A 62,082-nucleotide genomic window follows, 5' to 3' on the forward strand; every position below is an offset into this window, starting at 1 on the left:
GTATTACCACAGTTTCGATGCAACTTTTGTGGAATGGTGAGCTTATGGAAAGTTTTATCCTATATAAAGGAATCAAACAAGGGGACCCCTTATCCCTTTATATTTTTGTCATATGCATCGAGAGGCTCAATCATGGAAGCAATCATGTAGTTTAGAATGGGCGTTGGAAATCAATTAGGCTTCCTTGTGGAGGTATCCTTATTACTCATTTATTTTTTTGCTGACAATCTTCTTCTTCTGGCAGAGGCTTCTGATGACCAAGCTCATGTGATAAATGAGGTCTTGGATACTTTTTGTTCTAGCTTTAGAGAAAAGGTGAACAAACCAAAACTCAAATTTTCTTTTCTTAGAATGTTCAGATGGACACAATTCAAGAGATAAAGAATATGCTCAGGTTTTCAGTAACATAGAATCTTGGGAAATACCTTGATATGCCCACCTTTCACTCCCGAGTTATCAAGAGATTCTTGATGAAGTGCAGTAGCGTTTATCGGGATGGAATGCCAAGCATCTTTCTCTGGTGGGCAGAATTACTTTGGCGCAATCGGTCGTTCAAGATCTCTCTACTTATGCCATGTAGTCAACAAAATTCCCAACTTTAGTTCTTAATAAAATTGATCAAACCTGCAAGCATTTTATTGGGGCACTCTATGCCAACACAAAATGTGTGGTGGCTTTGGTCTTAAAAATTTATCTCGTATGAATGTAGCTTTGTTGATGAAAATTGGGTGGGGCTTGGTCAACTCTCCTAATAATTTTTGGGTTCAGGTTTTGGCTTCCAAGTACAAGATTGATACTACTTGCCTTCCTTATAGCTTACAAACAAGGAATGGTTCCCACTTGCGGTGTGCTTAGGGGAAGGTTTGGGACCATGTTTTGAAGGGAACTCGGTGGGCCCTTGGTGATGGAAAAAGATTGAAATTCTGGTGGGATTTATGGATCAATGAGGTTGATAATTTACAATCATATGCCTTGAACCCGATCTCTGATCAGCTAATAAGTTTGTGTGTGCATGGCTGATTTTTTTAAATGACAATGGCAATTGGAATTGGCACTTTTTTTCTCATTTTCTCCCAATCACATAATTCTAAAGATTGCTGCAGTTAAAGCCCTTTGTGCTAATAGTGGCGAGGATCAATGTTACTGGGCTCACTTTAATGTAGGGCATTTCATAGCAGAATCGGCATATCTCTCCTTCCACCAGTCTAATACTATGGCCAATAACTCTTTGTGGAATTTGGCGTGGAAATGGAATGGACCCCAAAGTATCAGAACCTTGATTCGGCTCACTGTAAGCAATAGGATAAAAACCAAATTTGAGCTCTACTGAAGACACATTACCGCAAATGCTGCTTGCTGTAGATGTGGCCACAACCTTGAAGATACCATTCATGTGTTGAGGGATTGTGATACTGCTCGGCAGCTGTGGCTTAAATTGTTCCCTAATAATTTATGGAATAATTTTTTTTCATTTGGACTCGAAGAATTAGATCTACTATCATCTTAAGAACATGGGGTTGATTAAGAGCGATGAAAAACAACCCTGTATCTTTGGTGTTGCTTGGAGAAATCAATTCATTCACAATTCTGCTAACATTAGTGCTGCAAATATTGTGCTCATGCACCGTGCGACTGCAATTAAATCTTTTGTGGAGAATATTATTAGACCAGGACAAAATATTATAAATTATTTTGAAAATTAAAAAATTATTTTAATATTATTAATCTATCATATATGTTTTAATATTAATAAAATTTGTTTCACAAATTAATAATATTCAAATAATTTTTTATTTAACATTCATAATAAGATACAAAATTATGTTATATGTTTTATTTATATAAGTTTTAATATTTATATTAGCATAAATCTATTAATCTATCAAATCTGTTAGGACATATTGATATTAGCTTAATACTCAAAAATATTTGCATGACATATATGAAATTAAAAGAGCATCTGTAAATGTCTTTTTCCTTAATTACAATAGTAATATTATTGAGACAAGCATTGTGGACTGCTCAAATTTCAAGCCAAATAGGCTAACTAGACAAGTCTAAGTTGAGCTAGCTTGGCTTGACTCTAGAAAGTTTCATCTCTAGTACATTCTTTACTAGTACATAGTTGTGAAATCGCTAGATATTGCTAAAGCATTGTAGCATGCGGCTTGAATGTAGAATACTCTAAATTAGTCTAGGATGTTGTAAATAGGAGCTCTCTTTAAGGTATGAGAACTCTCTGGACAAAGAAGATTTTAGAACTAGACAAACCTCTCTATAAAAAGGTTTGTCACTTAACATTTTCGTCCAAGCAAGAAAACTTGTGAGCAACTCAAAGCAAGCTCTCAAGCTTTCTTGTACATACACTCTTATGAATACAAGTTCTCTTTAGCTCAATTACTCTCTCTTCTCTCTAACTTTTCCAGAAATATCTTTTGCTTAGATAGTCGATAAGTTCAAGGCTTACTTAACAACTTTCAAGTAGAAGTTATCTAATTAAGTACTGCGCTAGTGTGCTACACAGAATAATCATCGTGTGACACAAGGCCATCAAAACACACATCAATGGAAAATGTTGTCGATGAAAAGCCCCCAATCCTAAAGAATTAAGCCTTCTATCATTTTTATTATAAAATGTAAATGTCAAGAAATTTAAACCTATCATTATGTCACTGTTCTTCAATTAGCATAATATCTTCATGTAGCAAAATCTATTTCCTGTCAAAATTCTACCCCAAGATTTCTGTACGCCGTACTCCTTCACAACATGAACTCTAGGGCTTGGCTAGTTAGCTTCCAAATTTTCTATGCAAGAGAAGACAGCCTTCATGAACTAGAAGTAAACTTATAAACAACGTTTGTGAACTGTGATAATATCCTGGAAGTGGCAAGGTCTCTAATAAAAATCATGTTTTATTTTCTTTGCCAAGAATTCACTACTAGAGAAATAGTTTTTATTGACATTAGAATAGTGTCAGTAATTACTTTTAATGACATGTGTTAATTGTGTTAGTAATCTAGCGGTCAGAACACAATGACACTTATTTGTGGTGTCATGAATATGGTGTCAGTGATTACTATTACTACAATATCACCAAAATTATGACACTGCCGTATCAAAATGTTACGATGCTATATTAGTGTTTATGATTAATAATACATAAAAAATAAGTGCAATAAAAAAATGTGAGTACTAATTACACGCTAATGAGAAAATAAGTTTCAAATACTTGTTACATCAAATAAAACTAAATCAAATTAGTTTCAGGTTTCTAAAAGTTAAACCTCAAATTTGATGCTTGAGGTTGCAAAGTTATGATTAATTCAAATTGCAAATGGCCTCTGCATATAAAGGAAAAAAAGGGTGTATATTAGAGAATATCTTATGGTAGACACGTAATATGTGTTAAGTTCACAAGTCACAACATAATAATTATTTAGTCTAGTTACTTCTATCCAAATAAAAACATAAAATCTCAATGTATATATGACCTTAATAAAATATGATCTTAATAAACATATACATTTACTTCCGAAATAAATATAGTTATATATATTTACGTTACAAGAAATCAGCTCAACATAAAACTAATTTGCAAATCAGTTGGTTCCACAACTAAGAAACTTTCTTTGAGAATAAGAATGGTTATCTATTCATTATTTCTAGCCATGGATATTGGCCACCACTTCTGCACCATTTTTTATATTCTCCCTATAATTTGAAAAAAAAAATCTCAAAAACTAATTTGACATTAACCAATAGAGAAAAGAAAAAAAATACAAGAGTTATGATCAATAAAAATTAATTCAACTAAGCTAGGATTAGTAAAACTACTTAAATGGCATTTAGACATAGCAAGCAACTAACTTGGAACATAGATCAATTAGAAGCAAATCCATAAAAAAAGGCCAAAATTCAAAGAAAATGTGATGCAAATAATTAAATTAAAAAATTATTCAAAATCACATTTATCTAAAAGCACCAGCTTCGGTTAAAGATACAAGTCTGGTCACTAGGAAGGACCCATATTCCATAGTTGTTGGCCAATCATATATATGTAAATTGTATGTTTTGCATATGCAGATACCAAGACTTGTGACATGTTTTGATTGAAACTTTTTTTTGTTTTACTTTGTAAGAATTAGAGCACAAGGAATATTAGAGTCGAGGAGATTCGTAGAAAGAAAAACAAATTAATTGAATTATTGCATACTCAATTAAATTTATAATAAAAGCCTCTCAAAAGAATTTGCAATATCATAATCAAGATTACAATATTAGTTAACAAAGGAAGCTCAAATAATGAACCTGCAACCAAGTACCAGCAATAGCCAAAGAAGAGAGAAAGCCAGCAAAATGCCCTCCTAAAATACATGAGCAATAAGAATTCCCTTCTGCACTATACTTGTAAGATGGGTTCCCATCAATAATGCTCCCGTAAAATCCAGCCCAACTGTAGTCAAAATGGCTATTTTTGATATAGGAATAAGACATTGGCCAAAGCATAGTAAACCTCATCCATTTACCTTCAAATATAAAAGGCAAAATTTTATAGTAAACTAACAAAGGTCAAGAAAATATGCGAGTGCATATCTATAGATGAATAAAGCTACAAGTGTCATAGGAAAAAAGTACCTAGAAATTTGTTAAAACATGTACTAATGATTGACTAGAGCCAATATGTGAAAAAAAAGTTCACTCAACCAAAATAGAGGTTTTAAATAGCATTAAAGTTTTGAAATACAGTAACTCATTAAGCTATAAGATCACTAATCAAAAGCCACAGAATGCGAATTACCATAACAAAATTTAGCAAGAAATGGACCGGTCAGATAGTCCTACTTGTATTCTTTATTACTTTGAGAAAGAGTTGTCAAAATCCCTTGCACATAAAGTAAATGAAATGTGATTTATATGATATTCAATAGATTTTATAAAATCAATCAAAATCAACTTCTATTAGAGGATAATCAATATTCTATCATTGCACCACTTAAACAATACTGTATTGACTGTACAAGAAAGGGCATATACAATAAGAGAACATGTGCAAATTCATTAACGTAAAACTGAAATAAATAATACCAAAATAAATTTGAATAAGATAAGCTAGGGTTTATCAATCCAATTTGAATGAAATTATTTAAACATGAAGAACCTTTAGCCAGTGTTAGTACCTTTAGGAAACTTAAGAATCAATTACATTGATCAATTACATGTGCTGTGTGTCCTAGCCATTGTAACTCTGTTTGCCTGCATCCAAGTACAATAGACTACCACTCAAAAATTAAAAAATAAAACCACAAATTGAACTAGGAAATGGAGATCTGACCTTTAGTTTAGTTGAGTATGCAATAATTCAGTTAAGCAAATCCATAAAAATTAAACAATACAATTCAAAGCATTAATTTTCCAATTAGATAAACAAAATTAAAATCTCAATTGAGGTTAAAATAGTGATCTCAATTAGATAAAGAAAATTAATTGTCCTCAAAATTTAATGATTTTAATAATTCTAGTATTATTAAATTCGAGAACACCAAAATTTTTATCATTAATCAAAATTAAATTTGATTCTCAATGATTCAATGTGAAGAAGCTCTAATACCACTTGTTGGGGTAAAAAACCTTTTGGTGAAAATCATCACCTATAAATCCAAGAACATTCATGTTGTATCACCAAGAATCAATAACAAAATTATGCGAAAGCGTACCTGAATCCATAATACTTAATTCTTCTCTGGAGTAGTGTGGTTGGTCTTTCATATCTACACGTTCTCTTAAAGAGTCTTTTAGTTCTCTCTGTGCTCTCTCTCTAATGATGGGATGTCAGTAGAGAATGGAAAGATACGTGTGACCTGGGGACCATAACAACTTATATAGACAACCTTTTCCTGTTGTCATTGGGTGTTCCTAATTCTGCCCATCATATAATTAGAATACTATTGAGTCTCTACACATTAAAGACCCATACCCTATTAGATATATTAAAGCTCATAATACCGAAAACCTATATATATAACTTTTAATTGGGCTTAACCTTATATGACAGTCCTCAATACATATTTATTCACATATAAGGATCCAATAATATTAGATTAAGGATCCAATAATATTAGATTAAAAATTCTAACAGTCTCCCACTTGGGCTATATGTGTAATCTTATAATTATGTTTTGCAAAAATAACTGTATGAGCTCAACCTTACTGTCATTACCAAAATGTATCTGTAATCAATCTGGTCTATCAACTATACCAACATAGGATTAAAGCAGCCTTCGTTACAACTATCGTAACTTGACCCATCTATAGTCACTATGCCAATACAATTGAATGACATGGATCATGATGTAGATGTGTAGCATGGAAATTTTATGCAATGTGGTCTTAACATGCCTATTTCCAACTGGTCCACCTAAAACCTTAGTGAGATCTAACCATACCAAAATCAGAGTGTGAATAAATCAAAACATTATTTTTGCAGAAAATAACCTGAAATATCTATAAACTAAAATAACTGAAAATGTCTATATTATAAGAGCATCTAAAATCACAAACTTCCACTAAAAATGAATATCCTTTAATGACACGACACCCATATGAGCAATGTGCTCATGAAACGTCTTGAGTGGCAATCCCTTAGTTAGCAGATCCGTAATCATGGAGTCTGTGCCGATGTACTCTATATACAACTGTCCACTCTGAACTCTTTCTTTAACAACCAGGAACTTGATGTCTATATACTTCGACTTCGTCGAGCTCCTGTTGTTATTGGAATATAGCATTACTGATTTATTGTCACAAAATAACTTGAGTGGTCTATCAATACCATCTACTAACACCATCTACTATGCGTAGCCGCGTGACAAAATTCTGCAGCCATATTCCGTGATTGGATGCCTCATAACATACTATGAACTCTACTGCTATCGTAGAAGAGGCTATAAGAGACTGTTTAGCACTCTTCCAAGAGACAATATCCATAGCTAGTAGATAGATGTAACCCGAAGTAGATTTCATACTATCTTGACATCCAGCACAATCGGAGTCAGTATACCTAACGATCTCAAGCTTATCCGACCTTTGATATGTGAGCATGTAGGTTTTTTGTTTCTGTAAATACCGCAAGACCTGTTTGGCTATTTTCTAATGGTCTACTCCTGGATTACTTAAATATCTGCCTAACATCCTAGTGACGTACTTAATATCTGGTCACGTACAAACCTGAGCATACATAAGACTTCCTACTGCTGACGCATAAGGTATATTTTGCATTTCTTTTTCCTTAAAATCATTCTTAGGGCACTGATTGAGACTAAACTTGTCTCTTTTAACCACAAGGGTATCACCTGGTTTGCAATCTTGCATGTCATATCTCTTGAGAACCGTTTCGATATACCTCTTTTGTGATAATCTAACAATACCTTAGGAGCGATCCCGACGTATCTGTATGCCTAATACAAAAGAGGCGTCACCAAGATCTTTCATCTCAAATTGTTTTGCTAGAAATCTCTTGGTGTTGTGCAATAAGCCTATATCATTGCCGACAAGCAAAAGATCATCGACATATAAAACCAGAAAAATATATTTTGCTTTCACAAAATTGATGGTATATGCAATTATCAACCAAATTCATCTTGAAATCGAATGAGATGATTACTTGATGAACCTTAAAATGCCATTGTCGAAATGCCTTTTTGAGCCCACAGATGGATTTCTTAAGTTTGCATACCAGATTCTTTGGGTCTTCGGACATAAAGTTTTTTGGTTGCACCATATAGATTGTCTTATCAATGTCACCATTGAGAAACACCGTTTTTACATCTATATGATGTAACTCAAGATTGAAATGCGCCATCAATACCATTATAATCCTACAAGAGTCTTTCGAAGAAACTAGAGAGAAAGTCTCTTTATAGTCCATGTCGTCTTTCTATATAAAGCCCTTTGCGACAACATGCACTTTGTACCTTTCCACATTGCCTTTGGATTCCCTTTTGGTCTTAAACATCCATTTATAACCAATACGTTTCGCACCTTCTGGCAATGGGACAAGACCCCATACGTCATTTTCTTTCATGTACTTCATCTCCCAATTCAAGGCATTAATCCACTTCTGAGAGTTGGAACTTTCCATGGCTTGACGAAAATTGATTTGATCATCTTCCATCATTCCAATGTTTACTTCATGTTCTTAGAGAAATACAATGCAATCATCTAGCAATGCACTTCTCCTTTCTCTAATGAATCTCCTTAATGGCAAAGGTTTTGGGGTGGTAGAGTTTGTTCTTCTGGAACAACTTCTTGTATGGGGGGTTTTCCAACATTATCTTGATCTGTTGTGTCTTGAACAAAGTCAGGAATAAGACCCTGATCAATGCCAATAACACCTATGCAAATATTAACATATTCCTATTTAAAGACAAAGTCTCTAGTCGTATCTCCCCTCGCAAACTCGACAACTTCAAAGAACCGAGCATTTCCTGACTCCAAAATCGACTTAGTCGTGGGATCATAAAATTTGTATCCCTTGGATCGTTATGAGTATCCAATAAAATAGCAACTCACCGTCCTTGAGTCCAGTTTCTTTTCATTATGCCTATAAGGCCTTGCCTCAACTGGACATCCCCAAATGTACAAGTGCTTTAGACTAGACTTCTTACCTGTCCAAAGCTCGTAAGAGGTTTTGGCAGTTACTTTAGTTGTAACTCTATTAAGGATATATGTTGCAGTCTTAACTGCTTTCCCCCAAAGTGATTCTGGTAAGGTAGAATGACAAATCATTATCCTCACCATGTCCTTAAGTGTCCTGTTTAATCTTTCAGCAACACCATTCATAGTGGGCGAACCCAGCATAATGTACGTAGGACGATACCGCATTCATCTAGGAATTGAGCAAATGGTCTTGGACGTTGTTCACTTGAACTATCATATCTGCCATAGTATTCGCCACCACAGTCAGATTTAATGCTTTTGATTCTTTTGCTGAGTTGGTTTTCAACTTCAGCCTTAAAGATTTTGAACATATCCAAGGACTGTGACTTTTTATGGAGAAGATATATGTAGCCATATATAGAAAATTCGTCTATGAACATCATAAAATATTATTGATAATTTCAAGCTGCCGTAGGAAATGGCCCATAATTGTCTGTATGTGTGAGTTCTAAGACATCTGAAGTCGTGTTGGCTTCAAATATCCTTTTATTGGTTTGCTTCCCCTTGATACAATTAACAAATATATCAAATTCTGTAAAATCTAAGGGATCCAGAATTTTATCTGACACAAGTCTTTCTATTATCTGTCTGGAGATATGACCCAATCTCTTGTGCCATAATACAGCTAAATTCTCATTGGTTAATGTTCTCTTTAATCCTCGTGTACTTAATTGCAGGGATTCATTAAATGAAACAATTGTATCAAGCATATAAAGATTAGCATTACTTGACAAAGAACCGGAACCAACTAGTTTTGAATCATGAAATAAACTGAATTTTCTGTTTCCAAATGAAAAAGAATAACCATATTTGTCCAAAGCGGAAACAGAAATCAAATTCCGTCTAAAAGACGAAACAATAAATGTTTTATCAAGATCTAAATAAAATCCAGTCTTTAATAATAATCTAAAATTTCCAATTGCTTCAACTTCAACCTTCTTGCCATTACCCACATAGATGTATCTTTCACCATCATTGGGCTTTCGGTAATTCAAGCAACCTTGCATAGACACACTGATGTGAGTGGTTGCACCAGAATCTATCCATCACGTGTATCTAGGTATTGAAGTTAAATTAACATCAGAACAAACCAAACCATGCTCTTCAATTTCGTAAAAGAAACAACTAGTAGCTTCTCGATCATCCGATTTCTTTTATTGTTTCTTTTGAGGTATTGTATCTGCAACTTCCTTATCCTTGTTTTTTTTTCTTGCCCTTATACTTTGCTAAAATTAAATTTGTCAAGAACGTACTCGTTCCTTCCCTTTCGTTCTTGACAAATCCCTTTTCAATTTCTGCAAGAAACTGTTTAGCCGTAGTTATCCTTGCAGACATAAAGCCCCCTGAATGGTTCCGGAATGACCTTCTTCATGATCATGATACATATGCGATTTGATCACTCCCACCTTTCCATACCCCTCTTGTCGTTAAGGGTACTTTCTTCTGTAAGAGGTGGGGGAGAATCAACCCTTAACGCAATGTCAAAATCCATGACTGCGAGAACTATTAAGAGGTTCTCTTGCCATGATTTGAAGTTAGATCAATTTAACATAGGAATAGATTGATGTTAGCAGTAATATTAGTAGGAGATATAACTGAATCAAAGAGCAACAAGTAAACAAAACAAGCTCCTGTAAGCCTTAAAAGAAATTAAATTCAAATAAAGGTAAATCTCATCTCAAGATACCGGACACTCCATTAATATTTCATATTTGGACAAAATATTAACTTTTAAGTGATATCTCGGTGTAGTAATCAGACACTGATAATAAGAACATGTCAAACAATTAATCTTCCTTTGGGCCGATTTATTGCTTACATGTAAAACTGAATAATCATCACATGTTTATTACCACAGGTGCACATATAATTCTATTAAATATGGATCTTCCTTTGGGCCGATCGATATTTACAAAAATTACATATAAAAAATCATTTATATTGCAAAATAAATTAATTTCCACAAGAGAGTTCACTTTAGCAACATGTTTCTTCAATTAATTTATCTCAAAATACATATAAACCTACCAATATTTGAATTTAAAATTGCAACAAAAATGTCACAAAAATAAAATTAAAAAAAATTAAGTCAAAGTTTGGTCTACGGTCAACGTTGACATTGAATGATCAACCGTTGACCGGGTCAGGGCTGGACCGATTCGGCTTGAGCACATGCAAGCCGTGCATGAGAAATGCAGTACGTGGAAGAGTTGCGTTTTAGTGAGGATACTGGAGCTGACTTCATCAAAGGCTTAAACGGTTGGTTTACCACGTCAAACTAGTCGTTACAGATTTGTTGGGGATTCTTTGTTTAGTTGTTGCGTTTAAGTTGTTATTTGGTTTCGATATTATAGCTGGGTAGCTTACTTGATATCAGCTGCTTTATTTTATTAGCTTTGTTTAAGCCTTCATTCACAGCTACAAAACGAAGTTGTTTGTTATGTTTGGAAATATAAATAAGCTCCAGTAATGAAGACAAATAATCGGGAAATTATTCAAAAAAAAAAACACTTGTGTCTGTGGTAGTTCTCACCCGAAGAAGACCAACTTAAACTCATTTTGTTATTTGCAGCTAGTTCTGACTGGGACCTAACAGATTTGGGATTTCTTTGTACTCTTTGGTGTAAGGATTCATGACAAAAAGGAATCATACTTTATTTTCCACAACTCTGATCATTACCCAAGCACACACTAGGCCATTACAAGATCCATAAATCTTAATTGGGTCTTTTCACAATTTTAATGAGAAAGAAATCTTCAGCAAGAAATGGTAACGAAAATTTGTTTTTGAAAAGAAATACGAGATACCCATAGTCTTATTGCTTTTATCAAAAGGTACAAACAGGGCAGGGACCTTATATATGATAGGAAGCAGATCATGAGTCATATCCCCTGGTCTTGGAAGAATGTCTTTGTCCACGGTTCATAATCAAAACAACAAACATTTTTCAAAAATTGAGAAAACCTGGAAGTTTGTCGTTGAGGCCCGTTGAATTGCTCTCGGCGAATTGATTCCAGTTCATACTCGTGAGATCCGCCAACAATTTGTCTTTGAGCATTATCCATATAATCAAAGTCTTCACTTCTGTCACCAAATTCGAGTGTAAAGGTGTTGGGATTTGCATAAACTGGACTTACGCCACAGCATTTGACCTTTTGAGGACCTTTTACGATTACCAACTGATAGCGGATGAAGAAGTCAAATGAGACTGCGGCCCCATCCGATAACCCAATATTCTAACAAGGATAAAATCCAAGTATGACATGATTTGAGTTTACGCACAAGTTGTTGACCAATTGGCAAAAGTGATCGGACCCGAACTTACATCCCACTCCGAAGAAAATGGCAGGAGAATAAGAATCTTCCTCAAACTCAAATTCAATAGCAACACATAGAGAAAACCCAATGAAGAATTTGTTACCACAACGATGTGGCAGTTGAATAGTTATTGAAGATCCTATAGATTGACTGCTGTACCAGTCTGGTACTTCACTTCCAGGTAAACAAAAGCTGATTCCATCAAATTCCTGTAAAATTAAAGCCATGATTTGATTTTGGATGTAATTCACGGGAGAGATAAAGAGAAATAGATCGAACTGCATACCTTTTCACAGAATAGTCTTCGCGATGCAATTATCATATGCCGAATTCTTTGTTGCAAATCTGCCCAAATACTTTCATTTAGTTTCAGGCAATTAGCAAATATCAGTTGCACTGGAGACGTGCTTGAATAGTCTTTCACCCGTGTGATTGGATAGTGCTTGCAATATGGATGCATCCAGTTCTTCTAGACATGATGTGAGTTCTGGCAAAAATTGGAGCCGCTTGCTATCACTTGCACCTAACATTACCAAAAGCAGTGGAAGCTCTGGTAACGACTGAAGCTTGACTCAATTGACCAAGTAAAGCCATCTAAGCCGTGAAAGTTGGCTGATACTCGTAGGGAAACTCTCAAAGTTATTTCCACTCAGATTTAAACTTTCCAATGATGATAGACAGCCAATATCTGGAGGGATTTCCACTATCTCACAGTCTCTTAGTTCTAGCTTTTTCAAAGAAGATAAACCCGATAACAGAGGAGGCAATACCAAACCCCTGCATTCAAACAACGAAAGTGTTTCAACTTTGTTTAAATCAACAATGGAGATAGACAGCCAATATCTGGAGGGATTTCCACTATCTCACAGTCTCTGGCAAACTACCAAGTTTAGTGCAACCAGTCAACTTTAACTGCTTGAGCCCTTCTAGATTTTCTATTGAAGATGGCAGCTCTTTGATATTACTTGCCTCCTCTAAATTAATTTCTTCTAGTAGTTCCATTTTCTCCAAGATTTCTGGGAAACTCTCAAGGTTTATACAATAACTAAGATCAAGGCTGCTAAGATATTTCAATTTACAAATGCTAGTTGAAAGCCTTTTAAGACTATAGCAAAAACTCATTTCTAAGATTTCAAGATTAGGTAGGCACTCGATTGATAAGGGAACTTCTTCTATTGGGGTACACATTAGGTTTAGTTCTACTACATTGCCTGAAATCCTTGGAAACTCTTTGAGATTAACACACTTGTAGCAATCAATCTTAATGGAAGATATGAAATGAATGTTCTGCGGAAAGCACCTAAGACTTTCACAGCCAGCCATAATCATGTTACCAAGTTTGTTAAAATTCTGGACGTACGAGGGAATGTGAGCCAAGCCTGTGCAATTCCGAAGATTCATTCTCTCGAGATTTGGAGTTTCTGATGGCTCTGGGATTCTAGTGAGATTGGTTGAGTGATTGAGGTCAACATATTTTAACTTTGGAGCTTTCTACAGAAGGAAATGAAGAATATTACTAAGCATCAAAAGAAATATATTTAAGGAAGTATAAACAAATGTTTACCTTTTGTCCTTCCCAGATTTGCTCAACTTTCTTAAAGGAAAGTTGAGTTCGATAAGATTCTGAGGGACAAAATCCGATGGCAATGTTTTCAAAGGATATCCATGCCAGTAAAGATACCTTAATTCCTCATGAAGATATTCTAGACCCTGTTGAAGGTGCACTTTAGAGCTCATTTTAGAAACGTCAAAATGTCCCGAGATATAGAATTTAAGCAATCTAACATTAGACATATTTGTAAATGCTCTAGGGTCTAGATTTATTTCTTCAATTTTCGACAAATCCAAGAATATGCTTTTAATTGCATCAGTCCCCTGTTAAACAAATGAAAGAATGAGTTAGCATGAAATGCACAACAATGGTCATTAAGATTGTTTTCAACGGAAACAAAAATTTACATGGGTCGATTTTTCTTTGTCCAACATATATTTGTAACAATTAAAAGAAAAGCAAATTTATCAAGCTTTCAAGTACCTTGTTTTTCTCCAATACATGACAAACATCCTTGTAATCCCACAACCTGCTACGTTTTTCTGGCTTTTCTCTAAATTCTTGGCAAACTATTTCTCGACCCATTTCTTGCAATAGGTCATGCATTTGCAGCTTATTGTATGATATTTTTATGAGTGACTTATTAACGAGGACATTCATTGCATACTGAACTGAACAATAATCGTCACTGAGAATCCACATCACATGTTCTCTATCATCTCCATTGAAGAAACAAGCAATATCCAAGAACAAATTTTTCTCTTATCAGCTCAGTTCATCATAACCAATTTTCAGCACACCATAAATATCAGAGCCAGAAATTCGTTTTAAGTTGTTCAATGCATTTACCCAATCTGGTTTGCTCTTCCCGTAAAAAGAAGACCCTAATACTTGCAGAGCTAATGGATTGCCTTTGGCATAATGCACTGCTGTCTCTGAGTGCTTCAAAAGATCTTCAGGGCAATGATTTTCTTTGAAGGCACAACTGGAAAAGAGCCGAAGTACTTCATTGCAATTTAATCCCTCGACCTCATATATTCGTTGCGTTCCATATCTTTCAAGTATCGTTTTATCTCTAGTAGTTACAATGATTCTGACCATACTTGTTAACATCATCAAGAACTATAAAGACCTTCATTCTTTGAAGCCTGTCCCTGATATACTGCGGTATTTTCTGTGTTCCAATATCAAAATTTTCTCCTAATACCTTTGAAAGAACTTGGTTCCGTAGATGTACCAACACGCCACATTTTTCTGATTCTTCCCTGACATTTGCCATGAAATACTTCCCTTCAAACTTCTGAGAAAATTGGTTAAAAACTACTCCAATGGTTGTTTTACCAATACCGCCCATACCCCAAATTCCTACAAGTCGAACGTCTAGCAACCCAATGGCTAACAGTGATTTAACTTGCTCAACACGTGACTCTAATCCAACTAGGCGATCGGAATCACTTATTGCTGGTAACAATTTTTCTAATTTTTCCAAAATATCTGCAGTAATTTCCTTTACAAGTTTGGCGTCTGGCCTGGTAAGGTGACCAACAATGAGTAAAATAGGCAGACACATACACACAAAAACTAAAAAAAAAAAAAAAGAGAGAAACATTTATTTCCTTTCTCAAGAGAGAAATAGAACGTTAAATGGTGATTAAGTGCTCTCTTCCTTTATAAAATCCACTTATACACACACATGCGCACACATATGTTAATTAAGACCATGTTCGATTTCCGGGTACTTTTAAACTATAATTACTACACTGTTAAGTGTTTGGTAAATCTAATAACTGTGCAATAAGTATATTAATATTTAATAAATTTAAATTTTAAAATTTGATTAGTTAATTATAATTATTTCAAAAACAATATAAAACAGCAAATAATTTCAGGAGTGACGATTGCTGTAACACCCCAAAATTATTACGTGCGGAACACGTGGTAATAGGAGGTTACTAACAAATTAAAAATCCTTACACAAATTCACGAACTGAAATACTTCAAATTTTATTAAATAGATTAACAATTACACAAATCAGATACTTGACATTTTCAAATTCATAATAATTTAGAATTTCAAAAGCATAATCACTTTCGAAAGCAAATCATATAACACACTCACAGGAAACAAAAAGTTAGCTCATGTCACATAATGTCACCTATAATCCCAGTGACGCGGTCAGAATCAGAATATCGTGTGCATACTCAAAACAGAAACTCAATACTGGTACAGAACATAAATATATCTATATCGTATAATACGATCATAATCAGAATCGGAATGACTACGGACAAAGAGCCAAAATATTTTTCAATTTGTAGTAAATTTCACGTGGCACTTTGCACTGTACGTGGAACTTCGCGGCACTTTAGCCCTAGAGATGTGGCCCCCATACAGTCTCAAGAAGTGGCCCCCGCATAATAATTCATAGATAATCATAATCAAATACGTGAATAAAACATTCATATTAGATTCATAAAAGATCATAACAAAGATTTAGGCTTGCCGAACGATTTCCATTCCAACATTTTATAGACAATTTCAAAGATATAATTATTTAGCAAGAATAAATTACACATTTAAAAGCAATTATAATATTTGTTAAAACCATAAAAATAATATAATTTTTCAGATTTGAAAACATTTACATAAAATAATTTGGTTACAAAGAACTAAGAAAAATATGTACTTGTAATAATATTAAAATATCAAAATTATTATACATATCTAGTACACTAGGAATAGAGTTACTTACACACCTCTAAGCTTTTAACAATCTTAAATATCTCCAACACCTTAAAAAGATACAAGACATAATTAATAACAACTTATTCCGAGCATTGATTTTCTAATTCATGCCGGTACAAGTCTGATTCTCTAGATTTGAACTCTTAATCTAATAATCAAAACAATATGATATCATGCATATCTGTTCTAGACATCCATAGGTATCTCCTATAAAATTTTCAGGAGGATCCGATACCAAAAACATTTTCAAAATTATTTGTTTTTTGATAGTCTCAACACTGTCTCACATTGCCTTAACAGAGCAGTATTGATTCCGAGATTTTTATGAAATTATGTACTAATCAGAAAATTATGAAATTAAAACTGGAAATATTAGACAAATATAATAACTTGTTTTAAAAAATGCAGAATTTTTAGAGTTCATTTTATGGTATAAATAATTTTGTGAATTTGGTCATTCAGCTGGAATAGCAGTTTTCCAGTGCAACAGTGTCAGATTCAAAAATCTATATAAAATCGAAAATAAAATCAAATCTTATGAAACAAAATTTTTTCAATAAGCCCTAGATGTCTAGTTTATAAAAGGGTAAGGTTGTTCTCAAAAATCATTTTCGATGGTCATGATTTAATACAAAATATACATGCTGTCCAAAGAATTCTATAACATGTTTCATACAACTAGATTTTTAAGTTAAACATGTATTCAAAACAATAAAAACATAAGCAAATAAAGACTCACCAAATCAAGAAGCTTCCAAATTATTTAAGATCTCTAACTCTATTGAAGATTTGGAGAAGGTTGCTATGAGAGATCTAGAATTTAGATTTTTGGAATTGAGAGAGAATGAAGATGAACAATTGAAAGAAGTTGAATAATTATGCTTCCTTCTCCAAGTCCACGTTTTCAAGATTCAACAAACTTAAAGTAAGCAATAATAAATGCAATTATACATATAAAGTAAACTTTAACAAAACAATTTTATTAAAGAAAGAATAATAAATATAAAGCAAATTTTTAATAAGTATAATCAAAGCAAACTTTAATAAGTGTAATAATAAATTAAAATAAACTTTATTAAAGAAACTTTAATAAAATAATATTAAATATAAAATAAATCTTTAATAAGTGTAATCATATATATAAAGCAAACTTTAATAAATTTAAAGTAAACTTGAATAAAGAAACTTTAGGCAAGCAACAATAAATATATAAAAAGCTTAAATAAATGTAATTATGAATGTTTGCATCTTTAAATAAATATAGGCTTTTATGAAAAATATAAATAATAAATGCATAACAAATGCAAATAATAATATAGGTACACATGTCTTGTGTAATTAATAAATGTAATACTAGAAAATTCTAAATTATTCTAATTACTTAGAAAAGCCTAGAATCATTCTCTAAAATTTTTTAATAAACCAATCAAAAGAAACAACAAATTCTTATTATCTATCTAAGAACTATCATAATAATTAATAAAGAGAAAAAAAATATTAAAGGCGTTACAGTTGCTGCCAGAAGAAATGACTACAGCTTCTCTGCTGCTTCTTTGCCACCACTGGATGGATCGCAAGAAATGGAATTCAACGATGTCGCATGTATTATCAACAGACACTCCGACGAGCACCAGCCATTGATTTTCTACTTTTATAAATATTAAAATTAAAATTATATTTATTAAATATAAAAAAATACAAACAATTATAATTTATAAGGGCATAATTGTATTTCTTGTAAAGTAATAAAGGTAATACGGCCATTTCACTCTTTATAGTGGATTTGAAAATATTGGTTAGGCTGCCCAATCCCAGCTGTCATGGTGCCAGAAACCTTAGCAAGTACCTGGGCAACGGGGAATTGACAGCCAAGCTGCTACACATCAGGTCCTAATTGCGACCTCAATTAGGCAAATTTTGAAAAGAAGTTTCGCTTTTGTTGGCTAGTAAGTCCAATCAACTACATAAATTGTATGTATTGCATGCATGATGTTAGTTAAATTATCTTATTAGATGATTGTTGTGGAAATAATTAAAAATTGAAAAAAGGCAGTGGCTAAATGGAACATGAAGATATAAGAGTTAAGTATAATACTTGGTTGTGCTGGAATCCTATCCAGATAGAATGGATGCCTTTGTCAATACTGCCCTCCATTTCTGAACTTTTTCTGGCATCTACTTATTGAACTGCTTGTCATGCTTAACGAAGGCATCCTTAAAACTTCGCTTTTGATTTCGCACATCTGATGGATCTACATTGTAGAAAACCGGTATGACAACTTGGCCATTCTTTTTATGGCATTTAAGAATCTTGACAAGTTCATCCAAGCACCATTTCGAAGAAGCGTAGTTCTTTGAGAAAATTTTTACTGAAATCTTTGATTCTTCAATTGCTTTCAAAAAGGCAGGTGAAATCTCATCTCCTCTGGTAAGTTCTTCATCAACGAAGGTTTCAATATTTTTTCGATGAAGAGCCACAACTAGATGGCTTAGAAAGTTATCACAGATATCCTCCCCTCTGAAACTGAGGAAGACATCATATTTGCAAGAATCGGTGAAGGAAATGTTAGAGACAAATTTACTGGTAGAAGGAGATTTCTTGAGAGTGTGTATACATATATATATATATATATATACACACACACACATATGGCTGAAAATATTTGAAGTGGCTATATCAAGCAAAATAATTTTTCTGTAATTCACTTGCTTTCGTTTGTTAAAATCTTATCAAGCACTTAGTAGTGGCTTGCAAAGATGACGCAAAAAGCAGTGGCTTGCAAATATGACGCAAAAAGCAGTAGCTTGCAAAGATAAATCATTGGGTAATGGCTTGCACAGGTTAACGAATTTCTAAAATAGTTAAAATCCTTGAGTTTTTAGTGGTTAGTTGTAATTTCCAGAGAGATTGAAAGTCAAGTCAAGAAACATAATGGTTAATAATGAGGACCAAATAAAAGAAAATGCTGCAAATCGGTTTCAATAAAAGACCAATTAACACCCTTCCATTTCTGAACCGTCTGTGCTTGGCATCTCCTTGAAGTGTTTTTCATCCCCAAAACTTCCAAGTTTGCTTCCCCACCACTGCTGGATCTATATTAGATATCTTATACATGTTTTTCCAGCCAATGTCAAGCTGTCGATCACGTTAAATCAACGTACCGAAACAACTATAAGAAAAAATTTGCAGCACTGACAAGCCAGACCCCAATAATTGACTAAACCATAAACTTCCGTTTTAATCAACCAGGTTTAGCATCCGCCTGGGTGGAAAAGTAATGCTGAGGGGAAGCGCCTCAAAGCAGCCGTGATTTACTCAACCTTGAGTCATGTTAAAACAATCACCTGTAATTAGCCCCAGCATCATCTTTAGTTTTCACAAAAATAACAGATATGTTTAACTATTGAAAAACTAACCGCAAGGCTAATGTTTTATTCTCAATATCATGGCTAGATTTATGATGCTCTTTTTTCAAGAGAGCTCTTGCTGATTGTTATCAAAATGCCTTTTTTTCTTTTCTCCTTTTTTTAATAACAATCATGAATATTATTTTAAGAAAAATAACAAAACATGATAAAAAAAACAATGTAAAATTTCAAGTCATCAAATGAAATAATAAAAATATAGCCTAGAATATTATGAACAAAAACAAAAAAGCTTTTTATTGGTAACACTCATGCTTCTTATGGAGACACAGCCCAGATTATCAAACACAGCTCGATATTTTATTTTTTATTTTTATTTTGTCCGCATAGAAATAGAAGACAGAAAACCTTAATCCCACAATTCTCTCTAAATCCCGAATCCAACCAAAAGCTTGTCCTCAAGTCAAGGTAAGAGCAAAGTTCAAAAGATAAACAAAAATTTCATTATATCGATGAGACATACAAATTTAAAAACTAATAATCATTCTTCTTCAAATGTTGTGCCCTTCTTAGTGACATATCCTATCAAGTAACTTTCTAATGTCCTTGTTCTTCAGATGGCATTTCTGATCGATTGAAGCAGTTGACCGAGACACAAGTTTAATGTGCAAGTATAAGAGTTGTTAGCTCTTTAAGTTCTCCAAGCTCTTCTGAATCTTCATTTCTTCCCCTGCTTTTTGATGAGTTATTTTAAGTTTTTGAATGCTTCTCTGAATACGTACTGAGGAAGACGCACTATCTTCAACATCATCCCTCACATCCTCAACATTCATATCCTGTCCTTTAGCTTCCTTGTTCATTTCTATCCTCTTAATTTCCATATTAAACAGAGAACCAAGACTTTTTTTTTCTTTTAATTCAAACCAAAAAAACCATAACAAATAATTGTACACAACCTTCAAACGAGAGGAGCTTAATTAACAAAGCACTGAAAAGTTTTGAAACACAGGTTCACAGAATTTACAACCAAACAAGTAACAAACATAACGAAAGGTCAACTTATTCAAATAATGTTCACGATGCATGCTATACGAATAGCTACAAAAACTTCAAATATGGAATAGGATAACACACAAGTGGTGTAATATATTATGGAGCAAACACAACTCCGTTCCTAAAACTCCATATTCATTTCAAATCATACAAGAAACTGTAATTTAGCGTAATGTCACGGGATGAGTGTTTTACGCAGCTAACCCGTGCGGCACTTAGACAACTTTGCCGAATGTTGCTAAGTAAGCCTAGAGATTCTCGAACAAGAGAAGAGAGCAATTGAGCCAAAGAAACTTGTATTGCACAAAGAGAGATTACAATGCTTGTTGGCTCTCTAGCCCGAAATTGTGGGCAATTGGGCTAGCGAATTGGGCGGTCCGCAACATCCTCCCCCACCTAAGCTCGCGGCGTCCTCGTCGCGCTCTCGTGCTTGAAGTGCTGGATGTGCTCAGCGAATTGCCACAAATCATCTTCCCGTTCCCAAGTGGCTTCGCTCTCGGGGAGGTTTTTCCACTTCACCAAGTACTCGCTATGTGCTGGCACACCCATCCTCGAAACCGTTCGGTCCGCAATGATGTAGTCCACATCTTTGTCGAACGCGGTGACAACGGCAGTTGGCACGCGCCTCGATTCTCCGCGACTTGGTTCTCCCATGTCTTCATGATATGGCTTGAGAAGGCTCACATGGAAGACCGGATGGATCTTGAGTCTTGGCGGAAGTTGGAGTTGATACGAGACGTTGCCTACACGTCGAACAACTCGGAAGGGTCCCTCGTAGCGCCTCACTAACCCCTTGTGAACTTTCCGCAAAGTCTTGAATTGTTGGGGTAGGAGCTTGATCATGACTTGATCTCCTTCCTTGTACTCAACATGCCGTCTCCTTGTATCAGCCCATTTCTTCATTTTCCTCGCGGCTTTGTCGAGATAGGCTCGCGTGATGTCCGCTTCCTCATGCCATTCGCGGGCGAGCTTGTGTGCCGCGGGGCTTTTCTCTCCGTAAGTCGAGGCTATGGCATTGGGGGTCATGGGCTGGAATCCCATGATGATCTCGAACGGACTCTTGCCTGTAGCCTCGCTTCGCTGCAAGTTATAAGAAAATTGGGCGATGTCGAGTAGCTTCGCCCAATCCCGCTGGTGAGCGCTCACATAATGCCTCAGGTACATCTCGAGGAGGCCATTAATGCGCTCGGTCTGCCCATCCGTTTGTGGGTGGAAACTTGTCGAGAACTTGAGATCGGTCCCCAACATCTTAAAGAGCTCCGTCCAAAACCGCCCAGTAAACCGAGGGTCTCGGTCCCTCACAATGCTCTTCGGAACTCCCCAAAGCTTCACAATGTGCTTGACGAATAGGCGGGCTGCCTCGTCCGCTTTGCAATCGACGGGTGCGGCAATGAATGTAGCATACTTGCTGTATCGGTCGACAACGACCATGATGCTACCGCAACCTTCGGACTTGGGCAGCGATGTGATGAAGTCCATGGAGACACTCTCCCATGGCCTTGTTGCTAGTGGTAGCGGCTCTAACAGTCCCGCTGGAAGTTGATGATCCACCTTGTCTTGTTGGCACACAAGACAAGTTCGCACATATGCCTCGATGTCGTCCCTCATGTGCGGCCAAAAATACAAGGCTTGAACTAGTGCGGTGGTGCGCTCGATTCCTGGGTGACCAGCCCACTTAGAGTCGTGGCACTCCTTGATTACTTCCTTCCGCAAGTTTCCCCACCTTGGCACGAACAGCCGATCTCCCTTGGTGAGGAGGATGCCTTCCTCTTGCCAAAACCGCCTTGTCTTTCCTTCGAGCACCTTCTCCAGCAAATCCTTTGCTAGCGGATCTTGTTGGAGGCCTTCCTTGATGCGTGAGACAAGGTCGGACTTCGGTTGGCTCATGCTAAGTGTTGCCAATTCCGCCTTGCGGCTTAGAGCGTCCGCAACAACATTGGCTTTCCCCGGTTTGTACTCTAGCCGATAGTCGAATTCCGCAAGGAAATCTTGCCACCGTGCTTGCTTCGGACTCAACTTCTTTTGAGTTTGAAAGTAGCTTGTCGCCACGTTGTCCGTCATGATCGTGAAGTGTGAGCCAAGCAAGTAATGTCGCCACACTCTTAGACAATGGATGATGGCTGTCATCTCCTTTTCTTGCACCGTGTAGCGGCGTTCCGTGTCATTTAGCTTTCGACTCTCGAACGCTATTGGGTGGCCTTCTTGCATAAGGACTCCACCTATGGCGAAATCTGAGGCATCCGTTTGAACTTCGAAGGGCTTGGTGTGGTCCGGAAGAGCGAGGACTGGTTCCTCCGAAATTGCCTTCTTCAACTCCTCGAATGCACGTTGGCACTCTTCAGACCAATGCCACGTTCTGTTTTTCTTGAGCATATCTGTCAAGGGTGCCGCCTTGGCTGAATAGCCCTTAATGAAGCGGCGGTAGTAATTCACCAGCCCAAGGAATGAGCGAAGCTCGGGTACTTTCGAGGGAGGCTCCCAATCGAGGATGGCCTTTACTTTGTCATTCTCCATCATGATCTTCCCGCCCGCAATCTTGTGGCCAAGGAACTCCACCTCTTGTTGGGCAAACGAGCACTTCTCTAGTTTGAGGAAGAGCTCATTGTCTCGAAGTACTTGGAGGACTTGTTGCAAGTGTTGGGCATGATCCTCGAGTGTGGTGCTATACACCACAATGTCGTCCAAGTACACGACCACGAAGCGGTCGAGGAATGGTTGGAGTACCTTGTTCATGAGTGTGCAAAATGTGGCGGGTGCATTAGTAAGGCCAAAAGGCATCACAAGGAATTCGAAAGACCCGTACCTTGTTGTGCACGCTGTCTTTTGTTCATCTCCCTTGGCGATGCGCACTTGGTAGTACCCAGAGCGTAAGTCAAGTTTGGTGAAGTACCGCGCTTTACCAAGCTGGTCGAACAAGTCCGCAATCAAGGGAATCGGATACTTGTTCTTGATAGTGATCTTGTTGAGCGCTCTATAGTCGATGCACATCCGCAGCGATCCATCCTTTTTCTTTTGGAAGAGGACCGGTGCACCGAATGGGGCCTTTGAGGGGCGAATGTAGCCTGCATCCAGCAAGTCTTTGAGTTGTCTCCGCAACTCCTCTAATTCAGGTGGCGCCATGCGGTAGGGTGCCAAGGCTGGTGGCTTTGCGCCTTGTTCCAGTTCAATCGCATGATCTACCTCTCGCGGAGGTGGGAGCTTCTTCGGAAGTTCTGGAGGCATCACATCCTTGTAATATTCGAGGACGGCTTGAATTCGTGGAGGGACTTGGTTTGGCGACGTTCCGCTATTTCCTTCCTCATTTAGTTCCCGAATGGAGACCAAGAAGCTTGGGTCCTTCTTGAAAGCCCTTTTGAATTGCATGGCGGAGAGTGTCTTCTCCTCGGACTTGCCTCGCTCCGTGGGTACCATGCATGCTTTACTCCCGTCGAGGATGCTTAGGGAGTTTGTAGCGGGCAGTGGGAAGGCATGGACTTGGTCGAAGAATTCCATGCCGAGGACCATCTTGAAGTCGTCCATGGGCACGATGGAGAAGTCAAGCTTTCCGCTCCACGTACCAAGTGTGATGTGCACGCCTTGTGCGATTCCCGCAATTGGCTTGGCGGGTGAGTTCACAGCCTTCATTGTGCCTCCTTCCTTGGTGGCCTTGAGGCCTAAGCGCTTGGCCTCGTCTACGGACACGAAATTGTGTGTTGCTCCCGTGTCTAGCAGCGCACGAACGGACTGACCGTTTACCTTTGCGCTTACATACATGAGCCCTTTCTTGACGAGTGCGGGCTGTTGGCGATTGAGTGCGCCGAGGCGTTGGAGAGAACCCATGCTGAGTTGGGGTTCCTCCGTGGACATTGCGGGGTTGCTCTTGAGTTGGGCAGCAAGAGCATTAAGCGACCTCTTCTCCGGACAGTCACGTACCCAATGAGGACCATTGCATATGAAGCATGGGCTTCGCGGCTTTGGCGCCTCCTTCTTGCCCTCCGTTTTTCCTTGCCAACTCTTGTTGCTAGGCGGCTTTTTCTGCCCCCAATCTTTGCGGTTGTTGCCCTTGTCCTTGCGACTCTCTCCCCCACCTTTGCCTTGGTTGGCCTTTTTGTCCTTGGATTGGGTAGAGTATTCGGTGAGCGACTCCGCAACGGCAATGGCGTCGTCAAGTGTTTGAACACCACGCCTATCAAGCTCGGTCTTGGCCCAATCCTTGAGGCCATCTTGGAAGTAGAAGAGTGAATCCTTGTCGGACATGTCGCTTATCTCCAACATGAGGGTAGTGAACTCGTTGATGTAGTCCCGAATACTACCCGATTGCTTGAGGCGACGTAAACGCACTCGCGCTTCCTTCTCCGCATTGCTTGGGGCGAACTGCTTTCGGAGTTCTTGCTTGAAGTCGGCCCAAGTGTCGATGGCGCAAATGCCCTTGCCCATCTCGCCATGCTTGCGACGCCACCATAGTTGTGCAGCGCCTCTAAGATAGGTGGGTGCAGTGCCCACTTTCGATGCCTCATCTCGGACACCCATGGCATCGAAGTATTGATCCAGCCCAAAGAGGAAATTGTCCACGATGGTGGCATTGCGTGTGCCATCGTAGGTGTCAGGCTTTGGCACGTCAATGCGGCGTGCATCACTCGAGTTTGCGGAAGCTGGACTTGTGGAGAGTGTGCGCTTGTGCCATGCCCAATCCGAGCGGACTTCATCCACTTCCGCACGGACAGTACGTAGTTCGTCCTGAACAAAACTACGAAGTTTGAACAACTCATCATGGAAAGAACGAAACTCACCTCGGAGAATGTTCGCTTGCTCATGGATGAGAGCTTTTGTGGCCACCGTGAACTCGGCGTATTCTCCCTCGAGACCATCCACTCTTTCCTCCAATCCCACGAGGCTATCTTGAGCGGCGGACAATGCTATTTCGAGAGTGCCTATACGAGGCTCCAACGCATCCACGGATAGGGCCTTGGACTTGCCGCGAGTCTTGCCTTGGGCGCGTTCTCCCTCTCGGCCACGGCTTGGTTCCGGTGGAACATCCACACCAACAACACCCTCTTGTGCTAAGTTCGAAGGGTTGGCCATTGCTTTGTGAGCTAATTTGCGTGCGTGCAAACCTTAGCTCTGATACCACTTGTCACGGGATGAGTGTTTTGCGCAGCTAACCCGTGCGGCACTTAGACAACTTTGCCGAATGTTGCTAAGTAAGCCTAGAGATTCTCGAACAAGAGAAGAGAGCAATTGAGCCAAAGAAACTTGTATTGTACAAAGAGAGATTACAATGCTTGTTGGCTCTCTAGCCCGAAATTGTGGGCAATTGGGCTAGCGAATTGGGCGGTCCGCAACAGTAAGCACTAGAAGGTTCAAAAGTAGGGGACATTTTACCTCTTGCTTCTTGTAAATAGGATCAGAGATGCATGCTCTGTCATCCCAGTCTTCAGGCTGCCATCATACCATAGAAGTCAGGATCTCAACTTAAGAAAACAAAATAAAACGTGAGGTATGTAAGGAGGGAAATTGCTTTCTTGCATCAGGATCCTTGATTGTCTTTGGAGGGAGAAGATAATTGCATGATTTGAGGGGAAAAGTGAAATAAATGCATTTTAAATGTATAAATCCACCTAACGCGTGGGTGATCTTTGTGTACCCCATTATCTATACACCAAGGCCCTGTAAGTTGCATCCTCATTTGATGCTTAAAAAATGCATCTATAGAATTCATTTTCTCATTGATATTGCTTCGCCTTAGTACATTTTCGAGGTCATCTAACAAGCAACTACTAGAAAACAAGCAAAAAACATGAACAGAAAAATCATCATAATGCCATCCTTCCTGGACCAATATTTGACTAACGTATAATGCAAATTTAGAACAGTGATTTCTGCTAGACTCCGTAGAGACCAAATCACTACTAAAAAGCATAGCAAGCCAAATTTGTAAGTGATGAATCAGAGTTCATATATCAGTTTAGAATCATCATTTAACAATAGGCAATTATGAAAAGAGTTTCATGATTTATGAGATGTAAATAAAACTAAGCAAATTTTCAAGATTGCTAACATCTATGGGACTTTAATTATTCACGAGCACCTGTCGTACATATTGCCAACTTTGAAAGCTCTCAAACCCACCCACAAGATAAACAAGTAAAAGAAAATGCTCTAACTGATAAAGAACAAAAAGATGCAATGCAATAAAAGAATAGAACGTTAAAAAATAGTTTCATCATTACGATTGTCATTCCATTTAAGTTATCGATAGGCATGACATACAATTATAATCAAGATTACATAGTATCTTAGTGGAAGCAATGATGAGAAGTGGAATTATATATTAACAATATAGAATTTTTACAACCGCCACTTGATAAGTTTTCGGTACTTGATCATAGAATTCTCTGGCCAGAGTTTGTTAATAAAATTAGTATGTTGAAAATAATCAATGGAGAAAACCAATGGGTTAAGGAAAAAGATGTAATTAAATTGATTAGATAGTCTAGATATCGGTTTAATTAATGATGTGGTACAAATGATTATTTAGTAAAGTAATCAATATGGCATAGGTCAAATGATTATTTTAGAACATTATCCGCAATATCATACAATTATGGAGGTCAATTCCAATCTTTTAGTGGAGTAAATTTGGAATTAAATAACTGAGCTAGTTTAACTATAGGCCTAACTATCGTAGCCACTATTGTATGTATCCAAATAATCCCTGAGACAGTGTTGGGAAATATGTCTAATTTTGCAATATAGATTCCTAGGATATTTTTCCTTTTTGTAGGATTTCTATTTAAAGAATAAGTAATTTCCTTTTTGAGACTTGACTTATTCAAGGAGGAATATTACTAGTATAAGAAAATGATTACTTCTCCTATAAGAAATAATCATTATATATAAGGAGGTTGAGTTCACTTATTTGTATAATATAACAATCAGTTCTCTGCAAGTAGACATTGTCTAGTGCAAGAGAAACAGTCTACTGAGAGATTGGGTGTTATTGGAGTTCACTTATTTGTATAATATAACAATCAATTCTTGTATTGTGTGATTGGTTTTATTCTTCATCTATTTTTCTATTTGTTATTTATTTGATATATTTTTTATTGCAAGATCTTAGTGAGATTGAAACCCCTTACTAAGTGGTATCAAAGCTAAAGCTTGTTCTGCTAAGCAATTATGTATACAAACAAATTTTCAAATCTTGTGAGAATTGACATTGAAAACTTTGATGGGAGAATTAATTTTGGCTTGTGGCAAATTCAAGTCAATGTATTGATTTAATCTAGGCTACACAAAGGTTTGAAGGGTGCTACTTCTGGCAGTGACTCTAGGGAATCTATTATGAGCGATGAAGATTGTGAAGAATTAGACGAAAGAGCTGCAAGTACGATACGATTATGTCTAGCAAAGAATGTTCTTGCGAATGTAGGAAAATTTCCTTCGGCAAAACAACTTTGGAAGAGGCTAGAAAATTTGTATCAGACAAAGAGCATCTCCAATCATTTGTACCTTCAGGAGCGATTTCATACATTAAGAATGATTGAAGGTACAAAACTTTCTGATCATTTTAGTGTTCTCAATGGCATTGTGACAGAACTAAAAGCAATTAGAGTTAAAATTGAAGATAAGGACAAGGCGCTTAGGCTATTGTGGTCTCTTCCAACTTCCTACAAGCATTTGTTGCCTACTTTAATATATGGGAAGGAGACTGTGGATTTTGAAGAAGTTACTAGTACTCTACTGTCAGAAGAAAGAAGGCTAAGTGGTGGAAGTAATGAAGCTGTTGATGATTGGGCATTGATAGTAGGTAATTGGAAGAAAAATAACTCCAAGAAGAAAATAGTCTACTGGGTGTGTGGACAATCAGGCCACCTTAAAAAGGACTGTCAGAAAGCAAATTGAGCAAGTTTGACAAGTGGCTCTAAGTTAAATATGAAGATACTGATAGTATCGCTAGTAAAAAGTCTCTCATCATTATGGGAGACGATGATCCCCTATAATAGATGACAAAGACATCCTAATGGCATGCTGCTAGTGCCATAGAAAAGGATGTATCACTACAAACGGGTCCACAAGATTTTCACACAAGGCATGGGTTGGCATTTATGTAAGATGTGTGGTGGAAATTTTATGTTGATGGTTGGACACTCTCAAGGAAGCCAAATATGATAGTAGCTATTTTCAGCAAGGTAATCGACGTGTGCCGAATATGTATACTCTAGATAAGGTGGAGTATAATGATTCTTGGTGTAGAGAATTATGGTTGCTGCATAGAGACAAGAATTTACCCATGGTGGTGTGATTCTCATAAGCCCTATGTGAGTATAGTTTTTGTGGAGTAAAGAAGGTAGAGACGACATGGTTGTGTGGATACACGGGGGATCATATTTTGTCGCCTGATTGAAAAACTCATCAAGGTGGAGATTGTTAGGAAATATGTCTTATTTTTCAATAAGGATTTCCTTATTATTTTCCTTTTTTTTGTAGGATTCCTATTTAAAGAATAAATAATTTCCCTTTTGAGACTTCACTTATTCAAGGAGGAATATTACTAGTATAAGAAATGGATTACTTCTCCTACAAGAAATTATCACTCTAAATAAGCAGGTTGAGTTTACTTATTTGTATAACACAACAATCAGTTTTCTGCAAGTAGACAGTTTCTGGTGTAAGAGAAACAGTAGGTCTATTGAGAGATTGTGTATTATTGGGGTTTTAGGTGTGAGGAAAAATACTAGAGTGATTCTAATAATTTTTCACATAGTGAATTTTTCTCTCATGGTCTTTGGCGCTATAGTTTTTCTCCATTATAGGAGTTTTTCATGTAAATTCTTATGTTGTGTGATTGGTTTTATTCTTCATCTATTTTTCTATTTTACAAAAATTCTGTATATTGTATAAGAATTGCGATCCAATATTTTTTCCATTGTGCAAAACGTAATTAAGTTCAACATAAGCAAGAAATGGTAAGGTAAAAAGAAAATTTAATACAAGTTGGAATTGACACACATTAAATGATCAGGGAGGTCCATTAAAGCAGGGGCGTGAAATTCTCTAAACAGTATCAAAAATTCATTTTTATTACGAAATTTGAGTGAACAAAGAGAAGAAATACAAATGTGCGTAACACAGTTTTCAGCAATTGCAATATTTTCTTTGTTTTTTTCCCCTTTAAAAAATTAGAAAGATATCAATAGATATTATTAAGAATAAACGCAATATAAAGATAAAGAAACACAAATTAATTGGGGCATTGGACATACCTAGGGAAATGAAGCATGCTGCAAATCCTCGGTTCTAGTTCCTCCTCGTCAGAAGTTCCACTTGGGCTCGCTGCCTTATCATCCAATTTCCCAATTCTTGTAGCAAATTTGAGAGTAAAAGTGTTTGGTTTGGTCTCGCTGGGATTTGCATATACTGGACACACCCCACAACTTTTCACCTTGTAACTGTCGCAGATGAACTCAAAAGAGATAGCTGTGTGGTGTTTATGGATATCGAAGAACTTAAGAAATATTCTATGATCGTCACCATCCCCAACATTCCAGCAGGGATTAAATCCAAGCACGACATGATCTGAATCAATCAACTCGTGAGTCGATGCTAATATCAGGCAATTTTCATAAACATGTTCGATTCCAGAGAGAGCATTCACTTCAAATCTGTATTCACAGAATACGGACGAAAAACCAGAAGGAATTCGTTCATTATAATCAAGAACAGCACAAAGAGCAAAGCCGATTAAGTTTCTACAACAATTCTGCGGCGGTTTTACAGTTATTGAAGATCCTGAACTTTGATTGCTGAACGACTCCGGAATTTCACTCCCAGGTAAAATTATGCTGGGACCCTTGATGTGACTGTATTTCTGTAAAATGAAAATCATGATTTCAGATATAATGAAGAGGAAGAGAGGAAAGAGAGAGCGAAAAAGGGAGAACTGAGTACATTTTCATCAAATAATCTGAATGTTGCAATTGCCATATGCTGAATCCATCGTTGTGAATCTGCCAAAATCTCGTTGTTTGCTTTTTCATTCAGTTTCAAGCAATTACTAAACACGAACTTAACGCAAGCAGAATTTAATGTGAATGCCGAATTCAGAAACGTTGCCTTTTCGAGTACGGATGCATCTACTTCTTCTAGACCTGACAGAATCTCTGGGATAAATTGGAGCTGCTTGCAATTCTCTGCATCTAACAACTCCAAACTTTGCGGAAGCTCTGGTAATGACGAAAGCATACTGCAGTCCTTCAAGTGAAGACTTCTCAACTGTGAAAGTTGCGTGATACTTGCAGGTAAACTCTCGGAGTCATTTCTACTTAGATTTAACTGTCTCAATGAGGAACCGCCTATGTATAAATCTTTAAGCCCTTCTAGATTTGCAAATGAAGATGGTAGCTCTGTAATTGCCGTCCTTTCTAAAGAGATGCATTTTACGGATTCCATTTTCTCCAAGATTTCTGGGAACCTCTCAAGTTTTGAGCAGTCGTCAAGAACAAGCACATGAAGAGATTTCAATTTACAAATGCTAGTTGATAACCTCTTCAGCCTCATACACCTATTAATATACAACTTTTCAAGATTAGTTAGGCACTCTATTGATGAAGGAACTTCTTGTATTGCAGTCTCACTCAAGATCAGGTCTGTTATATTCCCAGAAATCTGTGGAAACTCTGTGAGATTAAAACAAGAGGAGAAATCTATCTTAATGGGAGACATAAAATGTAGGTTGGACGGAAAGGACCGAAGACTTTTGCATCCCTCGAAACACAACATACTGAGATGGTTGAAATTCTGGACCGACGATGGAACACAAGTCAAATTTATGCAATTCTTAAGATTTGGGGTTTCTGATAGGTCCGGCATCCTAATGAGATATTGGGAATTGTGGATGTCAACATATTTTAACTTGAAAGCTCTCTGTAACAAAAGATAAACAAAGACTATATTAAATTAGTACCATTCAATTTAACTATAAATTATATAGAATTTAAAGAAAGAAAAATTAATGTTTGGTATAAGTACACCATACCTTTTTTCCTTCCCAAATTTGCACGACTTTACTGTAAGGCAAATTGAGCTTGACGAGATTCTCTGGTTCAAAATCAAATGGCAGTGCTTTCAAAGGATATTCGTGCCAGTGGAGATATCTCAATTCGTTAGGAAGATATTCTAAACCTTGGTCAAGATGCACTTTAGAGATCATAATTGGAACTCCATTATGCTCGGGCATATAGAATTTAAGGAATCTTAGATTGGGCATATTGGCAAAGGCTTGAGGACTTAGATGTATGCTGGTTATTTTGGACAAATCAAGGAACATGCCTTCAACTTTGTCGGTCCCCTTAAAAACAAAAGCAAAGAATAAGTGCATAAAATCTATTAAAAAAATTTGAAACATTGGTTACGGCTTCCTAATTGAAGCTAATTAACAAGCTTTTAGATTATGTCAATAGTTAGGCTAATTTTCGATGATCTCTCATTTGAAAGTGTATGCAGGAGCCAAAATGTTGAATTGCCTAAAAAACTAGCTAGCCTAGGCTTCATAGCTTGAAAGGTATTTTTTTAATATTTCTAAATAATTTGAGAAGCTCTTATGTTTTCAATGAAACGATGTCATGCTGGATATGTATAAAAAATAATTGAGAAAATGCATAAGTTGTTTTGTGATAAGAAGCCACGTAAGTTAAAGAGGACACCTAAGCCTAACAACAAATATGAAAGAGTATGCTTGAGCATGAAAGCCATGCATGAAACATGCATCACGTGGAAATAGCATGAGAGCAAGTTCTGGAGCAAGTTTCGGTTGGTTTACTACGTCAACTAATCGTGGCAGAGTTGGTAGGGACTCGGGATCATATCTTTAGTTGTTGCATTTGAGTTGTATACTGTTTCGAGTTTATAGCTAGGTTGTTTAATAAATATTTGCTACTTCTTATCGTTAGCTTTGTTTATGCCGTCATTCACGGTTGCAAAACAAAGTTGTTTGTTACACTTAGAACTATTAATAAGCTCCAGTGAGGAATAAAGAATTAGGCAGAAAATTATTCAAACTCTTTATCTTGTGGTTGTTGTTCTCAACCGAAGAAGAACATTTTTTTTTTTGATTAGATGGGGCTCAAACTAGCGAGCTAAACAGGAATAAGACGGGGTTGAGTAACCCATACAAGTCTTGTACAATAATTGAATAAATACCCACAGGCGGGCTAGAAAATAAGTGCAATCCATGGGGGTATGAGTGAGCCATGTTTGCCATAAAATCCGCCGCCGAATTGGCTTCCCGATAAATATGGGTGATGGAAACTTGCCAGTTTCTACTAATAATCTCCTGGATAGCAACGACCAAAGCATAGAACTCATTAGGCACAACCACTTGCTTCGAGACCAATTGAGTAACACAAAGGCTATCCACTTCAACCAAAAGACGTTTTATTCCAGCCTCCCAAGCTAGATGTAATCCTTGGTACAGACCCCAAAGTTCCGCCATTAACACCGAACTCTCTCCAATATTCATACAAAATCCAGCTAGCCAGTGTCCGACCGAGTCTCGAATAATACCACCAGCACCTGCACCCTCATCTTTTCTACAAGATCCATCCGTATTCAATTGGCACCAAGGCCATGGAGGTGGCAGCCATCTAATAAAGATCTCCTTCCTCTGCGGCTGTTGACTTATATGAGAGTTGTTTAATCTATAGATTTCGTTAGCTCTGGCCATAACATCTACACAGACTGTTGAGCTATCCGCCAGCTTCCCCTCCACCATAAAAAGATTCCTCCAATACCATAATCTCCACACCGCTACGCCGAAAATACACTCCCAAGCTAATGGAGAGGGAATGTTCCACTTGTTTTGTAGATTCGCAATTATCCAATCTCGTAAAGACGACTGAAAGAAAGAGGATTGATGCCTAGCTGGAACAAGCCGAAACCAAACCCGCTTGATGCAATGACAATCTCTCAAGATGTGAATAATATCCTCAAGAGGAGCCCCACAACGATCACAACTTGGAGAGACCGGAATATGCCGCCTAGATAGTTCACTCTTGGTTTTTAATTTCGCATGTAAAGCCTGCCAAAGGAAAATGCGAGTTGCTTGCGGCCCCTTCCAGGACCATGCATGCTTCCATGCATTATCAGTAGCAGTGAGTTCCAGCTGACCGAGGGACTCATATGCCGAGCGAACCGTAAAGTTGCCACTTGGCTCATAACGCCAATAAATTTTGTCAACACCAAAAAGAGAGCTAGGAGGCATTATCGAGGCAATTTGCATCAGGATAGAATTGGGTAGCAAATGTTCAAAAGCTGACCAGTTCCAGCCCCCATGCACGTTCAGAAAGTCACTCACCGTAGCATTAACCAATTCATGAGGCACTGGATGAACAGTGAGATTGATCAAAGGGCCTTGTTTTGTTGCCCAGCAGTCCAGCCAAAAGCGAGTTCGAGAACCATCACAAACAGCCCAGCGAGCTCCCTGCATGGTGGTTGACCACGTGTGCTTTATGGCTTTCTAGATTCCAGAACCTTGTTTCTCAGGGAGGGACAACGGCAAGTGTCTAGGATCCAATCCGTACTTTGAGCAGATAACCTTAACCCACAGTTTGTCTGAATTCGAAACTATTTGCCAACTCAGCTTCATCAATAACGCTTGATTCATCACACCCAACTTCTTAAACCCCAGGCCACCTTTAGTTTTCGGCATGCAAATTTTATTCTAGCCCACCATACTCATCTTATGGCTCTTCGACTTCCCATCCCAAATAAAACGACGGCAAGACTGCTCAAGCTTCCCACGCACCGGAGCTGGTAATAAAGTTGTCTGCATTGCGTAAATTGGCATTGCTTGGAGCACCGAATGAGCTAAAGTAATTCGGCCAGCAAATGATAAGTGAGCTGCATTCCAACCCGTGAGCTGCTTTTCCACCTTATCAAGGATCGATTGGTAGGTAGCTCTATTTATTCTCGAATGGATGAGAGGCATTCCAAGATAGCACCCCAAGTCATTTGTAGCCGAATACCCCAACACATTACTGAGGAGCTGAGCATCTCTTGAACCAACATTCTTAGAGAAATAAATTTTAGTTTTCGACTTGTTGACCTTCGCTTCAGAGCTCCGGCAGTAATTGTCTAAAACTGCATCAATGGTGTACGCCTGATCAATTGACGCCTTTGCAAAAAGGAGCAAATCATCTGCAAAAAATAAATGCGTTAGAGGAGTTCCATGCTTGGCCAACCGAATAGGCTTCCAGCTGCCCTCCCTCACAGCATGTGATATTCCATGGCTCAACCGTTCAATACACAAGACAAAAATATAAGGAGACAGCGGATCCCCTTGACGGATTCCTCTCCCCGGGACAAATTCTGCTGTAGCCTCACCATTCCATAAAATACTCATCCAAGCCGAAGTTACACATTCCATGACTAATAGAGATAACTGAATCGGGATACCAGTTTGCTGTAGAGTATCGAAAATAAATGACCAATTAATTCAATCGTACGCTTTTTCTAAATCCACCTTGATGGCCATAAACCCTTTTTTCCCCGTTTTCATTCGCATGGAGTGAACTACTTCTTGAGCAACAACAATATTATCAATAATATGGCGTCCGGGCACAAAGCTAGTCTGGTGGGGGCCTATGAGATCTGGCAACAAGGCTTGCAAGCGGTTAGCAATTATTTTAGTCACTGTTTTATAAGCGACCGTGCACAAACTAATAGGCCTAAACATACTTAGGCTAGTGGGGTGCTCCACTTTGGGAATCAAAACCAACAGAGTAGTATTGATTTCTTTGGGGATCTTGCCCGAACTAAAAATGTCACTTATAAGCTTGCAGAAGGAAAGTCCCATAACCGGCCATTGAGACTGGTAAAAGATTGCATGCAGACCGTCAGTACCTAGAGCTTTGAGGGGTTTTATACTAAAAATCACCCTTTTAATTTCGTCATCTAAAACTGTGACGACAGTACTCTCCAAATCATAAGCATTTAAGACTGGGAATAAATTCGGTACCTGATAACTTTGAGGGGTTGCAACTTCACTTTTGTATAAGGACGAAAAATAATCAATAGCATAATTTCGAATCTCTCCCTCACTATAAAGCCAGTTCCCCGAAGTATCTTGAATAGCTTCAATTCTATTTCTCCGTCGTCTTGCAATGGTCTTTTGATGAAAAAACTTCGTGTTCCTATCCCCGTGCAGAAGCTCGTCTTTCCTTGACTTCTGCCACCACAAGATTTCCTCTTGCCCCATCACCGTCTCCAACTCATTCCGAAGCCTAGCCTCTAACCGAACAAGCCCTCGGGAGTTATACCTTTCTAAGGCTACTTGAATCCCATTTATATGAGCCATTAACCGTCTTTTCCGCTGAAAAATATTTCCAAACACCTCTCTATTCCACTTTTGAACCGCCTGGACAAAATGGGACGCCGCATCTCTATAATGGGCTTGAGGATCCCAAACTTTCTTAACAAAAGAATTGAAGTGTTCATGAGTCAGCCAGGGTGCCAAAAACTGGAAAGGCCTAGTCCCCCGGTGTCTGTACTCAGCTCCCGCAAAACGAACCAGAACCGGCCTATGATCTGAAGCAACCTTCGGAAGGTGAAGAACAGAACTGTCCGCAAATTTTATTAACCAATCATTATTACAGAGAGCTCTGTCAAGTCGTTTAAACAGAAGTCCACGAGACCAAGTAAACCGAGGGCCTTTAAATTTTAGATCAAAAATTCGGTGCCCATCAAACCACTGCCGGAAATTACTGCAAACTCCTGAATTCCGTGTAACACCCCCCTGCTTCTCAGAAGCATACAATATAGAATTAAAGTCCCCACCAATTAGCCAAGGCCCTTGAATTGACATAGCAATGCTATCCATATGCTTCCACAGCTGTCTCCGCAACATCGGGTTTGGGCTAGCATAAACCGCCGTTACCCAAGACATAAAAGTATTATTCCTACATATTTTAAAGTGGATAAACTGCCTATGGTTCAGCATCACCTCCACCTCAATGTAACTCTGCCAAAGAATCCAAATTCCACCCGCAAAGCCCACTGCTTCCACTCGATGGGACTGGTCGAAACCACTCTTCTTAATGAAATCATCCGCTTTGACCCCACTAATGCGAGGTTCCATCAAAACCACCAAGGAAGGGTTGTAGTTTTTAACAATTGTCCTGAATGAGCGCCGAAAAACAGCCGAGGCTGCCACTTGGACATTCCAATACATAATGCTAATCATCATGAGATAAATAAAAGCAAAAAAAGGAAACATAGACACCTTATTAATGTTGTCCATTCCCGTCATGCATCAACGCCAAAGGCGTTTCCTCGATCATCGAGTCTTCCTCATCGGACATCTCCTCCCTTTCATTCTCCCCTATAGACACAGCCGGATGCACATGAGCATTTACGTTGTTTCTACAATCAGCATGTTGATCGTCTGGAGGATCAGACACGTGCTCATACTCCCGTTACAGCCGACTGCTCTGATCACTGCCCACCTCCCTTACCTCTCCAAGAGATCGGTTTTGGTTATTACAGAATATCACCGTATGCTTTTTTGGGTCCAAGGTTGTAACTAGAGGGGACATTTGTTGTTGGCTGGGGTTGAGTTGAGGGTTAAGACATGATTCGGTCCTAGGGTTTGCATGGGGCAAATAGTTTGTATTTTCTGTTCTTAAAGTGAAAGTGGTCTGCTGAAAAGGGTTATGGATTGGGTTCAAGGAGGAAGCTGGTGTCTTCTTTTGGGGTTTGGCAGTAACGGCTGTGGTGTGCTGCTTACGTCTAGCCGGAGTTTTAGTTCTATCCTCGTGATTGGCAGTAAATATCTGGTAAGGGTTGGCCGTGTTTGGTTGGTGAGAAGTGGATGGATTGTCTATCACAGCGGCATGTGTGGGGTGTTCACGGTCATTCGTGACCTGCTCAAGAATTTGGAATCTGGAAACACCAGCCCCTATATTTTCTCGGTTCTTAGTCAAGCCATTGTTAATGTCCTTGCCACTATTAAATTTTCTGCCCTTTCTCGTGGCTATCATCCAAGATCCAAAGGACTCGGCATTACTATCAATATTACCGTGATCATCTGGTTGGACAGTGTTCCCCTGGGGCTGCATATTAGGTTGGGGTTGAACCCCTTCTCTAGAATTGGTTGCTGAATTCAATCCCTTGCAACTGCTACTACTATGGCCGTATCTTCCACATGTGAAGCAAATCACTGGTAATCCCTCATACTCTACCTTTTGAACCTTCCCATCCAACACAAACTGAGAAACCAGAGGCTTGGCCAGGGAAAGACGAACTGCAATTCGTGCAAATCTTCCAGGCGCTGAGGATGTTGTGTTCGAATCAATTCTCATCACTGTACCCACAAATTCTCCAAGTTTCTGGAGTACTTTCCGGTTGTATAGGTGAACAGCGAGTCGGGGAAGACAGATCCATACATTAACTTGCTCTATATCCGTTGTATTGGCATCAAAAGACGGCGTCCATGGCTGCACCGTGAGATAGTGCCCCATAATAATCCACGGACCTTTTGTTAGGGCATCGACCGCATCAGTCGCCGAACGAAAGCGAACCAGGAAATAATTGTTTTCTAGGTCAATCACTGAGTAAGTCATTGTTGTCTTCCACATGGCATTCAGTCTCGTACAGAGAGTTCTATAACCGATCGTGCGACCCAGCAGCTTCACTATAACCGAGTTCTGCCATGGTTCACATAACTTCTCGTGAACCCTATCCAAGAAGGTTATGGAGGGCATAGGTCCATCTTTATTTTTCGTCACGTCCCCTTCCTCAAACTCCCAGTCCCCTGCGCCGCCATCGTAACCCGTCTCCATTGCTCGCGACGAGTTTACAAGGGTTTCCTTATACGAAACATGTACAGGGGTATCATCTGCAACCTCCTCATCACGAAACCTTGCCTTCTTAGTTGTTCTACTTTCCCTGAACGGTGGAGGGAAAATTCCTCCAGCGCTAGGGTTTTTTCCACGTCCGGATTTTTCGGAGCTCTCCATTGATTTTGTTTTTCTGAAGAAGAACATTTTAATTTTATTGATCGATTGTAGCTAGCTACTGGGACCGCATCATTTTGTTCGAAAAAGAACCATTCACTTTTGGTAATAACAAAAATATACTGAAAACATGTGCGTGAGGAGGAAAAATAGTGGTGCATATCGCGTTAATATAAAACAAAATAAATAGATTCTTACCTTATTATTCTTTAATACATTATAGACGTCCCCATGATTCCACAACCTGCTACGTTTGTTGATAGATTTTTGGCGAACAATCGTTTGACCCATTTCCTGCAGTAAATCATGCATTGCACCTCATCATATGATTTTGTAATGAGTGACTTATCAATGAGAGTGTCCACTAATGTAGGATCATCTTGTATCTTTCTCACAAAGTTTATATCTTCTCCTTTGAAGAAACATGCAATGTCAAGAAATGTTTTCTTCTCTTCCAAATTTAGCTCATCATAGCTGATTTTCAACACATTATAAATATTAGGTTCAGAAATCAGTTTCAAGTTTTGCAATTTAACATTCCATTGTTGTTTGCTCTTTTGATAAAGGGAAGAACCCAAAACTTCAAGAGCTAATGGATTGCCATGGGCGTAACGTACTACTTCCTCTGAGAGCTCCATAAGATCATAAGAGCGATTGTTTTCTCTAAAGGCTTTTCTACGAAGGAGCTCAAGAGCTTCATCATGTTTCAATCCCTTAGCCTCATATATATTATTCACTCCACATTTCTCAAGAACACCTTTATCTCTGGAGGTTATAATGATTCTGCTTCCATGGCTAAATTGTAGCCCTCTAGCTAAGCTTTCAAGTTCTGTGAATTCGTTATGAACATCATCAAGAACGATCAACACTTTCATCAGTTGGAGCCTTTTCTGGATTCTTGGGGGTATAATAGAAGTTCCTATTTTGAGATTTTCTTCTAACACCTCACAAATAACCTCATCTCGAACATGTACTACTCCCTTTTTGTTTGATTCGTCTCTAACGTTTCTCATGAAGCACTTGCCTTGAAAGTCTCCAGAAATCTGGTGGAAGACAACACTAGCAATTGTTGTTTTACCGATACCGCCCATGCCCCAAATTCCTATAACTCGACCGTCATGCAATTCGAAACGTAACAATGATTTAAGATCCTCAATTCGTGAGTTTAATCCAACAAAGCCATCTAAATCAGTTAAGTCTGACGCATCTTCCAATTTCTTAGAAATATCTGCAGCAATCTTTTCCACAAGTTCCGCCTCATTCCTAGCAAGTGTTATTAAGACGTAAAACAATGATGAATCAAGACGAACCAAGCTAGCTTATAAAGCCCTAATGTTCTTTCATTGATAAAAACAGAGGAACAATTAATAATAGCGGAAACGAGGAAGCTGGAGTTAAGAAGAATCACCTGGATTCCGTGGAATCATAACCAGATAAATTTGACGCTTCAGTCACTGCATCCCTCCATTTTTTAACCTTACCTGGAAAGTTGTTTTCGAGGTGAATAAAAGCTTCTCCAAAACTCCCCTTCTGTTTCCGCACATCAGATGGATCTACTTGGTAGAATACCGGTATCACTATTTGGCCGTTCATTTTCTTGCTATCAAGAATCTTGACAAGTTCATTGAGGCACCATTTGGAAGAAGCATAGTCTTTTGAGAAGATAACTATCGAAATATCTGAATTTTGGATTGCATTCGAAAAGGCAGGCGAAATCTCATCTCCTTTCCTAAGTTCTTCATCATCAATGAAGAATTGTATTTGTTTCCGATGTAAAGCCGCAGCCAGATGGCTGGTAAAGCCGTTACGAGTATCCTTCCCTCGAAAATTGAGGAAGACCTCGTATTTGCTATGAGCAATAAGGCTAGTAGAAGAAAATGAAGCCATGGATGAAGGAAATTTTGTGACTGAAACAAAGTGTTTAGAGTTGAGAAATGTAAATGAGAGATGTGAAGTTAAATATATGATGACTTTCCTGCTTTGAGCTTTCTTCCCTGTTTGCTTTCGTGGGAATTAATTGGAGCTTTCCTTTAGCATATTTGCAAATCTTAAAAAGAAAAGAAAAGTTGTAGTTTCATGATGCATGATGTGTCCATATGTTTGTCTTTATAAGAAAATAAAGACCCAAAATTTTGGTGCAATCAATAAAGGACAAGCAAAAGTAAGAAAAATCTTATTGATTGTATTAATTAGTTACTTTACTGAGAATTATCAATTAAAAATTTGTTGACGGTACTTAGTCGAGATGGTAAAATTTTGTGATAGAAATAAGAGGTTTGGATTTGAACCTCCGCTGTGGATGGAGAATTAAATTACTATTCGACGATACAATAAAAAAAATTATCAAGTTAAAATTTTTGTAGGCAAAATAACAGAGTTATTTTCAGCGTTTTTCCAAAAATGTCTAAAGTAAGCTCAAGCCTAGTCACGCACAAGCATAAGGCTAGAGGATAAGATAGAACAATGATGTGAGGAAAAAGCGCTTGATAAAAGTGGACAACCGAACATGCTCGTGGCGGGTCCTTTCCTTGAAAGAAAAAGCAAATGCGCAAAGACTGATATACGTTTATACCCTTACTAAAGCGAAGAATAGAGATGGTTAATCGACCGGGCCGGTAAAGCAAGACCCATCCCGCGCCATGCGCACTATGTGTTTCATGACATGTCATGTCATGCCTAATTTTTTTGTTTAAGCCCGGTCTGACATACGTGCCGTGCCCACTCGTGCCATGTCGTGTGTTGTGCCGTGCGGCCGTGCCGTACCGTGTTTAAGAAAAAAAGTTCAATAAGATTTTTTTTTTAATTTTTTAAAAGCGCGTGTTAATTTATTGACATAATTTTTTTAAGTCTATATGTCTTTATTCAAATTTAATAAAATCAAAAATTTAAATTTTAAGTTCATGTTCAATAATAATAAACTAATAATAGTAAGAGAATGCAATATTAATTATTAAGTTTGACCTTATAGTATTAGATTTTTTTTTAATACTTAACAACAATAATAATAAATTTTTTTAGGGGTTAACTTAATTGTTATTGGATTTACTTAGAGTCATAGATCATAGTTCACAATTTACATATTTATAAAATCATGGTATTTATAATTTTAATCATTAAAATCATGATATCAATTGTTTATTTAATAATTATAAATATAAATCAATTATAGTATTTTTTTAAACCAAGAATTAAATGAATTTACAAGATTCAATTTCAAGTTTTGAAATTGTTTTGAAATTTCGTTTCTCTTCTAATAAAGTTTCTGCCTTTTCGATAAAATAAAATATCTGCACTTAATTATAACAAAAAGAAGAAAGGACTGGACATGTTAGGACAATCATAAATAAATGGAGCTGGAACCACAAGTGCTCTGTTATTCTCTGTTTTAGCATCTGTTTTATGTCTTAACCTATATTTTGCTTCATTTTTAACATAAAATAACAAAAAAATAATAAAATGCCCGCCTGGCCTAGACCCAAACAATGCGAGCTCAAATGAGGCTGAACCGAACTTAATCGAGCTTCGCTTGATAAGGTCGAGATCCAGCTCAAAACCCAAATGCATGTGTAAAGACTTAGCATCTTTTTTAGCTAATAAAAAGTTTACATGTTATTTTTTCCTTTTGTAAACAGAAGCAAAATTTTAGTTTTAAGTCTCACATGTTGTGACTTAAGCAACAGACAACCAGTTTACCTGGTAGGCTAATTACCTTTGGGAATTATATGGTCAAAAGAAAATTCATATATAAAACAAATGTGATTAGGAACAGTCAGTACATGATGAACTTACATGATGGAATTCTCCTACAATTTCAGGATTAACAAATATGAATCATATGAAAAATTATAATAATGGAGGAAAATAAGATATGGAATTATGGGAATATGATTTTGTCAGTATAGCAAAGGCCACCGATAACTTCTCAAGTTACAATAAACTAGGAGAAATTAGATTTGGGCCAGTGTCCAAGGTAATATTGTGGCATTCTGCTGAAATTAGATCATATTTGCTTTTTATACTAACTAATAGGCAGATCTATGGCAACATAAATTGCAGTTAAAAGGCTGTCAAAAAGTTCCAAACAAGGAATGGAAGAGTTCAAAAATGAAGTTACATTGATTTTTGTTAGTAATTATAGGTTTTTGTTACACGTGTGAAATTCTTCATTATTCTTGATTATTGAACTGTGTGATGGCACCTTATGAATTTGATTAACTATAAGTGGCCGATAAGTTAATTTGCATTTTTTTGGTACTCATCTTAATGTAATTTGCTTTTCAGGTGATGTTGGTGGCTTTTGGGAATTTACCATCAATGTTTTTTTTTATGGATTAATTATTTTTCTAGGATGGGTTGGTAATTGGATATTTTAGGTGATTAAATATTGTAAACGATTTATGAGATATTATTGTGGATTTGATTCACCATGTATTTTGATGATGCTATTTGTTGGAAGTTTCCAGTGATTGAATATATGATGCCCAAAAAGCTAAGTGGTAGTGAATTTTGTATGTTGGTATTATTCCAGATGATAGTGAATCTTGATAAAGTCTAAGTGGTAGTGAAATTTGTATGCTGATATTGTTTGATAAAGTCTTAAGTAGTAGTGAATCTTGATCAACCTGTTAGTGTTTCAGATGATATATAGTGTTGTGATGTTTTTGTATGCTGGTAATGATCCAGATGGTAGTGTTGGGATGTAGATTTGTGATAATTGAATAGATGATGTTTTGACAATGTTATGGTTATTTCAAGTGATGATTTAGTGATGTTTTGATAATATTGTTGAAATAATTTGGATGTATTGATTTAATACATATTTTGATTTTTAAATTTCAATGGAATTTATAAAATTATAAAATAATAATATTATTTAATAATATTATTATTTAAAATATTAAAAATTATTTTCTAATTTAAAAATATTAAAAATTATTTAAAATATTATTATTATTTAAAATATTAAAAAGTTTTGATTTTAAAAAAATTAAAAATTCTTTTAATAATATTATTATTTAAAAAAAATTCTCATCACGACACCATATTAGCATCATAAAGCTGCGACACATAATTACACGCCATAATTTAAAATTAAATTCATAATACCCGCCAAATGTTTTTTCACAATAAAACAAATTTACCACTAAAATATTAAAACAATGTTGCTTTTGTTGTGACACATTTGTGATAGTTATAAGCTGTCACATACACCTGTGATAGATAAATTACTGTCACGGATTTATGAGAGGGGTTACAATGACAGATAGAAACTCTGTCATAAACAAGGTCGGATGACAGATATTCTCTATCATGGTAGCCCATTTTTCTAGTAGTGCTAGGACTTGGCTAGCTGGCTTCAAGATTTTATATGTAAGAGAAGCCTTCATGAACTACAAGTAAACTTATAAACAACGCCTGTGAACTGTGATAACATCCTGAAAGTGCCAAAGTCTCTAATTAAAATGTTATGAAAATGAATATTTCAGTGAACAATTTTCAGTCAAATGACAAACAATAAAATTTGAAAGTCGAACCATTCCAACTTTACCTATATCATAAACAATATCTCTTCCATTCATGAAATTCAATTATGAATACAAGAATTTGCAGTATCAAATTGTCAAGTGACAATCAATCAAATTTGAAGCCAATATATACATAACACTCAAACAATGAATTTGTTACATTTTGATAAAAAGAAAAATGTACAATGAAAACCATTTGAATGAAAAATGATAGACGAAGAGAAATTTGAACTTCTTTGCCAAAAAAAAATTCTCTTGAACTCATGTCCGCTGTACAAGTAAAAACCAAATTGTTATATTAATGAATGATAATAAGATTAAACTAAACATCTAAATTGTATGTGTGCGCTACCCAATAATTTCAATATCAAAGTAAGTAAACTGAACGCATTCCTTTGACTCAGATAATCAAACAGTTGGTATACTACCATATGCCATATAACCAAAACATGTTAATGCCACCGTATTCCCAAAACACAATCCCATAACAATAAAAGCCGCCATCAATCAAATAAACTTTAATATATACCTCAAAGGAAAATTTAAATTCTAAACTAATAGAAAATCAATGGGTTCAGAGAATTTGTACTATAGAAAAGAATAAAAAAAATAATTAGATAACTGAGCCAGAAGAATAGTCCAAAATATAGTTAAGAAAAAAAAATAAAAAATCAGAAACTCACAACATTGATTGATTCGAGAAAAGGACCAGAATAACCAATCAATGTTGAACACGTGGCTAAAAGTTGAACATGTGGCTGGTCAATATGTTTCCAGCATATGGTCCAACATTTTCAAGACTGCCATGTTTTGCCAGCTGACAGTAGTTGTGGCAATTTCTCAAGGGAAATTTACACTAATAACCAAAAAAACTTTGCTTTTTTTCATCTTAACCCCCTAAAAATATTTCTATCAACATTAGCCATTAAACAACATTTGAGTCCAAAATACCCCTCCCTCATCTCTTCCCCAACACGCCCTTTCTCTCATCTCTCCCAAACCGATCCAACTCCCATCATCGGCGGCGACATCAACCCTCGTCGGCGGCGGCTCCATCTCTCACCGGCATCCGATCTACGATCCACAACCTTCAACAAAACCTAGGTTAGTCATTTTTCTTATTTTCATTAATTTAAAATGAGATTTTAGAATAATAATAGTTATAGCTTGAGATTGATAATGGTGGTGATGATGTTTGTGGTGGTTGGTGGTGTTTGGGAGTACTGTTTTTGATTTTGGAGTGATTGCGCTTAATTTTGGGGGTGGTAAGGGAGGGGGGCAGGGCGCGCGCCGGCGCCCATCGCTGGGCAGCAGCGCGCGCCCATGCGCGGCCTGCGGTCGCACCAAATCTGGTGCGACAGGCCCTGTCGCACCAATTTTTTGGTGCAAGAGGGCCTGTCGCACCAGATTTAGTGCGACAGGCGCCTGTCGCACCAGAAAATTAGAGTTTTTTTTTTAACGAGTTAATTTTTCATTTCTGTAAATATAATGTAATAATTTTATAAATATTACAGATACATGGCGAAATCAGAATCACCGGATATTGAAGTAGGCAAGATGTATTTTCGTTATGCTGATCACTTTCCTGGTCGAATTTCGAGCATGTGTATGTTATCTTCGGTCGTAAAAGCTATCGAGGAAAAATTAACAAAGCGGCAGTTGAGTATGTTCAAAAAGGATATATTTGGGCATTTCTTGGAGTGTCGAAGTTTTCCATTTAGTGGGGTAATTTTGCATAATCTTTTACTGCGTCAAGTGGCCCATGAAGAAGATAGCCGTGAGGATCAGTTATGGTTTCAAATTGGTAAGCATTTGATTCGCTTGTCAATTGTCGAATGGTGCTTGGTTACTGGACTTTCATTTGGTGTTGATACCAATGAAAAAAATGATGAAATGGAGTAGAGGCTACGGAATACGTATTTTGGTGGTGTGCATCGTAAGATTAATGTGAAGCAATTTGATGCCGTATTTAAGGAGTTGAATTTCGAGGAAATAGACGATATGGACGCATTAAAGATTGCGTTGTTTTATTTTGCGGACAGAGTACTAAATGCAAGAAAAAATCACTGTCAAATTAATTTCGATTGGCTTGACCAAGTTGATGATATTCAGTACTTCCGAAAGCGTCCATGGGGTCTATTGTCGTGGGAAATGATTTACGAGAGTCTTGACAATGCACTGTTCGAAAAAGACGAGAAATTTAAGAAGACTCGGTTGAAAAATCCAGATCATAATATTGAAAAATACAATCTTTACGGATTTACGTCTGGGGTGCAGGTGCTTTTTTTTGTTTATTAATAAGTTTTATAGTATTAAATATTTGATAGTTGTTTTATTTGATTTTTCACTTTGGTTGTTGTAGGCTTGGATTTATGAAGCAATCGGAGGGTTACCATCAACATGGGTCGTCAAAACGAAGAGTAAGATTCCCCGCATTCTGCAATGGAAGCCTATGGCTTCTTCGAGAATCAACTTTGCGGAGGTTTATTCGTTCTTCAACGACGAATCTCGTCTTATAAGTAATATGTATTACTTATTTTTTTAACTTTACTAAATTTAAGTTGGGTATACTTACTTAAATTTTTCAATTAAATTTATGGCAGACGGACGTTTTACAAACTCTTGAGCCAAATTCAAAGGAGAGTAGCAGAAAATATTGGCTCTCTGTGAAGGATTACTTGCCAAGCATTCCAGACTGGGTTCATAAGGTCGGTATACTGTAAGTACAAAATTTTTTTTTATCGAAATTTTTGACTTTTCATTTAGTAATTTTAAATGATACTTTATATAGCACCAACCCTCAATCAACGCGATGCCATCGGTTACAAGACAATCGGACGAGCATGACGATCATGACGACATACCAAACCCAATACCAGAGCAGCATCATGACACTTTTGAGCAGCGTCATGACACTTTTGAGGATGAGGTGGCTGTTGATGACCACCCGCAGCAAACAGACAACTCTGATGACGCACGGGATTCTGAGGTTATAAATAATATACAATATTTTTCACTTTGGTTGTTATTATTTTTTTATTGTTATTCTAAAGTTTTATTTTTTTCTTTTGTATTAGTCGAGGACAAAGCAGTTTAATGATTACGTACGACGACGGCTGGATAAGATTGATCGTAACGTGTATGAAATAAAGTCAGAATTAAAAGATTTTAAAGAAACCGTTGTTGGCTTCATCGACACATTTTCTAAACGTCCAAATAAGGATTCTCCCACTGCACGCTCGTATGCGGTAAGCTAATTTAAATTAAATAATTATGTTCGTTTAACTTTTAATTTGATAATTATTTAATATGTTCTTTTTGGCGATTGTACAGGCCCCGGATGACTATGGAGTGTATACTGACGTGGGCAATGAAAATTTGTCTATGCCCACGTCATTGGTTAGTTTCTACGGGGATGTTAGTGGGGAGAGCGTGCAGTTGTTCACAGAGGTGCCTCCGGGCGTTAGTAAGTTCGGCCGCGGGTACATACCGTCGTATGTTTATAACAGTCCTTACATGATTCCTCCGGTCAGGCGAGGACAAAACGTCCGGAGGTTACCTCGACCCCAAATCATGGAGCATGCAATTGACATGAGTACGAGTGTGGATGTAAATCCACTGAGAGGATTGGAGGACTCTAGTTTGTTTGCTGAGTTTGATCGATGGTTCACTGGTGATATCAGAGTCCGCCGGAACGTCCAGCACCCGCGGTCATTCTTTTAAATAATTTTGGGGACAGCTTCGATGGGATGGCTAGGCGATGAGGTATTTATATTTTCCTCGTGGTGTATACTGTTGTGGATTTGTGTATAATTTTTTTTTAAAATCGTAATATTTCTGTTTCTCTACAGCATATTCACGAGTATCTCCGCTTGATTAGCGAGAAACAACGGCAGTATCCAAATGCCTTACTCCAACGTGTCACACATACGGACACATTTTTTTGGGTAACGTGCCGACAAAACTTATAAATACTATTTAATTTCTTTAATTATTGCCTTTAAGTTTTATTAATTTATGCATTTCTTGGTTATCTATGTACTAGGTGTTCTTGAATCAGTTATGGAATAACGGGAATTGTGCAGTCGATTCAATGGTATTCGACGACCGCTTGAATAGTTATCTTTGTGGGCGACAACACACAATGTCAAAATCAATGACGGATGTCGATATGGTATGTATTTTATTACATTTCACATGTTCTATACTGAAAATATTCGAGGAGTTGTTTTTTCTTTGTTGTATTTCAATTTCATATATAACGAATATGTTTTTTTAATTTTTATATGCAGTTACTCATCCCTGTTAACTTGGACGGCGCGCATTGGGTACTAGCACGAGTTGACTTTCGGAAAAATAAAGTCTGGATTTATGACTCATTACTCACATTTCGCGACGACAAAAGGTACAAGTTGAAATTCAAGCCACTTGAAGTTATATTCCCTCGATGGTTGGAATATGTTGGCTTCTACAATATACGACCTGAGTTGCGGAGTGAAGACCCGTGGAAAGTTATCGTAGTTAAGAGCGCGCCGCAACAAGAAAGAGGCACTGGCGATTGCGGTGTTTTTGTATTGATGGTTACGATGTATTTAATGTTCGGGCTTAGGTTGGAGTTTAACGCTAGTCATGTCGAGTACTTTAGAAAGAAGATTGCGGTTGATATATTTAATGACGATATTATATTGTAGACCTATGTAGTAATTTCAATGTTGAAATTTATATAATTTTAATGCCTCACATTTTGAACTTTAAAATAAAATAAAGTTTTATGAATAATAACAATTTTAACCAACAAAATACAAAAAACAATAACAGTTTTAACCAACGTAACACAAAAACAATAATAGTTTTAACCAACGAATAACACACAAAATACAACTAACTTCGAGTCGACGCAATAGGATTCTTACATCGCTTACGATTATGGCCAAGTTCATGACACCGGCCGCATCTTACAGTTCGCCGGTCAACATCCTCGCCAGCCGAGGGTATTCTGCGCTCTTTACGACGTCCAGGTGGCGGTGCCTCAACTGGTGGGTATACCTGCAGCTCCTGAATTTCATCTGGAACTTCCCAATCAGCCACATCACCAACTGGCTCCACTGGTTGTGCATAAGCCATCGCCAACGATTCTGTAGTGTAAAAGTCCGAGCAAAGGTTAATAAAATCCACCCGGTGTGTTAGACACGCCGCAATTGCATGAGCACACACAAGCTGATCAAGCTGAAACACTCTGCAGGAGCAATGCAAGTCAACCAACCCTTCCTTAAGCCCACCGCCTATAACTTGAAAGCGATGCGGAGACACCGGCCGAACTATCATTCTTTCAGCTATAGTTCTCCTCTCAGTGACTATTTCATCCGCCCATGTTGTTAGCCGAGTAGTCATTGATTCAGCCACAATTTTTCTATCATAAAACCATTGCTGTAATGTTTTCCTGAAGTGATCAACAAGATGAGTAACAGGAAATTTTCGAGGTTCCCTCATGAAAGCATTAACACTCTCCGCGATGTTGGTGGTAAGAATGTTGTACCTCCTACCTTGAAACTGAGACCTTGCCCAATTACACGTACCGACATTATTTTCTAGGTAATCAGCCGCACCCGAGTGGATCATCCACAACCCTTCAAGTTGTCTCTTAAATTCCTCGTGGCCATATGCTTTTGCTGCATTAATAAAGGTAGGTTCAAATTCATCCCAAAGAGCTTTGGACATTCTAAATTGTGACTTAATGTTACCTTTGACGTGGTAAAAACAAACGCCATGAGTTGCATTGTGAAATACTTTAAGAACGGCTCTCCTTATGGCAGTGCATCGATCAGAGATAATTACCAACTCAGGTCTATCACCAATCACTCCATGTAACTTCATCATAAACCATTCCCAAGCATCATTATTTTCTGAATCCATGATCCCAATGGCTAACGGATACAATTGATTGTTACCATCAAGACATGTTGCCACGAACATGCTTCCACGATATAATCCCTTCAGATGAGTACCATCTACAGCAATGACAGGCCGAATGTACTGCATAAACCCCTTGATGGAAGATCCGAGTGCTACAAAATAGTACAAGAAATTACCATCTCCATCCTGCTCGAGGTGAGTGACTGTACCCTCATTCGCTGTAGTTAGTACGTGAGAGTATTTAGGGAGCAAGTTGTATGACTCTGCAGGGTTGCCGCGTACTATTTCAAGACCAACTTCTCTCGCCCTATATGCCTGCTGGTATGTTAACTGAACACCGTATTCCTGTTGCATATCTGCTCTTATGTCATTGGGAGTATAAATCCTCTTATCTTGAATATATTTTTCTGCGATAATATGACCGACAACCCGGCTCCTTACTTGATAACGTCCATCAACCAATACCTCATTATGACAAGTGTGAACATTATCAATTCTCTTCACTACCCAAGGAACATGTTGCTCGTTCGAACTTCTAGTTGCTCGTTCGAACTTCTAGTTGCTCGAATACGCCATTTACATGATTCTAAACAACAGTGAGCCTCGAAACGTGTCGTAGTAGACCGTGCAATCTTGAAATCAAACTTATCTCTAAAGGCCACCTTGCGTAGTTGTAATATAAGCTCATTCTTCTCAGCAAATAGCTTACCCACGCTGATATCATCTGAGTCACAACTGCTAACAAAGCTTGGAGCAACCATGTTCGAAGGTAAAGTTGGAGCAAGACTTGTAAGGGGGTCAATTCTCCTTCTCGATCGAACCATAGAAGGAATAGGTCTATTGCCTCTGTTATTCACAGGAGTATTGTCTTCACACTCATCCTCATCCTGAAACGACGGAACATTCGAAGGACCGGCTCCTCCATCATCACCATCATTATTGAAACGAGTGCCCCGCCTTGTATTATTAGAAGGTTCTGCATAAATATTATCCCCCTCTGTCTCATTATGAAAATCATCATTGTCCCGAAAATCATTGTTGTGATACGGAGAATATTGTTGCTCCAACGACGTTGTTATTGGAAATACCGTTGCTCCAACATCCTGTAACGTAACGCCATTATCATCAATGTTGTCATAATTGTCGTGGATTGGAGAGTAATATTGCTGCAGCGATATTGTCCTTGGCAACACCTCTTCATCATTATCAGGGCCAGACATATTTGCTCTAAACGAAGTTTCTGTATCGACATGTGGCTCAATACCTTCACTCGGAACTCGAGGTGATGTGGTCACGAATATAGGAATGCATCCAAAATTAGCTACGTTAGATGCCATATGCAACACAACCCTCACCATTTCATCATCACATATATCCATGGGCATTGCACATATACGATATAATGTGTTACTAGACCTCAAAGTTGTCTTCATTGTGATACTATAGTCATTAGGATTTATTTTTAACACCTCGTATACTCTTGCCAATAACTGATCAAACAGGTAATTTTTTCCAACCAAAAAAGCTCGATTTTTACCATTCACGTACTCCATACAGCCATTCTCTAATGTCTCCCACCAACCATCGTAACACAATTCAAGTACAACTGAATCCATTAAGCCTGAAATTAAAAAAAAAAATTTATTTCAGTCCTAATTAAAATAATACAATTTTAATAAATCTCCAAGTTTTGCTGCGACAGGCAGCCTGTCGCCAGATTCAGATTCACCCGACTGAGTTCAGTAAGTTCAAAAAATAATTCATACCAGTAAGTGATGTCGATTTGTGTTGAATCTGGATAGATTATGATCGGATATCACTTTTACAGTTGTCTTTTGCGGTCGCCGTTGGCTGATGATTCAAAAATGAAAAGCTGCTTTTAGTTTGGCGAGATGGGAGAAACAATGTTGGTTTTGTTCTGTAAAGAAGGGTAATTTGGGAAGAAAGGCTTGTGTTTGGCTAATGTTGATAGAAAAAAATTGAGAGGGTTAATTACGAAAATAATAAAATATTAATGGTTATTTTTGTAAATTTCCCATTTCTCAACCCTTCATCTTCGATGGAAAGATGAAATAAAAGAAAAATGTTGAAATGATTTTGGTCCGTGGGGCTGTAATAAAAAAGAAAAACTTATACTACACTATCACTACTGAGTATAGAGGCTTCAGAAATATCAAAATCAATAACAAAACACTTTAATGACGTGAAGTTTAATTCTAAATTTCCGCTCTTAATTTTTATGAGCATGTGATGTTATACCTGCGTTCGGAAATCATACTTAAATTTTCTAACAATCAAAGCACCAATAGACCCAAGAACCCAGTAAATTTGATTTAACAGTTTATATTAAACGAAAAGGAAATTGAGTTTGGCCGTTTGTTTATTTTTCATATCCAGGGAGGGTTTGTGAATAAAGAAGACAGTTTTGTGCGGTTTGTAAAATTACGGATTTATTTGAATTTAAAGTCATCTTAAGTTTATCATCCATGGCAATTATATGATGCTGTATAAATACCTTGTTTTACAACAATTAAAAATATGACGCCGTTGAAAATAAATTATATACTTTGTTAACAGCATGTAATAAACACTTGCTGTTGTATCACATGTTATGGAAATAAATAACGGCAAATATATCTCACATGCCATCATTTCCAATTTTTAACGGCAATTATTAAAATCTGCCACAAAATTTCTGTATACTACTCCTTCACAATCCAAAACTCTAGGGCTTGGCTAGTTGGCTTCCAAATTTTCTATGTAAGAAAGGACAGCCTTCATGAACTAGAAGTATACTTATAAACAACGTCTGTGAACTGTGATGATATCCTGGAAGTGGCAAGGTCTCTAATAAAAATCATGCTAGTATTTTTTTTTTTTCTCCAAGAATTGCTTTTCATAGAGAAAACATGTCATCAATAGACTCAGCATAACTAAAGCCAGACAGTATGTTACAGGAAAATTTGGTATTTCTTTGTACTCTTTGGCGTAAGGATTCATGACCAAAAAGGAGTCATACTTTATTTTTCAAAACTCTGATCATTACCCAAGCACACACGCTAGGCCATTACAAGATCCATAAATCTTAACTGGGTCTTTTCAAGTTTAATGTGAAAGAAATCTTAAGCAAGAAAAGGTAAAGGAAATTTGTTTTTGAAAAGAAATACGAGATACCCATAGTCTCATTGCTTTTCTCAAAAGGCACAAAACAGGGCTGGGACCTTATATCTGATAGGAAGCAGATCATAAGTCATATCCCCTGGTCTTAGAAGAATTTCTTTGTTCACGGTTCATAATCAAAACAACAAACATTTTTCAAAAATTGAGAAAACATGGAAGTTTGTCGTTGAGGACCGTTGAATTGCTCTCGGCGAATTAATTGCACTTCATACTCGTGAGATCCGCCAACACTTTGAGCATTATCTATATCATGAAAGTCTTCACTGCTGCCACCAAATTCGAGTGTAAAGGTGTTGAGATTTGCATAAACTGGACTTACGCCACAGCATTTGACCTTTTGAGGACCTTTGCCGATAACCAACTGATAGCGGATGAAGAAGTCAAATGAGACTGCTGCCCCATCCGATAACCCAATATTCCAACAAGGATAAAATCCAAGTATGACATGATTTGAGTTTACGCACACGTTGTTGACCAATTGGCAAAAGTGATCGGACCCGAACTTACATCCCACTCCGAAGAAAATGGCAGGAGAATAAGAATCTTCCTCAAACTCAAATTCAATAGCAACACATAGAGCAAACCCAATGAAGATTTTGCTACCACAACGATGTGGCAGTTGAATAGTTATTAAAGATCCTATAGATTGACTGCTGTACCAGTCTGGTACTTCACTTCCAGGTAAACAAAAGCTGATTCCATCAAATTCCTGTAAAATTAAAATCATGATTTGATTTTGGATGTAATTCAGGGGAGAGATAAAGGGAAATAGATCGAATTGCATACCTTCTCATAGAATAGTCTTAGCGATGCAATTATCATATGCCGAATTCTTTTTTGCAAATCTGCCCAAGTACTTTCATTTAGTTTCAGGCAATTAGCAAATATCAGTTGCACTGGAGACATGTGCTTGGATAGTCTTTCACCGGTGCGATTGGATAGTGCTTGCAATATGGATACATCCAGTTCTTCTAGACATGCTGTGAGTTCTGGCAAAAATTGGAGCCGCTTGCAATCACTTGCACCTAACATTACCAAAAGCAGTGGAAGCTCTGGTAACGACTGAAGCTTGACGCAATTGACCAAGCAAAGCCATCTAAGCCGTGAAAGTTGGCTGATACTCGTAGGTAAACTCTCAATGTTATTTCCACTCAGATTTAAACTTTCCAATGATGATAGACAGCCAATATCGGGAGGGATTTCCATTATCTCACAGTCTCCTAGTTCTAGCTTTTTCAAAGAAGATAAACCCGATAATAGTGGAGGCAATACCAAACCCCTGCATTCAAACAACGAAAGGGTTTCAAGTTTGTTTAAATCAACAATGGAGGATGGTGCCTGAGGAATTGCCAATAACCCTGCATGAAGACGTTCCAAAGATTTTAAATTGCCCAAGCTCTCTGGCAAACTGCCAAGTTTAGTGCAACCAGTCAACTTTAACTGCTTAAGCCCTTCTAGATTTTCGATTGAAGATGGCAGCTCTTTGATATTACTTGCCTCCTCTAAATTAATTTCTTCTAGTAGTTCCATTTTCTCCAAGATTTCTGGGAAACTCTCAAGGTTTATACAATAACTAAGATCAAGGCTGCGAAGAGATTTCAATTTACAAATGCTAGTTGAAAGCCTTTTAAGACTATTGCAAAAACTCATTTCTAAGGTTTCAAGATTAGGTAGGCACTCGATTGACAAGGGAACTTCTTCTATTGGAGTACACATTAGGTTTAGTTCTACTACATTGCCTGAAATCCTTGGAAACTCTCTGAGATTAACACACTTGTAGCAATCAATCTTAATGGAAGATATGAAATGAATGTTCTGCGGAAAGCACCTAAGACTTTCACAGCCAGCCATAATCATGTTACCAAGTTTGTTAAAATTCTGGACGTACGAGGGAATGTGAGCCAAGCCTGTGCAATTCCAAAAATTTATTCTCTCGAGATTTGGAGTTTCTGATGGCTCTGGGATTCTAGTGAGATTGGTTGAGTGATTGAGGTCAACATATTTTAACTTTGGAGCTTTCTACAAAAGGAAATGAAGAATATTACCAAGCATCAAAAGAAATATATTTAAGGAAGTATAAACAAATGTTCACCTTTTTTCCTTCCCAGATTTGCTCAACTTTACTATAAGGAAAGTTGAGTTCGATAAGATTCTGAGGGACAAAATCCAATGGCAAAGTTTTCAAAGGATATCCATGCCAGTAAAGATATCTTAATTCCTCAGGAAGATTTTCTAAACCTTGTTGAAGGTGCACTTTAGAACTCATTTTCGAAATGTCAAAGTGTCCCGAGATATAGAATTTAAGCAATCTAAGATTAGACATATTTGAAAATACTCTAGGGTCTAGATTTATTTCTTCGATTTTCGACAAATCCAAGAATATGCTTTTAATTGCATCAGTCCCCTGGTAAACAAAAGAAAGAATGAGTTAGCATGAAATGCACAAAAACGGTCATTAAGATTGTTTTCAACGGAAACAAAAATTTGAATGGGTCGATTTTTCTTTATCCAACATATATTTGTAACAATTAAAAGAAAAGCAAATTTATCAAGCTTTCAAGTACCTTGTTTTTCTCCAATACATGACAAACATCCTTGTAATCCCACAACCTGCTACGTTTTTCTGGCTTTTCTCTAAATTCTTGGCAAACTATTTCTCGACCCATTTCTTGCAATAGGTCATGCATTTGCAGCTTATTGTATGATATTTTTATGAGTGACTTATTAATGAGGACATTCATTCCATACTGAACTGAATAGTAGTCGTCACTGAGAATCCACATCACATGTTCTCTATCATCTCCATTGAAGAAACATGCAATATCCAAGAACAAATTTTTCTCTTCCCAGCTCAGTTCATCATAACTAATTTTCAGCACACCATAAATATCAGAGCCAGAAATTCGTTTTAAGTTGTTCAATGTATTTACCCAATTTGGTTTGCTCTTCCCGTGAAAAGAAGACCCTAATACTTTTAGAGCTAATGGATTGCCTTTAGCATAATGCACTGCTGTCTCTGAGTGCTTCAAAAGATCTTCAGGGCAATGATTTTCTTTAAAGGCACAACTGCAAAAGAGCTGAAATGCTTCATTGCAATTTAATCCCTCAACCTCATATATTCGGTGCGTTCCATATCTTTCAAGTATCGTTTTATCTCTAGTAGTTACAATGATTCTGCTTCCTGGACCGAATCTATCGAGTCCCCCAGCAAAATATTCTAACTGACCATACTTGCTAACATCATCAAGAACGATAAAGACCTTCATTCTTTGAAGCCTGTCCCTGATATACTGGGGTATTTTGGGTGTTCCAATATCAAAATTTTCTCCTAATACCTTTGAAAGAACTTGGTTCCGTAGATGTACCAACCCACCACATTTTTCTGATTCTTCCCTGACATTTGCCATGAAATACTTCCCTTCAAACTTCTGAGAAAATTGGTTAAAAACTACTCCTGCAATGGTTGTTTTACCAATACCGCCCATACCCCAAATTCCTACAAGTCGAACGTCTGGCAACCCAATGGCTAATAGTGATTTAACTTGCTCAACACGTGACTCTAGTCCAATTAGGCCATCGGAATCACTTATTGCTGCTGACAATTTTTCTAATTTCTCCAAAATATCAGCAGTAATTTCCTTTACAAGTTTGGCATCTGGCCTGGTAAGGTGACCAACAATGAGTAAAAATAGGCAGACACAAACACAGATAAAAAAGAAAAAAAGAGAAACATTTGTTTCCTTTCTCAAGAGAGAACTAGAACGTTAAATGATGATTAACTGCTCTCTTCCTTTATAAAATCCACTTATACACACACATGCGCACACACATATGCTAATTAAGACCGTATTTAGTTTTGAGGTACTTTTAAACTATAATTACTATCCTGTTAACTGTTTGGTTTGGTAAATATAATAGCTGTGGAATACCTATATTTATATTTAATATATTTAAATTTCAAAATTTAATTAATTAATTGCAAGGATTTGAAAAACAATATAAAAAACAAATAATTTCAGGAGCGACGGTTGCTGCCAGAAGAAATAAAAAATATCATTTGCCAACACATCCAACGTCATTAGATTCCATTTCTCACAATCTTTTCAATCATAGCATCATCAATGGGAAAAGCAGCAGCAGAGAAGTCACAATCATTGGCTAAACTTGCTGATCGTCATCGCATTGGAAGCCACATAAATTGCTGCCGTCTAATGGCAATGTTATGAAGCAACTGTGTGTTTGACTAAACCATTTCTGCCGTCTAATGACTACAGCTTCTCTGCTGCTTCTTTGCCACCACTGGATAGATCGCAAGAAATGGAATTCAACGATGTCGGATGTATTATCAACAGACACTCCGACGAGCGCCTGCCATTGATTTTCTACTTTTATAAAAATTAAAATTAAAATTATATTTATTAAATTTAAAAAAATACAAACAATTACAATTTATAAGGACATAATTATATTTCTTGTAAAGTAATAAAGATAATGCGGCCATTTCACTCTTTATAGTGGATCTGAAATATTGGTTAGACTGCCAAATCTCAGCTGTCGAGATGCCCGACACCTTGGCAAGTACCTGGCCAACGGGGAATTGGCAGCCAAGCTGCTACACATCAGTCCTAATTGCGACCTAAATTAGGCAAATTTTGAAAAGAAGTTTCGCTTTTGTTGGCTAGTAAGTCCAATCAACTACATAAATTGTATGTATTGCATGCATGATGTAAGTTAAATTCTCTTATTAGATGATTGTTGTGGAAATAATTAAAAATTGAAAAAAGGCAGTGGCTAAATGGAACATGAAGATATAAAAGTTGAAGTATAATACTTGGTTGTGCCGGAATCCCATCCAGATAGATTGGATGCCTCTGTCAATACTGCCCTCCATTTCTGAACTTTTTCTGGCATCTTCTTATTGAACTGCTTGTCATGCTTAACAAAGGCATCCTTGAAACTTCCCGTTTGATTTCGCACATCTGATGGATCGACATTGTAGAAAACCGGTATGACAAGTTGGCCATTCTTTTTATGGCATTGAAGAATCTTGACAAGTTCATCCAAGCACCATTTCGAAGAAGCGTAATTCTTTGAGAAAATTATTACTGAAATCTTTGATTCTTCAATTGCTTTCAAAAGGGCTGGTGAAATCTCATCTCCTCTGGTAAGTTCTTCATCAACGAAGGTTTTAATTTTTTTTTGTTGAAAAACCACAACTAGATGGCTTAGAAAGTTATCACGGGTATCCTCCCCTTTGAAACTGAGGAAGACATCATATTTGCAAGAAGCCATGAAGGAAATTTGAGAGACAAATATACTGATAGAAGGAGATTTTTTGAGAGTCGATATATAATGACTGAAAACGTGTGAACCGGCTATATCCAGCAAAATAATTTTTCTGTGATTCTCACAGAAAAATTATGATTAGGGAAGGGCCCAGCCCATTATGATTAGGGAAGGCTCCTTTTTTGTTTGCACACTTGGTCTCATTTGTTAAATTCTTATCAACCACTGAGCGGTGGCTTGCATCGGCGCACCCAACTTTAGCTGGGTCATTAATTAAATGTACTCTAATTTTTTTTAAAGAGTTAAATAAAAAAAATTTTGACACATTTTTTATATAACAAAAGACTTGTGGTTCAATAATAAGAGTATTATTCAATGATTTTAAAGTCTTGATTTAAATTGCAATGGCCACATTATTTTATTTTCTTAAATATTTAAAAACACCCTAAATTAAATAAAAATTTTTTGAACAAAACCTCTCCTAATTTAAGTTTCTGGGACTGCCACTGGTGTCTTGCAAAGATAAAGCATAGACAAAGCACTGAATAGTGACTTGCACAGATGAACTAATTTCTAAAATAGTTAAAATACTTAAGTTTTTAGCACTTAGTTGTAATTTCTATGGAGAGTGAAAGTCAAGGCAAGAAACATAATGGTTAATAATGAGGAGGACGAAATTAAAGAAAATGCTGCAAATCGATTTCAATAAAAGACAATTAACACAGCCCTCCATTTCTGAACCTTTTAATTGTGGCATCTCCTTGAATTCTTTTTCATCCCAAAAACTTCAAGTCCGCTTTCCCACCACCGATGAAGCTATTAGATATTTTATACATTTTGTTCAAGCCAATGTTATGTCTTCGAGCAGGTTAAATCAACGTTTACCAAACCAAATGTTGGAGAAAAATCAGTTTTTTTTTAAATTTTTTATAAAACCTTTTAAGATTGCTCTCATATAATATATAAGAATTTGTAATCTAGAAATCGTACCTTGAAAATTCGATTTGGCTTTTTCTACTTAAGTAATTTATGCTCCCAGATCACGATTTGTCATCCCACGCCTGTTAGATCACGATCCGTCACCAGCACGCTTGTTAGATCACGATCCATCACCACCACACTTGTTAGATCACGAACTGTCACCACCACGCTTGTTAGATCATGAACTGTCACCAATGATCTTCCAAGTTATGACTCAGGTTTGATCTGCACTTAATGTGTGAGCGCATTTATCACTACCAAAGCAACTAGCACGAGAAAATTTTTCTCTCAACAATAGAGAGAAAAATCTTTTTCTCATATGTATAAAATGACTGCTCTCTATCTTTTGGGAGAAAATAAGTCATTTTATATTTCTCTCTAGTGAAAACCCTCGGCTCCATTTTTTATATTATTTTATTCTATTAAATCAAGTTTGATTTAAATTAAAAATAATAAACCAAAAGTAACGTTACTTCTTTCTTGTCATAGGGGTCCACCTTATAAAATAACACAAGGCCTCTTAGACACAAGTACATTACATGGAGCCTCCCACTAAATAATATATTTAGGGTTTTAACCCAAATTGCTAGTTATCTTGTTTATTAATCCAGTAGTGGCGCAGTCAATTAAATGAGCTAACCCGGGGATCATTTGGAAACAAACAATAGTGGCTACAATAATTAGGCATGTAATTAAACTAACCAAATTATTTAATTCCAAATCTACTCCACTAAAAGATTGGAACTGGCCTCCATAATAGTATGCTCAAATAATAATTCGTCCCAAGCCACATTAATTTATTTACTGCACAATCCTTTGTACCACATCATTAATTAAATCGATATCTCAATTGTCCAATCAATTTAATTACATCTTGTTCCTTGATTCTTACTGGTTTTCTCTAATGATCATTTTCAACATTCTAAATATGTTGCCACACTCTGGCCAGAGAATTATATAATCAAGTGCTGAAAACCCATAAAGAGATGTGTTGTACAAATTCTATATTGTCAATCTATAACTTCAATATTCATAATTGCTCCCACCAAGATACCAGGTAATCTTGACTGCAAGTATGTGTCGTGCTCATTGGTAACTCAAATGGAATAACAATTACAATCATGAAATCATAATTAACTCAAGATTAAGATTACAGTAAAATCAATGCCTATGAGATTTAATAAGTCTGACAGTCATTTCAAGGTTAATTAAATCTCATATGTGATCCAGCTCAATGTAGTCAAACTACATCAGTAAATTCATACATGATTAAGACAAATCATTCAATGAATTTACTACAGTCTAAACATAAATAGAGCGTCTAACTCTATTTATCAACTGCGAACTTAATTTATTTAATCATAAGATAACTTATATTTATGTCTTCTTTGAATCCATATGATGATCACATAAATACATATAATATGATTAAACGGACCTTATTCAAAATATTTATGCAATTAAAAATATCTCAAATATTTTATAAATCAAAAAATAAATTAATATGCTTTAAAAGAGCATATAATCCCAACAACAAATATAAAAAAAAAAAATTTGCAGCCCTGAGACACAGGCCCCCCATAATTGACTAAATTTATTTGTAATCGACTAGTTTTACCATTGAGTCATATTAAAACAATCACTTGTAATCAGCCACGTACCAGTATCATCTTTAGTTTTCACAAAAATCAGAATGACGACTTGGCTTACACATCAACTTCATATCAAGCGGTCTTGGAACAATGTCTCTCTTAATTGGCGGTCATGCACAAATGTCGCCAATTCCAACAACTCCAACAATCAGTTTCGCTATTAGAAAAGAGGCCAGTATTTACATACATATGTACCGTTTTCTTGTTCAACATATAACATATAAAAGTATCACAAATTATATATGATGGTGTATATGGACCATTTCATATTTAACATACAAGGATCACAAAATAAGATGGCGCTTGTAAGTTAGATATCAAATATTCTCATGGACCATTTGCCTTATTTAAGTATAACAAATATTCCTGACATTAAGGTATCAGTAAGTAATTCTAATATTGTTCCAAATTGAACTCGAATACCGGACCTCCAGTAGTCAACTTTTAAATTTAAAGAAAAGAGTAAGTAAAAGATCATTGGAATTTAATTTTTTTTTTAGTAACACTAACGTATCAGTAAAAAAAATAATTCTAATCTTGTTCGACATAGAATCCAAACTCAAGACCACCAAAACCCAAGCTTTTGAGTTAAAAAAAAAAACTATTTTCATTCTTTGTTAGTTACACTAATATATTAGTTAAAAAAAAGTTTTTGATCTAATTTTTAAAATATATTTAATGGGGTTGAGTGAAAATTTTAATGGGTATTGATTGAATTTTTTTCAAGTTAATTTATTAGTTTCCATTAGAAACATTGTTATTTCACTCTAAAAAAAAAAGATAAATTAGATGCACCATTTTAT

The 62,082-nt window shown here is 36.9% G+C and overlaps 5 protein-coding genes and 2 long non-coding RNA genes across 7 annotated transcripts; 2 read left to right on the forward strand and 5 right to left on the reverse strand.

Moving 5' to 3' along the window:
• Nucleotides 1-14,352: 14,352 nt before the first annotated feature.
• Nucleotides 14,353-20,559, reverse strand: LOC18045903 (putative disease resistance protein At4g11170). The gene is made up of 5 exons (XM_024187041.1): nt 20,482-20,559; nt 19,679-19,734; nt 18,513-18,857; nt 14,691-15,116; nt 14,353-14,572 (listed from the first exon to the last, which is right to left on the reverse strand). The coding sequence occupies exons 1-5, from the start codon at nt 20,557-20,559 to the stop codon at nt 14,353-14,355; spliced, it is 1,125 nt and encodes a 374-aa protein (XP_024042809.1).
• A 16,644-nt stretch (nt 20,560-37,203) lies between these two features.
• On the reverse strand, nt 37,204-38,745 carry LOC112099622. Its single transcript, XM_024187042.1, has one exon. The coding sequence runs from the start codon at nt 38,743-38,745 to the stop codon at nt 37,204-37,206; it is 1,542 nt and encodes a 513-aa protein (XP_024042810.1).
• Nucleotides 38,746-38,951: 206 nt separating this feature from the next.
• On the reverse strand, nt 38,952-40,654 carry LOC112099623 (TMV resistance protein N-like). The gene is made up of 2 exons (XM_024187043.1): nt 40,151-40,654; nt 38,952-40,005 (listed from the first exon to the last, which is right to left on the reverse strand). Exons 1-2 carry the CDS (start codon nt 40,627-40,629, stop codon nt 38,952-38,954), a joined length of 1,533 nt encoding a protein of 510 aa, XP_024042811.1. The 5' UTR covers nt 40,630-40,654.
• A 6,517-nt stretch (nt 40,655-47,171) lies between these two features.
• Nucleotides 47,172-47,637, forward strand: LOC112100088. The gene is made up of 3 exons (XR_002906353.1): nt 47,172-47,256; nt 47,345-47,515; nt 47,601-47,637. It is a non-coding gene; the product is annotated as an uncharacterized LOC112100088 (long non-coding RNA).
• Nucleotides 47,638-47,998: 361 nt separating this feature from the next.
• LOC112100087 lies at nt 47,999-48,401 on the forward strand. The gene is made up of 3 exons (XR_002906352.1): nt 47,999-48,032; nt 48,119-48,214; nt 48,313-48,401. It is a non-coding gene; the product is annotated as an uncharacterized LOC112100087 (long non-coding RNA).
• A 747-nt stretch (nt 48,402-49,148) lies between these two features.
• LOC112099624 lies at nt 49,149-50,534 on the reverse strand. Its single transcript, XM_024187044.1, has one exon. It carries the CDS (start codon nt 50,532-50,534, stop codon nt 49,149-49,151), a length of 1,386 nt encoding a protein of 461 aa, XP_024042812.1.
• A 2,836-nt stretch (nt 50,535-53,370) lies between these two features.
• Nucleotides 53,371-58,691, reverse strand: LOC18045904 (disease resistance-like protein DSC1). The gene is made up of 5 exons (XM_024187886.1): nt 58,192-58,691; nt 55,925-57,020; nt 55,453-55,764; nt 54,147-55,379; nt 53,371-54,069 (listed from the first exon to the last, which is right to left on the reverse strand). Exons 1-5 carry the CDS (start codon nt 58,650-58,652, stop codon nt 53,464-53,466), a joined length of 3,708 nt encoding a protein of 1,235 aa, XP_024043654.1. The 5' UTR covers nt 58,653-58,691; the 3' UTR covers nt 53,371-53,463.
• Between the last annotated feature and the right edge of the window lie 3,391 nt (nt 58,692-62,082).

Source organism: Citrus clementina, unplaced genomic scaffold (assembly GCF_000493195.1).
Source record: "Citrus clementina cultivar Clemenules unplaced genomic scaffold, Citrus_clementina_v1.0 scaffold_3, whole genome shotgun sequence".
Taxonomy (NCBI): Eukaryota; Viridiplantae; Streptophyta; class Magnoliopsida; order Sapindales; family Rutaceae; genus Citrus; species Citrus x clementina.

What these genes read in the sequence shown, in the direction of transcription:
- LOC18045903 (XM_024187041.1), bottom strand. Translation starts at nt 20,559, where the DNA reads ATGAACAAGGAAGCTAAAGGACAGGATATGAATGTTGAGGATGTGAGG. An exon ending in AAGATAGTGCGTCTTCCTCA is followed by an intron (nt 19,735 to 20,481) that starts GTACGTATTCAG and finishes GTTTTTCAATAG; the next exon opens with TTAAACATATCTGTTATTTT. An exon ending in CATGACAAGCAGTTCAATAA is followed by an intron (nt 15,117 to 18,512) that starts GTAGATGCCAGA and finishes TCACCTTACCAG; the next exon opens with GCCAGACGCCAAACTTGTAA.
- LOC112099622 (XM_024187042.1), bottom strand. Translation starts at nt 38,745, where the DNA reads ATGGAGAGCTCCGAAAAATCCGGACGTGGAAAAAACCCTAGCGCTGGA.
- LOC112099623 (XM_024187043.1), bottom strand. Translation starts at nt 40,629, where the DNA reads ATGGCTTCATTTTCTTCTACTAGCCTTATTGCTCATAGCAAATACGAG. An exon ending in TATGATTCCACGGAATCCAG is followed by an intron (nt 40,006 to 40,150) that starts GTGATTCTTCTT and finishes AACACTTGCTAG; the next exon opens with GAATGAGGCGGAACTTGTGG.
- LOC112099624 (XM_024187044.1), bottom strand. Translation starts at nt 50,534, where the DNA reads ATGCAACAGGAATACGGTGTTCAGTTAACATACCAGCAGGCATATAGG.
- LOC18045904 (XM_024187886.1), bottom strand. Translation starts at nt 58,652, where the DNA reads ATGGCTTCTTGCAAATATGATGTCTTCCTCAGTTTCAAAGGGGAGGAT. An exon ending in TGGGATTCCGGCACAACCAA is followed by an intron (nt 57,021 to 58,191) that starts GTATTATACTTC and finishes TCACCTTACCAG; the next exon opens with GCCAGATGCCAAACTTGTAA. An exon ending in AAATCTGGGAAGGAAAAAAG is followed by an intron (nt 55,380 to 55,452) that starts GTGAACATTTGT and finishes TTCCTTTTGTAG; the next exon opens with AAAGCTCCAAAGTTAAAATA.